Raw genomic sequence first — 72,089 nt, 5'->3', positions numbered from 1 at the left:
CCTAATTATTTGCACTCAGGGACTTTGAGCTTTTGAATTATTCATATTCCCATTACCTATGAAAATTATTCAGAAAATATTCAGCTATTTATCTATAAAGCATTAACTTTCCTATTTTGAACTCGAATACATTTTCGATTCCATGTGAAGTGGGACATTTTAGTTCATTAACCACAAGACAGTAATTAACATAGCACAATGCAGGATGCCGTCTTAAACTAATCACCTTTAACGTTGTGTTTTTTACCAGATCAATGGATGGTGCAAATGGCTTGAAGCAGGACACAAGACAACAAACACTTGAATTCGATAAATTTCCTATAATCGGTAGCAATCTAGGAAATGCTGCTGAAATAAATGTCTTTTTCCAAGAGATCTTTCTTTTTTATTCTCGTGGCTTAATCCTTTAATCAAGATATTGAATGAAGATTTATGTCCTGATTATTGAAATCCTTTATTTGTTTTTTAGAATGCTCAAATAAAATCGAATATTTACATTGGCTAAACGACACGCAACGATATCACGACTTCGACGAGAGTGCAAAGGGACATAACTTTGGTTTCTAACTATGTTTTTTTAAATTAATGTAATATAACCTATGCTTTTGCAAAGTTGTGAGATATATATAACTTATATTATTTTGTGGTAAACATGTATCAGTATCTATGTTCCAAAAACAAAATCAACAACATATAGTTTGAAGCCTTTTAGATATGAATCCGCAAAACTTCTGAATTCTTATGCAAAATCATTTAGAAATATTACTGCTAATTCAAATCAAATATAAGAAATTGCTGAGCTTGTCGCTAATTTTTAATTCAGATACTAGAAAATGGTCTTGATTGGATGAATACTATGTTGTATGTCCTTATTATGCATGTTGGAGGTATATTGATATTTAAGTGGTGTGACATTTTAAGTACTGTTTCTTGTTTTTTTTCTATATTGTTGTTTATATGAAAGATTATTATGAATGTAGTCGTGAAAAAGCTTACCTCTTCAGCACGTATGCTTAAAAAGAATTTCATCAGCATATTATTATATAAATATGTATTATATTCTACTACATTGTTTTTTCCTTTCAAAAAAGATAATTATATTCCTTTCAAAAAAGATAATTATATTGTGGAGTCTAGTATTTGTTCAATGGATTCCAATCATTTAGATATTTTTTTTGAAAAAGACGTTAATGGTATTCAAACAACCAAGATTAATGACAAAATCGAGATGACTGACTATTCAATCGTTAACTTCCCTTACTTATGCACAAATATACCTTCATCTCCTGCTTATACGGGGTTTATCTCATTCACAGTTGATTCGATACGCAGGAGCATGCTCTACATATTAACAATTTTTAAACGAGGTAAGTTATTGACAGACAAGTTGCTGAAGCAAGAATATCTGCAGTCTCGTTTCAAGTCATAATTTCGTTAGTACTTTGGTCGACCTTGTCAGCAAATACAATTTATCATTGAGTCAAAATAATGCTGACTGGCGTTTTTCATACTAATTGTTAGGCCATTATATACACACTGAATTGTACACGAATTTTTCCGTTATTTCCCAATCATGACAAGGAGCACACGGCGGATATGACCGGTCGGCAGAGGACGCTCACTCCTCCATGGCACCTGATTTCTCCTCTGATGTTAGGAGGCCTGTGTTTGCTCTTTTCCTATTTTGTATTGACTTTTGAGCTAGAATATAATACTGTTCGTTATTCTCTATATTTCATTCAAGTAAGCTTCTATCCCTACTCCTCTCCAAAATATTCACCCCAAGTTAAAATATTAACTGCTGAGAAGAACTTAGCCAATATATATTCAAGAAGTGATGTTTATGAATTTTTCTACGCATTATACAACTGCTTTTTCGACTTAATAGGCAACTGGTTTTCAAAATCAATCAAAAATTTGATATTTGATATTCAGTTATTAACACATATTACGTTAGTCTGGTAAAATAAGCATGATGTAATTGAAAAACTGAAAGTATCAGTATAACGGTTCAAGCACAAAAACTCTTACCTTAGTAGATTACTGCTGACAGAGTTGTATTTCTTTTCCTTCTGTTGGTTGCATTGGTTACCATTTATTTAAACTAAACAGGCAAATAAATGATATTTTGGGAAACAAGAACAAAAATCTTTAAATATTATTTGATTTTTTAAAGGAATTTTGATTCACTAAAATCAGTAGCTAACTTAGGAATATTTTAAAACTTTTGCATTTATAAATTCAAACCATTGAATATCTTTCAATAAACCCGGACTATATAATTTGTTGACAATATTTTTGCAAGTTATCAATTAGTCACATAGATTTTGTTCATTTATAGATATAAGTAGTCTGCCATTAACTTAACAAAAATTAATTTAGGTAACTATAGATTACAATTAAGAAAATTATTATAGTTAATAATTTGACCAGCTGCTTTAAAACTTTTTTGTTTTAGATTAAGGACCATTCTATATTTTATCTAACCAAAACGAGCAATATATCACATCAATGTAGAATATACATTTTTTTTAATTTCCAGAACAAAACCGTATGTACGACTTAGAACATAAGAATTTGCATCATAAAGTAAATATTGTTTTCACTCTTTATGCAAAAATCTTGATAAACTATGTAAATATAACGTTGATACTCAGTACTTTTGGTAACTATAGTGTTATTTTGGAAGGATGATATTAAAGGTTTTTAAACATCTTGAGATAGAGATAGATAGAGAGAGAGAAAGCAAACAGATATATGTCTCAAAAAATTAATAAATACACAAGGACCTTTTGAAATTCCAGAGGTTGGATCCGGTGTCTAGAAGGTGGAAGCACTCCTGTTGACAGGAGAAAGGATGAAACAGAGAAAGTTAAAAATTCTAACCTTTTGTATATAATGTATGTAAAACTTTGTGGCGGAACCTGATGATGTATATAATTATGTGAATTTAATGTGTTTCAGTGAAACGGTGTTCAATTATTTAGACACTGAATTGACGACGCATTTTTTCGTTATTTTCCGATCATGACAAGTAGCACACGGCGGGTGTGACAGGTCGGCAGGGGATGCTATCTCCTCCATGGCAGCTGATCCCATCTCTGATGTTTTGGGGTCCGTGTTTGCTCTGCTTCTATCTTGTATTGTTTGAATGGACATTTGAGCTTGAATACTGGTCGTTATCTGCATATATTTCATGTTGTGAGCACTAGGTATTGATCAAATAGATGAAACATTCCGTTATCAAGTTTAGCATAAAACAAATGTCTAACAATTGATAGGAAACAAGTCACCCAAAATGCGAAGCAACGATAGGTGAAAATTGCTAGCAATGTCATTATACTGACCATATTATTAAGAAATACTGAATTTAAACGAAATTGGTGAAATTCTGTAATATCAATGTATTTATCAGTAGAACCTAGGTTTTAAAGATTAATCCTAATCAGAGAATGCTCTTAAGTATTGAATATAAGAAGGAAGAAGTTAAGTCCATATGCAGGTGAGAGCAGAATACTATTATTCAGAAAAGGAAATTTGGCCATGGACAAGCTAATGTAATCTCTTTTGTCATATAATAATAAAAGTTGTTAATTGGTCCTTATCGTCTATACTTAGTAAAACGTTAGAAATAATGAAGAAAACAAACCGGAGAGACTCTGTATAGTGTCTTTTATTTTAAATTCACCTGGATGTATGAAGTCGACATACGAATGGAAAGAACAAGTGGTAATGGATAAAACGGTGATTGATCCAAAATATTCATCGATATACCAGCATCTAATAATGATCTGAAAGCTATAATGGCAAGTTTTTACTTCTCCTCATGTGATGTATTTGTTTTTGAATATATACTGCTTCATGTGAATATAAAAACAAATAGAAGCATACTTAGTTTGACAGATGATCTGGTTTTTGAAGAGAATAAAAGCATCCTCATAAAGTCAACTTCGGAAAACGTGTGTAAAAGAGTTATTTTTATCCATTTTAAGTCTGCAGATGTTGAAGACAACTATGAACCGATTGTGTTAATAACAAATCATAATATACACTTTTTTATAAGTTCTTTTTTTTTCTTAAATTGAAAAGTACACATTTTTTTTAAAGCTTTAATTTGATTTAAGTATCATAGAGAATGAATGTAATTGGCGTTTGAAAAAAAAGTAGAACGTTTTGATAACATTGACTTTTGAACAATTTAAATTCCCTTGACTTTTTAACAGAGAATCCATAACATTGCCTGCATTGACTGACTAATGTGCAGTCGGTGAATGCCTGCATTGACTGACTTTGGAGTCAGCCCTTGCCTGACATTGAAAGACATTATAATGCATAATATCTGACTGAGTCTGCATTCATACTGCATAGTCATTGAAGTCCTGCATCGAGGAATTGTGAAATGTTAATTTTCTGCATTTGCATATAGTTGTACAAAATAAGTACCATTGCAACAATGCAGGTATGGAGATTTAAAATGGAAAATATTTCTGATGAAAACATCTCGATCTGAAATTTCAGTATTTTCCTTTTACCAATTTAACTTTATTTTGCTCAACTTTGAAAAGTAAAATTTTGTCAATTCAAATGTGTGCGTCAGAATAGGTTTTTGTAAGGTATGCACGAGCCATTTATAAACAAAGCTTGAAAAGATGACATTTGCATAAAAAAATAATAAAGACAAATTAAAATTTAGTTGAGACTCTTTTATATTTAGATTTACACCACATCTATAATATGCTGTAATATAGTACGATTAAAGTTTCTCCTTATCAGCAGTAAATATTCTTATAACGAGTAGAGATGGGGGGCTTGGAGACCCAGAAATGTATCCTCTTTTAAGGATTTAGTATAGGTTAGGTAGATCAAATTCACCTTGGTTTACTGGAACGTTGAAAATATAAAACACTAAAATGTGCTTTTTAAAATTTATTTTATGCTTAGAAAGTAATCTGTAAGTATAATTAACATATCCAGAATTAAAACATAACAAACAAAAACGATATTGTTACAAGCTTTTTTCAGCTGGAACTGTAATAACAATACATTAAGTTACATTTATATGACATTTGCAGAATTGACCATGTTAAATCAACACTGCAGATAAATAAAATTCGCATCAAAATTAATTCAATGCAATGAAAACATGGGAGCATCGGCGAAATGTTTAAAGTTTTCTTTAAGTCATTTGTTGCTTTCGGCTTAACGCCTCAGCTCAATTTGATTCGTGCATTTAATATCACTTCTTGTACTTTGTTCATAGAATTTTGAATGTACCTCCTTTCATATGGACTCCTCGTACAAAATGTTCTCACTTTTGTTTTCTTTTCTCTTGGTGATGGCAAACACACTTCTTGTTACATCTGTATTATTGACAAATGGACTCTAATTTTGTTATAATGAATTCTAGTGCTTCTGTTGGCGCTGTTTTGTCGGTAAATTCCAATACTAAACATTTTTTTCTCTACAGAATCCTTCCATTTGAGACATCAGTGAAACATGTTTCATTCAAAATGTTTGAAATGCATTTTATTCGAAATGTGTTTCACACTGATGCACTATCAATCTGTATAATTTCAGTTTTACATTTGAGGATTCTAGTTTTGATTGCTTTTGAATTGATGAGCCTCGATAAGCCAAGTTCTGCACAAAACTTTAATTATTTGGTGTATTAGTGGATCGCAGGCACGTCGTAAATCACAGTCATCCACTGTCCCCTTGCAATTAGTATTCATTATCAGGGGTGGCATTGCGGTTCCCCTGGGATAGCCCCTGATTGCATTATCCAGAAGCCCCGATCTTTCAGACATGGCTGAGCATGTGTGTGTGTGCAACAGTTAATATGCTGTAATGTGATTGGACATATTAAGTCTCTCTGTTATGTGTTGATTAGTCTATTGATATGACTTTTATCTCTGTTACCCATTTGTTTCAATTTAGATAGCATGCATAATTGTTTTTAATGCAATGTCATCTATGCATAATAAATTTCCTGTTATTTTGAGACAAAATATATTGTCTTGGTACGTGTACAATTTAAAAATATTGCGGTTGATATATAGCCAAAGTTCTGAATAATCGATTTCAAATTTTGAATTCATATATTATAGTACATGGATTATGCAAAAATGAAATAAAGTTTTGAAGAGAGATGATAAAACAGTTGAGAGCTACTTACAGATGTATTGTAATTTAATGTAAACAAATGAAAGAAGGAAATTAATGTCATATAATTATATTTTTTGTCAAGGTCAGTTCAAGATCAAACGTATTTTTTTTTCAAATACAACCTTATACGAATAACTTTCAAAAGAACAAGAAGGATCAAACTGTACCCATTACTTCACATTTAGTACTTACTGTTTCTAATAATGAATTGGTGCAAACTTTGAAGATTCGAATTTCTAAAAAAAAAAAACAAACAAACAAACAACCAAACAGTTAAATTAATTATTTTATCCATGAACAGGAGCCAAAGTATCATCGCTAAAATTCCAATCAACTGTCTAAGAAATACGCTTGAAAATATTCCAAAGATGAAAATAATAATCAATAATTTTTACAATAGATTTCTAATTAGTGTAAAGTGCAGTGACCTTTGCAAAAATAATATGATTTTAAAAGACATGAAAAAAAAAAAGAATTCTCAGAACCGGAATTTAATCGGATTAGAGCACTGAAGATTAGACAGCCATCAAAAGGTCAGTTCCGGGAGTTGAACTAACCATTGAAAGCTTGTATTCAAAGCATCATGAACTTGTACAATGAATAGGTAACTGTAGATCTATAGGGAATCTAGCTTTCTTCTTTTAAGCTGGAGAATTCTAAGAGTAGGATTTCCCCCCCCCCCCCCAATATTTTGACCTTGACCTTATCTATGTTACCTTGACTTTGGTGCACGATTGATTGTCTGATTTTAAGCACTCTGATCATAAAGATCCATAAAGTAAGGGCTCTGTTGAAAGCCTGAAAGTAACAAGTAAAAGCTGGAAGGAGTTGATTCGCCTTATCTTTTATATGTCGAAATGACGTTTTCTTTGAGCCAATATGCATCTTGCAACTGAGCAGATTGGGTTGTCAAGAACTTAATCCGACTATCTCTGTATGATATATCTAGGTCCAGTACACTCGTACCGATTTGACATAATACGAAAAAAGTGTTTTCAGTAACCATTGCATATTTTCTCTTGGGCATGGATAACTTGGTATAAAGTATACAGAGTAACTGCCTTAATTCCTATCAATCAAAACACTTTAAACCAGAAGTTTCTGTTGAGCTCGAGGCTATAGTATCATGGTCACTGAGCTTGAATTCAAAAATTTAGCGGAAAACGACTTGAAAAGATTTTCTCAGATTAGTCTTATAGAATTGTATATGAGAAGAAAACACTTGTTGTGACTTTTAACTCGACATTAAGATATTAACGACATACCAGTATTATCAATAAAAATATACATGTATACGAGGGTTGTTCGAAAAGTTCGTGGATTAAGGCCATAAAATTAAAATCGCTTAAGGGGGGACCTTTGTCCGAAAAGTCTTTGTGTGAAATTTTCAAAACTTTGACATTTCTTTCCTGATCACTTGCTCTTAATTTTAAGGTATTAAAAATAATACCTTTGTATGCTTATTTTTACACAGGAGCACGTGCAAAAACAGTGTGAAATGCTGAAAATAGATCATTTTCAGACACTTTAGTTCTATCCCAAATATGCGCTTAAAAGAACCAAAAATGACAAATCACATTCAAAATTAACAGGTATCGAATTTATATGACTTGTATCTTTAAAATGAAGTCAAATTCATTGTAATTCATCTCGCATGAAAAATTATAATGGAGCACAGTGTAAGTATCACCCCGTTTTTCTTGTCGTATTTTTTACAATTCTGACATGCATACCAGGTAATATCTTAAAAATATTTGTGTGAAAATGTTGTAATTCATATTTTTGAAAGAAATGGTTCATCTTTTTATTTTAACAAAGAAAAAAGTATACTTTTATGATAAAATAGAAGATAAATATGACGTTTTCTTTTATTTTCGTTGTCTTGTGTCATAAATAATGACCTTTCTGCACTAAAAAAAGGTAAGTCAGCACTGATAAACATCTGAATATAAAACTATTTTGCGAAAAACGAGTATTTCGTTTTGATTTGAAACAATTTAAACAGATTAATTCTTTTCTTCTTCATTCCAATCATTCTCCTCCCCTCCTCCCATTTCCCCATCAACAACCAACACCTATTAGAACCTAGGAATGACTTTATACAATAAAATCTACATGTATTATAAATCAATAAGCAAATATAGGTACAAGTACATTTCTTAATTTTTTTCTTAGTTTTATCCAGAAAATACAAATAATGGTAAACATAAAATTAAACATATTTTCCTGATTTAAGCCGCTTTCTTTGCTGAATTTTATCTTATCTTTCTGCAATTATATATCAGCATATCATCGAGGTATTTCTTCACAACTGAAATTGCTATGAATTATCAACCGAAGGAAGAGCATTCTAATATTAACAAACTCCATAAATCAAATAAAACAGTTATTAATAAAGAATAAATTTTCTTTTTGTAAATTGTGTACGTTACTGATTATATTAACAATGTTATATCTATATATTTACATTTGCAAATGTTTTCCTTTATATAACACTACTGAAAGCAATGCGTATCTATAACTGTATAAATACAGGTATGGGGTCAAGAGGTCATAGATGTTCGTATGGATAAACGTTCGACGTAATTACTCAGTGACGTCATAAAGGGTCGACGCGCGTTCAGTGGATTACATACATGCCGTTGGGTTTGAAAAATAATGCATTTCACACGTTAAAAATCACAATCAGGCAAATATAAAGTATGAATAATTAAGTCACAAATGTAAATATAAGTTTTTAAACATCTATCGGGCTATAAATACGGGTTGGTATGAGATTAAATTCATCATAAAGCCCTTCGGGCTTTATGGAATTTAATCTCGTGACCGACCCGTATTTATATCCCGATAGATGTTTAAAAATGATACCTTATTTCTTAAATAGAAACAAACGTCGACGTGACGTCGACGTGACGTCACATAACGCTGCTTTGACGTAGAACGACATAGGTCCCCCCCTTAAGATACATCAATATAAAATACATGGTTACTGTCTTGAAATATAAGCGATATTTGGGCGAGGGTAAGAAAACGTGATAGAGGGCGAGGCTTGCCGAGCCCTCTTACGTTTTCGACCCGAGCCCAAATATCGCTTATATTTCAAGACAGTTATCATGTATTTTGTTTATCCTGCAAACATATTTTTACCATTTGAACGTCCAAAACTAGTTATTTTCGACAGATTTAGGCACATCTCTGCAGTTGAAACTATGACATTGCAGTATACGTGACGTCACAATGCTTTTAGAACGTCGGAATACATGCACGAGGCTTTATTAGGGCAGTGACCGGATAAAATTTGGTTTATTAGGTTACCTTTATTAGGTCAATGCAGGGGGTAGTTGCAGGATAAATTAATTTTTTAATGTTTTTAAAAATTAGCATCATCTTTTTTTATTTATATATAAACTATACATCATTAACTATGTATTTTGAAATAAATTGTTGATGTTTTTTAAAGCAACGGTATATCCAGGCGGCGCAACCTCGAAGATTACGTTTTTTCTACCAAAGCGATGTAACTGAAAAAAAACTTTTTTTAAATAAAAAATCCAACAATTCCGTTAATTCACTCATGCGGTATTCTGTTAGTTCTATGAATTTTCATAGTAAATTTTATATGAAATGTCCAAACAATTTATGAGTTGTAATGACGTCAGAAAGGGGGGTGAGTTTCTTTTTATCCTGCAACTACCCCCTGCATTGACCTAATAAAGGTAACCTAATAAACCAAAGCTTTATCCGGTCACTGCCCTAATAAAGCCTCGTGCATGTATTCCGACGTTCTAAAAGCATTGTGACGTCACGTATACTGCAATGTCACAGTTTCAACTGCAGAGATGTGCCTAAATCTGTCGAAAATAACTAGTTTTGGACGTTCAAATGGTAAAAATATGTTTGCAGGATAAACAAAATACATGATAACTGTCTTGAAATATAAGCGATATTTGGGCTCGGGTCGAAAACGTAAGAGGGCTCGGCAAGCCTCGCCCTCTATCACGTTTTCTTACCCTCGCCCAAATATCGCTTATATTTCAAGACAGTAACCATGTATTTTATATTTCTAACATGCTATAAAGTTTCACCCCCTGGAAAAACTGGCATAGACCTAGGAAATATCTAAATGGGCCAGTGAAAAAAAATTCAAAATAATTGTTTTTAAATACCGAAAAAGATTTGAGAGACGAAAAATGTAAAAGTTAATGTCAATTTTTAGTTAGATCATTAGAGAAAAGAGACGTTGATCACGTGTGTTAGATGCATATTTATGTTCCCCAAACGAAGTTGGGGAACGTATTGTTTTTACTCTGTTTCTTATTATTAAGGTCTTCCGTCTTCACGGAAGACCTTATAGTGATTCTACTGTTTCTTATTATTAAGGTCTTCCGTCTTCACGGAAGACCTTATAGTGATTCTATTGTTTCTTATTATTATTATTCTTTTTTTGACAAAATTTTGTGGACGGGATTTCTCGAAAACTATTCAGCGGTTTTCAACGAAAATTTCACAAAAAATGCGACATTACATGAAGTTGTGCAGTCTATAATTGTTTTTGGAAAATTCGCATCCGGTGCCAAGTTATGGACAATTTTCTGATTTTAAAATGCGATTTTTTCGCGCACTTTTATCAAGAATGGCTGAGAATATAAACTGGAGACTTATTAGAGATGATAGATCATGACTTTCTGGTTTGCAGAATTGCCTTTTCAGGCGTCGTCACTACTTCCGGTCGTAACGAGATGTAAATTTTAAAAAATCGAATTTTCGAACTTTTTTGTTTTTCAATATTTTTCATTTATTTTTGGTATCTTAATAGAAACTCTCCCTATAATGCTTACTATCTAATTTGTTTGAATATCAATTAATCTATACTCTAGATATTAGCATTCAAAAATCTGAAGCGGGTCCAAAATGGCGGCTGTCTCTGTCAACGCCGACATTTCGCAATAGGGGTTTACGGAGTCAGCCAAGCGTTTGCTTGAACGAAAATAACATAAAGATAAATGAAATGTAAAAGAATACTTGGATTGTCACGTCGTAGTTACGTAGAATTCTGTGTCGAACTAACGTCTTTTATAATTGGTTTTGAATGGTTCACAAAGTAGAAAAAGAAAAGACTAAATGTGCTGATGAAATTCGATACTTAATATCTTTTGCGTACAACGGAAAACAGATCTTAAATCATATTTATAAGCAATACTTTCTCAACTAAGAATATCGATGAATTGTAATTATAAAACTTAACGACTGTTTTTACCATGCATATTTGTGTCATATTAAACTAATAGAAAAGACAAAAATAAGAAAAGCATTTTTTAAAGATCAATGAATGGAGTTTATATTAGCATTCTTGTCTCAAAGATCTGATTCAAGTTATTGAGCGTAAATGGTATCGATTCTTGACAGTCATAGGGCCAGCCATATTTTTCGGCGAAACATTTCAACTTTTTCATAAAAGCTTAACTAATCGCAAAAGTTCACTTTGGGGATAAGCAGTAAATTAAAAAAAAGTTAAAAATTCATAGCCGTTTCAATGATTTTGTGTAACTTGCTTATATACAATATGGATTTTGTGAGATGTGTTAAATATAAATTCTTAACCTTAAATTTAAGGCTATAAAAGCGTTTTTTTTTTATTTCATTGAAGCTAACACACCTATGTCATAGAACATTCCAAAGAAAAGGCGCGAAGATTAACTTGTGGCATTTGGCACGACATTTTGAATAGTGACAGGCCTTTCATTATTCTAAGACAGAAGCGCTGTTGCAGATGTAAATACAATTAGATTTAGAGAGGAGGTTCCAATAACGTAGTATTTAGCGAGTTGGATTTTCATGCTGGCGACTTGGGTTCAATCCCGCTTGTCTGAAATTTTTATTTACTTTTTCAGTCGCCGTTACGGTTTTTTCCTCGGAATCGGACGGAAGACCTCTCGTTGCTCGCAACGAGTAGTTTCTAGTTATTAAGGTCTTCCGACTTCCTTCGGAAGACCTTATTGTTTTCCGTCGGTTTCCTATTATTATTATTATTATTATTCTTTTTTTCATAGTTATGGCGATATCTCAGCTGTGTCTGTACGGATTTCGAAGATTTTTACAGGAAAGATACATCGGGTTAATATCTCCAGACGTATTTTTCATTTTTTCAAAATTTGCTTCCATTCGCGATTTTTGGGGAAATTTGTATTTTTTAAATGGATTTTTGTACACTAATTTTCTTGAAAACGGCTTAAGATATGACATTGAAACTCATGGACGTGAAAGACCATCACATGTAGATGTGCCGAACGTCCTTCATTTTTTGTCGTTCCTACTTCCGGTCGCAAACGGAAGTGAATTCAAAAAGTCTAATTTTTCAACTTTTTTGTTTTTCAATATTTTTCTTTCGGATTAACAGGGTTTATAGAGCGTCTTCAAAGATATCTATATATGTTTTCATTTTTTTCATGCGTGCGTTTATTGCAAAGATATGACCGAACCAAACTTTGTCTTACTGTCGGGGGTTCGAATCCCGCTCGGGGCGTTCCCAAAATTTTTTCTTTGTTTTTGTCTTTTTTCAGTTGCAAATTACTTTTCACTCTTTCATAACATGTGTGGAAGATTTTGCCAATTTTTCAAAGCTATATTTGGAGATATTTTGTGAAATACCTGGAACAATCACGATCGGTGTTGAGAAAATACTGTAAATGAACGTAAACGAAAAAATACATTATGAAATCTATTCCATGGGATGACACAGCATAGATTGCAAAAGAGAAGTCGGTCGGAAGACCTGCTTGTTGCCCCAGCAACAAGAACGCATCTAGTTATTCTTATTATTCTTTTTTTTGACAAAATTTTGTGCAGGCGATTTCTCGAAAACTATTCAGCGGTTTTTCATGAAACTTTCACAAAATATGTGTCATTATATGAAGTTGTTACATCCGGAGAGAAATTTGGAAAATTCGCTTCTGGTGCCAAGTTATGGACAATTTCCTGATTTTAAAATGCGATTTTGTCGCGCACTTGTATCGAAAATGGCTGAGGATATAAACTGGAGACTTATTGGAGATGATAGATCATGACTTTGTGGTTTGCAGAATCACCGTTTCGTGCGTCGTCAGTACTTCCGGTCGTTAAGAGATCCAAAGTTAAAAAAATCGTATTTTCTAACTTTTTTGTTTTTCAGTATTTTTCTTTTATTTTTGGTATGTAAATAGAAACCCTTCTAATAATGCTTACTATATAATTCGTTTGAATGCTAATAAATCTAAACTCTAGATATTAGCATTCAAAGATCTGAAGCGGGTCCAAAATGGCGGCTGTCTCTGTCAGCGCCGACATTTCGCAATAGGGGTTTACGGAGTCAGCCGAGCGTTTGCTTGAATGAAAGTAACACAAGGAAAAATGTAATGTAAAGGAATACTTAGATTGTCACGTCGTAGTTACGTTGCAGTTCTGTGTCAAACTAATGTCTTCTATAATTGGTTTTGGCTGGTTCTCAAAGTAGAAAAAGAAAAGACAAATGTGCAAATGAACTTCGATACCTAATATCTTTTGTGCACCAAGGAAAAACAGATCTTAAAGTATACTTATAAATAATAATTTTTCAAAAAAAAGAATATCAATAATATCAATATCAAGTATAAATCTCAACCACTGTTTTTTCTACGCACAATTGTGTATATTAAACTAATAATAAGACAAATATAAGAAAACAACTTTTTTTAAAGATCGCTTCATGGAGTTTATTTTAGCATTCTTGTCTCAAAAACCTGATTCAAGTTATTGAGCATAATTGATATCTGATTCCTTGACCGTCGTATATGTATGGCGAGCCATGTTTTTCGGCGAAACGTTACAACCTTTTTCGATTAAATAATCGGGATTGTGCACTTTGGGGATGAACAGGAAATTGAAAAAAAAGTTCAAGATTTATAACCGTTTCATTGCTTTAGTGTTACATGCATATATACAATATGGAATTTGTAAATTGTGTTAAATATACTTTGTAATCTTCGAAACGTAGGCTATAAGAACAGTCTTTTTAACTTTCATTGAAGCTATCACACCTATTTAATAGAACATTCCAAAGAAAAGTTGCGAAGATAAACCCATGGCGTTTGGTGCTAAATTTTGAATAGTGACCCGCCTTTGATAATTTTAAGAGAGAAGCACTGTTTCGTGAATATATACAAGTAGATTTAAAGTATAGTCCCAACAGCGTAATATTTAGAGCGTTGGAATTTCATGCTGGCGACTTGCGTTCAATCCCCCTTGTGTGCAATTTTTTTTTTACATTTTCAGCTTCATTTAACGTTCTCTTTCCGAAATCGGACGGAAGACCTCTCGTTGCTCGCAACGAGTTTTTCATCTAGTTATTATGTTCCCCAAACGAAGTTGGGGAACATATTGTTTTTACTCTGTTTCTTATTATTAGGGTCTTCCGTCTCCAACGGAAGACCCTTCTATTATTCTATTGTTTCTTTTTCACTTTTTTTCTTATTATTATTTTTCTCCATACCAATTTTTGTGCAGACGATTTCTCAGAGACGGTTCGCTCGATTTCCTTGAAAATTTCAGAGATGATCTATAATAATGTGAACCTTATTCATTTTTCTTAATTTTTGGAAATTCACTTCCGGTCACAAGTTATCGCCCTTTAATCGATTTTTATATGACATTTTTGTCCGGACAAAAACTCAAAAACGATAAACGCTAGAAGGCTGAAATTTTCAGGAGTAATAGACGACATATTGAAGATTTGTACCTATGTTTTCAAAATTTCCGGAAGTGCCTAGTATGGAAGCTCGGTAGGGGTCAAAATTTAGGACACGAATCATGACTGATTTTTTGAGACATTTTGCACCATATCTTTTGAAGTATAATTATTTTGTTAAAACATATTGAACAATATTTGTGAGGAATGACAATATCTTTAATATGATATCAAGAAAAAAGTGCTGACTCATCACATTAGGGGCCGAGAGGGGCCAAAAGGCTTAATTCGATAACTCTTTAGCAGTCAATATTTTATTATATATTATTGAAGCAAAAATGTTTATCTCAACAATCTACAACTATATATTACAATTTGAATGCCCTATGGTACATAATTAGGGGCCAAAAGGGTCCAGAAGGCTAAATCTTTGACGGTTTATATCTCGAAAGGGAAAAATATTTTGATAAGCAATATTGAACAAAAGTTGTTCAAAATAATGTTCTGAACAATATGCAACCTTTCATTTTTTGCTAAACGTCCCCATTAAGGAGTTGAAGGGTTGGCCCCTAAATTTTTCTTTTACAAATAACTCGAAAACGAAAAAGAATCTCTGAATAGTTGTTGAACAAAAAGTGTTCAAAATCTTAAGTGCTTTAAGATGAGATCAAGGAAAAGGGGCTGGGTACTCAAATTAAGGGCCGCTAGGGGCCAAAAATATTTAATCAATAACTCTTTAACAGTCAATATTTTGTTATTAAATACTGAAGCAAAAATGTTTATCTTAACAATCTACAACAATATAATACAATTTGAATGCCGTATGTTACATAATTAGGGGCCAAAAGGGGCCAGAAGGCTAAATCTTTGACGGTTTATATCTCAAAAGTGGGAAATATTGATAAGTAATATTGAGCAAAAGATGTTCAAAATAATGTTCTGAGCAATAGGCAACCTTTCATTTTTTGCTAAACGTCCCCATTAAGGAGTTGAAGGGTTGGCCCCTAAATTTTTCTTTTACAAATAACTCGAAAACGAAAGAGAATCTCTGAATAGTTGTTGAACAAAAAGTGTTCAAAATCTTAAGTGCTTTAAGATGAGATCAAGGAAAAGGGACTGGGCACTCAAATTAAGGGCTGCAAGGGGCCAAAATTATTTAATCGATAACTCTTTAACAGTCAATATTTTGTTATTAAATACTGAAGCAAAAATGTTTATCTTAACAATCTACAACTATATAATACAATTTGAATGTCGTATGTTTCATAATTAGGGGCCAAAAGGGGCCTGAAGTCTAAATCTTTGACGCTTTATATCTCAAAAGTGGGAAATATTTTGATAAGTAATATTGAACAAAAGATGTTCAAAATAATGTTCTGAGCAATATGCAACCTTTCATTTTTTGCTAAACGTCCCCATTAAGGAGTTGAAGGGTTGGCCCCTAAATATTTATTTTACAAATAACTTGAAAACGAAAGAGAATCTCTGAATAGTTGTTGAACAAAAAGTGTTCTAAATCATGAGAGCATTAAGATAAAATCCAGAAAAAGGAGCTTGGTACTCAAATTAGGGGCCGAGAGGGGTCATAAGTCTTTAATCGATAACTCTTTATCAGTCAATGTTTTATTATGCAATACCGAAGCAAAAATGTTTGATGGAATTCTAGAATATTTTTTTCGTTTTTGATGGAATTGAGTTATGTTAAGTAATATATGAAAAGCTTTGTTAAGTATTTAAGTTCCGTAGAATGTCTCCTTTATATGTATATATATGAAAATGGGACTAAAGTGTATGTTGAGATGTGCCGTGAAAGTGGTATGAGAAGTGTTGTATAGGGGTTATATATATGTTGGAAATAATGCCGCGTAGTAATACACTGTTCTGATTGGTCAGTTGTTGTCATGGTAATGCTGACGTCACTTCCGATGCGGGAGAATTTGAATCTAGTAAATGTGTAATATTTAGGGCCTGTGTTTAGTGTGTTGTAGAAGATTTGTTGTATGTTTGAGTTGAATTTGTTGGTATTGATTGTTATAGTGGACCTTCAGATATCCGAACGCCAGATATCCGGATGCTTCAGTATCCGGACGATCTTTCATCGGAACGAAATTTTAAAATGTTATTCTGTCTTGTTTAACTGCTGATTCAGATATCCGGATGCTTCACATATCCGGACATATTGACTGGGAACCAAAGCGTCCGGATAAATGAGGGTCCACTGTATATGATTTTAGAAAGTGTTTTGGTGTTTCAGAAATGTCGTGAGAGTTTTAAGATGATATGAAGAAAAAAGGGCTGATCCCATATATTAGGGTGCATGAGGGGCCAAAAGTCGAATTTTTAAGTCTTAATGTTCAATGTCTGTTTACAGATTATGGAGGCAAAATCGTTCTTCTTCACAATCTTTATCATTATTTTAGAATGAAATTCTCAATCAAAATCTTATCTTATCTTATCAAGAATCGGACGGAAGACCCACTCGTTGCTCGCAACGAGATCGTATCTAGTTAAGGTCTTCCGTCTTCAGCGGAAGACCTTATTGTTTTTCTTAGGTTTCTTTTCCACTATTTTTATTATTATTGTTTTTTTTCTTACCGATTTTGTACGCGCGATTTCTCGAGAACGGCTCGATCGATTTTCATGAAACTTTCAGGTCTGATAGAACATCAAAAAATCTAGATATATATTTTTTTATTTTGATGACGTCACTTCCGGTTCGGAGTTTTCTGCGATTTAGTGATTTTTAGAGGGTCACTTTGTCCGGCAGTTTTCTCAAAAAGCACTCAACACAGAAGCTTGAAATTTTCAGTGATGCTAGAGCAACTTTTGGAGAAGTGCACTAAGTATATCACAACTACCGGAAGTACGAAGCGCCGACGCTCGCTATGGCCCGAAAATAGTCCTATCCAGAATTTCAAAATTTTAAGCACTTTTTCAACGATTACTTTTTACCTAGAAATATTTTGTTAAAGCATGTAGAATAAAAAAGGTGTAGAATTTCAAGATCTTTCAAATGACATCTCGGAAAAAGGGCTGGTCCCTTAAATCAGGGGCCTGGAGGGGCCGAAAGTTTTTCCTTTATATCTCAAAACGTATTGAGAATTTGTGATATGTCAAAGAAGCAAAAATGTTCAAAATGTCAAGCTTAATCTATTGAAGTCGTCAAAATACGTCCGGCGTCGTCACTTCCGGCCAAACCGGAAGTAGTCGGGAAACGCGTATTTTTGCCGTTCTTGACAAGTTTTCTGGTAACATATGTCTCTGGGAGCATTATAATTAATTTTCCGTCCGTCGTCGTCACTTCCGGTCAAACCGGAAGTAACAAAAATAGCTTATTTTTGCAATAATTAACATGAATTTAGAGGAATCAAACCATTTTTGGACGTTATTTCTCATTTCTGTTAAAAATGAAAGCCACTTCCGGTCAAACATGACGGAAGACCTACTCGTTGCTTTGCAACGAGCTTTGCTCTAGTTATTATTATTTTTCTTCTTCCTGGGAAAATTTTGTCCACGAGTGATCTTGTTAACTACACATCCTACTAAGGTAAAATGTTTTTAGGGTTAGTAGGCATGTTAAGTAGAGTTGCCGAACGAAGGTCATTTTGCGCGCACGTGCTTGTAAGAGCGGGCACGTGCAACACGTGAAATGACCAATATAATGACTCCTACCGTAACTTTTCTATTTTTTGATGAAATGTTTTGAAACTCATAATATAAGGATATATTAGTAGTTTAAATAAGATGACGTGGTCAATATGGCAAGATCTCACGCGCATGCACGTGCGCTTCCCTCTGATTGGCTGAAACTAAAGTCTCAATATCTTTCTTGTTTCTTGTCATAATCTTTTGAAATTTTGAACATAGTCCTATATTATGAAGATCTACAGCATGATATATAAAAATTTTCATGAAAGCATGCGCATGCGCGTGTGCTGTAATCTGATTGGCTGAAACTTTAAATGGCTATATCTCCTTTGTTTTTTGACGAAATGCTTTGAAATTTAAAACATAGTCATGAATTAGGATATACTAAAATATGATATAGAAAAAAAATAATGAAATCACGCGCATGCACGTGTGCTGCAATCTGATTGGCTGAAACTTTAAATGGCTATATCTCCTTTGTTTTTTGACGAAATATTTGGAATTTTAAAATATAGTCATTCATTTTGATATCCTTCAATACGATAAAGATAAAAAATTATGAAATCACGCGCATGCATGTGTGCTGCAATTTGATCGGCTGAAACTTCAAATGGCTATAACTCCCTTGTTTTTCAACCAAACAGGATGGGATTTAGAGCATAGATAAATATAAGAGACTCCTACAAGAAGGTGAAGTCATTATGCACGTGCTTGCACGTGCGTGCAAGTCCGTGCACGTGAAATAAGTAAAATTAAAAATACACTCGAATGAGTGCATTTTTAATGCTTTTGGATTAAATGCTTTGATATTAAGTATATTAAAATTTTAGATAGTGTAGACAAGATAATATGGTCTGTACGCACATGAACACGCGTGCAATGCCTATATTAAAATATATTTTGTTTTTTTCCAGGAAGACCTTGATTAAGGCTAAATTCCATAAAGTATTTCTTATTTAATAGAGATTACAGGGAATATGGCACCAAAAGGGAGTTGGGGAGCGTTTGGGGAACATCTGTAACGGTCCCCGTTACAATTAGCACTAGTTATTCTTATTCTTATTTTTCTTCCTGGGAAAATTTTGTCCGCGAGTGATCTTGTAAACTACACATCCGACTTAGGTGAAACCTTTTTAGGGTAAGTAGGCATGTTATGTAGATTTGCGGAATCAAGGTCATTTTGCGCGCACGTGCTTGCAAGAGCGCGCACGTGCAAAACTTAAAATGACCAATATATAATGGATATAACCGTAACTTCTCTTTTTTTTGACGAAATGTTTTGAAACTTATCATGTAAAGATATATTTGTAGTATGCACAAGATGACATGGTCAAAATAGCAAGATCGCACGCTCATGCACGTGTGCTTCGCTCTGATTGGCTGAAACTAGAGTCTCAATATCTTGTTTGTTTTTCGATAAAATCATTTGAAATTTTGAACATAGTCATACATTAGGGAGATCTACAGTCTGTAATATAAAATTTTTCATGAAAGCATGTGCATGCACATGTGCTTGCAAGAGCTCGCACGTGCAACACGAGGAAGTCCAATATAATTGATACAGACGTAACTATTAAAATTATTGATGAAATGCTTTGAAACTCATTTTATAAGTATATATTAGTAGTATGCACAAGCTGACATGGTCAAAATAGCAAGATCGCACGTGCATGCACGTGTGCTTCGCTCTGATTGGCTGAAACTAAAGTCTCAATATCTTTCTTGTTTCTTGTCATAATCCTTTGAAATTTTGAACATAGACCTACATTATGAAGATCTACGGCATGATATATAAGAATTTTCATGAAAGCATGCGCATGCCCGCGTGCTGCAATCTGATTGGCTGAAACTTTAAATGGCTATATCTACTTTGTTTTTTGACGAAATGCTTTGAAATATAAAACATAGTCATGCAGTAGGATATCCTACAATATGATATAGAAAACAAGAGGCCCCTGGGCCTTATAGGTCACCTGAGCATTATTCAACAACTTCCCGGTGACTGAATTTGATCCATGTTTTAAGCCAGATGCTATAGCATTTACAATTTGGTCATCATAACTATACACTTAGCAGTTCCTTAGTTTGGTTACTTTATACCCATAGGCAGGGTAGGGGAACAAAAAATGCATTTCAACTAATCAGTAATATTCAGCAATAATCAGTAGTGCAGCTACCACACATGAACCCTTGACTCTTAGGCCTAGATCCACACATTGCACTATTTTTGGAAAGGAATACTTGCTTTTCAAAAATACTTGATTAATACCAAGGAGCACATTTCAAACAATTCATTCATTTTCAGTACATAAGTACAGCCTCCCCCCCCCCCCCCACTATGGTACAACTGACCCTGGGGCCTTGAAATTTACAATTCTTGAAGATTAGGGATTGCTCATAACTATATAGGTAATTCATCTGCTTAAAACCTAGGAGAAAAGAAGAAAATATTCAAAGATTTAATGTTTTTTCACTATACATGTATAATCAATACAGCCCCGCCCTAACACCAGAATCCCTGACCCTGGGGCCATAAAATTCACAATTTTGGCAGAGGCACTTTTGCTGATCATAACTATGTACTTAGTTAGTTTATTTAATACCCAGGAGTAAAGAAGAAGATTTTCAAAGAATTCATGTATTTCCTCTATATAATCAATAGAGCCCCACCCTGACACCAGAACCCCTGGCCCTGGGGCCATAAAATTCACAATTTTGGTAGTGGCACTCTTGCTCATCATAACTATGTACTTAGTTAGTTTATATAAAACCTAGGAGCAGAGAAGATGATTTTCAAAGAATTCATGTATTTTCACTTTATAATCAATAGAGCCCCGCCCTAACACCAGAACCCCTGACTCTGGGGCCATAAAATTCACAATTTTGGTAGTGGCACTCTTGCTCATCATAACTATGTACTTAGTTAGTTTATTTAATACCCAGGAGTAAAGAAGAAGATTTTCAAAGAATTCATGTATTTCCTCTATATAATCAATAGAGCCCCGCCCTGACACCAGAACCCCTGACCCTGGGGCCATAAAATTCACAATTTTGGTAGAGGCACTCTTGCTCATCATAACTATGTACTTAGTTAGTTTATTAATACCCAGGAGCAGAGAAGAAGATTTTCAGAGAAATAATGCATTTTCACTATATACTTATTTAGCCCCGCCCTAGTACAAGAACCCCTGACCCCAGGGCCATGAATTTCACAATTTTGGTAAAGGACTCAATGCTGATTACAATCATGCAAACAGTTTGACTGCTTGATGTCCAGGAGTAAAGAAGAAGATTTTTGAAGATTGCATTAATTTTAGTGGTTTTGGCCCCACCCCCCAGGCCCCAGGGGGGCAGGGATCATGAAATTCACAATTTTTGTTCCCCTTCACCCATAGATGCTTTGTGCCAAATTTGGTTGAAATTGGTTCAGTGGTTGCAGAGAAGAAGCTGAAAATGTTCAAAAGTTTACGACCGATTGACGACGAACGACGTACGACGAACGACGTACGACGGACGACGACGGACAAAAACAGATAGCAATAGGTCACCTGAGTGACTCAGGTGACCTAAAAAATCATGAAATCACGCGCATGCACGTGTGCTGCAATCTGATTGGCTTAAACTTGAAATGGCTATAACTCCCTTGTTTTTCAACCAAACAGGATGGGATTTAGAATATAGATAGATGTAAGGGACTCCTACAAGAAGGTATGGTCATCATGCACGTGCACGCACGTGCGTGCATTTGGAACGAGTGAAATGAAAAATACATTTGAAAGAGTGATTTTTCATACTTTTGGACTGAATGCTTTAATATATTGTATATTAAAATATGTAGATAGTGTAGACAAGATGATATGATCATAACGGACATGCATTCACATGCGCACGGGTACAATGCTAAAATTTGAATATAATTGGTATCCTTCTGAGAAAACGTTGTTAAAGTCAAAATGCACAGAGTTTGTCTTATTTAATGAAGATTACAGGGAATATGGCACCAAAAAGGAGTTTGGGAGCGTTTGGGGAACATCTGTAACGGTCCCCGTTACAATTAGCACTAGTTACTGTTATAATTAAGTAACTTAAGAATCTTTTACCATGCATAGATATGTTTTAAATATCATATGCATTAAAATCCGCTATTTATGACATTTTAAAATTATATAAACAAGACGAGTTTGAATCTTTATTTAACTCCAAGGAATCTCATCAAGATAAGTGTAAGAGGTAGAGAATGTGGACATTGAGAAACAATGACGTCATGCAACTAAATGGCGACTGCGCCGGGTGAACAATTAATGTCTTTTTATTTTATGATAATTTGAAAAATGTTTAAGTTATCAAGCTAAAATTTTCAACATTTTTCTAACTTTTGTTGTTTTATGCTCCTTAAAAATTTTGTAAGGATAACTTTCATAGTATTAATCTTATCGCATCTGTCTTCGAACTTTTTCGAACAACCCTCGTATATATAGTTACTTCCGTTCATATATCGACTAAATATACTCGGCGCGCTTGATTTGTCTACACCTTACACCCCGTGTACACTTTTCCATAATTAAGTGCAAAAGTGTACACTTTAGGTATACACCATCTACATCCTGTGCAGGGCATATGTATGGAATTGCAACGAAATTTAATATGGCTAACAAATGCCGAGACGATAAAACTGCAGAATTTCTTTTTCTGTATTTGAGTTTACTGTCAAGTAAATGATAGGTTGAATGTGATGAATTGTTTTTAGTAATCTAGTGGACGGCGTTTTGTGCATTTTATGGAAGATGAAGAACTTCATAAGTTGTAAAATAAGAAGCAAGTTTGGGTGATAAAGTCTCTAGATATTTTTGACGACGCCTAGAAATTTAGTCAAAGAGGTAATTATTAAAGGTAGCTAGGAAAATGTTTTTTAAAAAATTTTTTGCCTTTTCATAAAATGTTTTGTTTTTAAATGGATTTTAAAAAATGTTCACAACAAATATTTTATTAAAAAAATTCTGCAAATAGGATCCCCTCAGTTGGTTGAAATGTTGACGTCAATGTTGAATTTGCTACACTACACCCAATTTCACTTGATTATAAGGTGTCTACACTACATTATAATGGTCTACACCTAGTGTAGTAAGGTGTAGACAAATCAAGCGCGCCCACTGTATCCCATTGACTTTGAATTTAAAAAAAGATACCACATATTCTGGCACATCTGTTTTATATTTATATTTTTAGAAAAGACTTTAATGGTAACCTTACAATCAACTATCACTTACTTTTGCAGCAACGTATCCTTATCATCTGCATACGGGTTTCATATCTCCCAGTTGATTCGATACACAAGAACATGCTTTACATGTACCGGTACGTATGAATAATTTCGGAACGAACCAATCATTGATAAAGAAGTTGATGAACAAAAGGATATCAACAGTCTCGTTTAAAGTAACCCTTTTGTAAGTTCTACATGTATGGTCAATTCAATGTCCTTGTCACCAGGTACAATCTTTCAACAAGTCGAATGCTCACTGAAGCTTTTTCTACCATTTGTTGGACATGTTTTAACACATTTAATTGTCAGCGGAATTGTCCGTTTGTCTGATCATGACGAGCAGCTCACAGTAGGTGTCCCCGGTCGACAAGGGGTGCTTCTCCTTTATGGTAGCGGATTCCACTTCTGATATTTAAGAGGCATATGTTTGCTCTGCACCTGATTTGTAATGTTTTGAACCTGCAGCCTTCATTACTGTTTGTTTTCTCCATATTTTACTTAAAGAGTTGCATACAGAATGGAAACCAATACAACTTGCAATTTTTTTCTTCAGAATCCATCCATAACATTAGCCTACGTGTTATCTATAAAATAATATAAAAAGCGTATACTTGAGATAACTCCCTTTGTTTATATAATTGTTTCTGCATATACACTAGTAAATACCCCCTAAGGGTATTGATGGAAGTCGCTGAATTCAAGCCACATAATTAGTCAACAAACTGGGAATGCATACTCTGTCATACACTGTGGAAGCTGAAAAAAGGACAACACAGCTTGACTGTCTTGGAACAAGCCAGCTGTTAATCAAGATATATTCAGATTCCCAAGTACTATATATCATTTCGAATATCACATAGACAACAAAAACCCAAGCTTTCTGTATTCTTGTATGAAGTTATTTTCACAATTATTGCAAGTATTCTTGATGAAATTATGAATATCATGAACAGTATTCAAGCTCAAAGTTCATTAAACAATACAAAATAAGAGCAGAGAAAACAAGGACCTCAAAAACATCAGAGGTGGGATCAGGTGCCATAAAGGAGTGAGTATATCCTGCCGACCAGTCACACCCACCCTGTGCGCTTTGTTGTGATCGAAAAATAAAGTAAAAATTCGTTGACAACTCAGTATATAAATAATAGCCTAACAATTACTATTAGTATGATAAAGGCCAGTCAGCATTTGACTTAATGAGTTGGTATTTGCTGAGAAAGTTATTGTATCGACCATGGAACTTACGAAATGATGTCTTTAAACCAGACTGTTGATATTATTGTTTCAGAAACGTGCTTGTCAATAACTAATCTCGTTTAAGAAAATGTTCATATGTAAAGCATCTCTTGTGTATCGAATTAGCTGAGAGATATAAACCCTGTATGCAGGTGGTGAATGTATATTGCTTCATAAGTAGGATAAAACTTGAATCGCAATATTTTATAAATCACTCAAAGGGATTTTTGTTAAGTTCGTTTTTTAGTTCTTCCCATATTCAAACCTTTTAGAAACCCGTAATCAGAGATTCGGGGACATATTGCTGTTGGTTTCGATCGACCTAGTAAGCTTTCCGCAATAAAATTCCAATCCTGGCCTCAACTTTGAAAGGTTGGTGCTAGGCCTTTACATTTTACAAGACTTTATTTCTTATGACATGACCATTTATTGGGTGATAAAAACTCTTAACTATTTTTGAAAGAGCATGGTCATATTTTCTACACGTCTGTGCTAAGGCTTTTTAAACAATTCATTTGTATATTCCTTGTGACAAGATATTTCTTTGGGTATCAACGTTTTTAATTTAATACCAAGACTTGACATTGAGATTTGACCTCCTTATGGAGGACTTTAAAAGTCTTGCTAAAAACTTTCATACAGGGACGTCAGTGTTCCAAAAACACATTTAAGTTGACTTAGTGCTAGACAGGATGTTCTTTTCCTGGCATATTTGCTTCATCACGTTGTGCCATATTCGAGAAAAAAAAGTCGAACACTAAAAAAATTACTTTCCCCATGGAACACTTATTGAAATGTTTACAACTTTTTGTGAATTCTTTAGACAAAGAAACAAGACTGAAGACATAACAATCCATCATCATTCGCAAAAATGATAACAAAAAGAGCATAGTTGAATTGTCAACGATGTATGAGAAAATATTTACTCTAAAAAGCATTTCTCTAATAAATCTTTCTGACTGAAAACGGGGAAATGTGCCATTCTGAGTTCGATTTTTAACTGCAGGAATCTGTTTCCTAGGGGAAATTTTGGTCTTTGACACAAGAAATCCTGCTGTTTGGTATCAGTATTTTAATTGCTATTTTACAGTTATGTTCACGGAAATGTAAAATAAATATTTATAACTACAGTAACATAAATCGTTCTCTCCTTGAGAGGGTCCTGTGATAAAAAAAAAAACAACTATTAAGCTGTATTCCAATAAAGTATTAGTTTATGTTTTATTCATAAATGTAATGATGTAAGAGGATTCAAAACAAATGCTTAATAAACATAGTTTCACTTTGAACGTCACAACTCACTCCTCTTTTTCACGCATGCGTACACACACTCTATCATATTTTAAATGTTCCAAATGACAAAACAATGATTGTTTAATTACATCGCTGTTTACAATATGTAAACTACATTCTTTAAACAAAAAAAGTAAAGTGTTGCATGGTATACATTGTCTATGTTCGGTAGACTGCTTGTTGTCAAACTTAGATAATTCAATATGTCTTTATAAATCTAATTCGTTTAAGTAAAATGAGGAAGAAGATAATGAGATCACTAAACACCATTATTTTTTCCTCATAATTACACTTTCTGATATACAGCTGTATTCATGTGTAACCCTGAAGATGATGAATCACCTTTAAGTATTCCTAATTTAACTAAATTCGTCTTAATTTAATCTTGTTAATTATATATACATGTAACAATTAACAAAATATCTATTTTCAATTGCAAACTACGGAAAAAAAAGGAAAACAAAATTACACAGCTGTTATGAATACAAGAATATTTATTTAGCTTTCTAACAAACATATGGGGGCATTTTCTCAAACGTTCAAGTGAATTTTATGGTGATTCATTTCAATGAACAATTCATACATGTACATGTACATGTAAAACTGTTACATTTTCAACATAAAATAACCGAAAATTCTAGTTCTCTTTAAAGAAAATTTGATTATAAAAAGCTATTCTGTTCCATGTTTAACAGTCTAAATTTTCAGTTATTACTAGATTCTATTGTGTCAACTTTGAAAAGAATCTATTACAAAACTAGATTTGAAAAATACTAGTTTCTAGTAACAATCAGATTTCTTTTCCAAATCTTTGTTACCAGGACAACAAATGTGCAATTTAGAAGTTTTCCAAATATCGTAATGTTTCGACAAAAAATGGAAAACTTAAATTCTTATTATGCTTATGATACATATGTTTCTCTACGAAATAATGTATTCGAGACTGATTGTTAATTAACTTGTGAAGGACGAATCATAACATGACGATTTCTACCCCATAGGCAAAACTGTCTGGTTCTATAGAAGCATCATCTGCACCTGACACTCTCTAATTCAGAAAATCTACGCTTTTTTCTGCATGTATACATTTTTGTTCAGATTGGAAATAAGTTACAATTCTAAAATTAACATTTTTATTTTGAAAGAGTTCAAACAAGTACTTTGATTCTCAATTACAACAGTACGTCTACTCTCAGGATTAAGGATGAACTAAATTTAGTTTTATAATTATTGTTGTTTATTTTACATGAACTATAAATCTTTTTCCCCCACAAGAAGAATTAATTAGTTTCTCAATGCATGTCTGCTTAGAATATATTATACACACAATATTTATATGCCAATTTCATTATGTACAAACTTGTCAAAAAAAATTACTGTTCTGTAAATGATAGCTGTTCAGTTTTGTTCATATGTAATTATCTAATACTGTTTATCTTAACTTATATTTTACCCTTGCCATAAATTTTTAATGTTTTAATTTATTTTTGAGAACTTTGATGCTTGTGTATTGTCAATGGGTACATCACTTCGACTGTAAAATCCATTACATTAATACACAAGGGTCTGTAGTGCTGTTTCGAACCAGATGTTGGTATTCATCATCATGAATTATTTATAAAATGTCACATTGAAATGGAATGATGTGCGAAAAATATAAACAACAATCTTAATGAGTCTATGTACATAAAAAAATGAAATATAGACAGTTCATTCAAATTCATGATTAAAAATTCCCTCTATGGTAGGGTTTGGACTTGAATGAAAGCGCAACAAAAACACTTCAAAAGTACACATTTCCGTTCACATGTAATTACCCTGCCATTGCTGAGTTCGCACCTTAACTGGCAGTAAAAACACTAATCCTGATTGAAAAGCGCATAAATATTTCATAAATCCAGAATCTTGATCACTTGAATGAAAACCACCACGGCGGGACAGCATCCTTTATACCTCGGGCTCGGCATACAGGTGGGTGGAGAAAATGGACGAATGTTGATGTCCCTTTTTTGCTCAGACGAAGGCACTTTTTTCATGAAAAAAACAGCTCGTGTCAACTAGTCCATGTTAGTGCTATCAATTGAATTATTAATGTTAAATGAACACAAGAACTTTGCAACGAGTTGCTTGAACCATTCTTTCGATCCGAAACGAACTTTCCGTGATCTGTAAAAGACATAGTAAAGTAAAACTTCACACCTGTCCATCAACATTATTCTATTGTTCCAACTTCAGTCGTATGTGTGCCTATGGCGATACTGCAAATGTAGTTTATTTTACCAATGAGACCATCACACTAGAACCACATTTGAGAAGGCGTCAAATAAAAAATGCCTTCATATCTGCATACGTAAAAAAAAACTCGTTAAAAGATTTTTAAAGTGCAGGAAAATTGATGAGATGTTTAAGCGATAGCAGAATACATGTTTCAATTACTTTAGGTGCAACTGTCAGACAACTAGAAGTGACTTTGGAATTTACTGGATAACCAATGCCAATCAATGGCAAACCTACATCAAACTTTTACAAGAATTGGACTTCTGCGAGAATCACTGATTTTTACAGTTTATGATTACTTTGATATTTAAACATGGTTCATATATACGGAGGTACAAAATTTATTATAGATATCTAGTTGATATAGTTATGGTGTTTGGGACACTAGCATGTGAAGGGCGCTATTTAAAGGTAGGGTGGTTGTAGGATTCTTCATAGGCAACTTACGTGTGTTTTATTTGAGCCCGTTATTCTCACCCACGAAATAACATCCTCACGAAAAAGTCAAATTATTTGCTTACGAATATTTATTCCCACGAATTAAAGTGATGTCACAGCAACACAAAGCCCTGATCTGGAGAACATTTGTTCTGTGTATAGCTTGTTATAGTCAACCACAATGGGTTAACGAAGACAGGGTTCACAAATCAAAGTACTCAGAAGTACAGAGAGCCGGGCTCATTTACAGAGTAGAATGAATTTCTTACATGAATCACGTTTATATTCTGATGAAAAAATTATTTTAAAACTATCAATATAAATGATAAGACACTGACAGTGAGTTTTTCAATCCTATTTTGTCAGAATCAGAATTAATCTGGTACCGCAGCTGAATGTAAACAAACAGGCCAGTCTGGTTCCCTCTCCTGCTTTTCCTCGTATGGGTAAACGACTACGATAACACTGATTATTAAAAATCCTTACGCTAATGAACTATGTTCTTTGACTTATGAAGTTTTCGAAGTCATTACTACTAATGTTTATTTTATATAGATAAAACTTCGTTTTATTTTTGTTGCTTTATTTAGCGTTTGTATTATCTCAAAAGCGGTTGAGAGTAAGAACTATATTTTTGCACGTAATGGCGACTATGGGGTCAACATCCTGCCTTGAACAGGATCACATAAGCCGGCAATTGCTCTTTGAGCAATAAGCCCGGCTAAAAACTAAAACGTCTAAACAATTGATTCTGGTAAGACTTAAATCTACACTGATTTTAATACAGTAGCCTGCAACATATAAAAGACATTATTACACTTCTGTTAAAATGTTTCCTATATTAAGTTAAGAAGGTAAAATAACTATCTTTTACAGTTCACGCATAGCAAAGCTATACCACGGGGTATAGTTTTTGCTATCCACCCTCGGAAAATTTTTATGCAATTTTTGCCTCCAAATTTTTATTTCCAGCGATAAATCTATTGACTGATGATGTCATAATGACTTCAGTAGCATTGTGACATTATCAGGATTTCAGATTATTCTTGCAGTATTATCTTACTCCAAAAAATTTCAAACCTCAGAAATTATATAATACATCAGTATAATAAAACGCTTACCCACTGGTTTTGAGTGAGATAGCTCTTTTATCAAACCCTTAACAGGGACTATTCACCTCGGGCAAGCCCTCGGGGAATAGTTCCCTGTCGCGGGTTTAATAAAAGAGCTATCCCACTCACACCCAGTGGATAAGTGTATACTATATTCTCAAGTAAATACTTACTATTGCCTGTGACATCTCTATTCTTCTTGGGCTTTAGAGTCGGAGCTGAAAAGATAATTTATTTTTAAATAATTTAAAATAAATTGTGCTTTGTACTTTTCCCTATCTTAATTAAAAAGAATTAGAGACATTTCAAACTATTAAATTGAATAACCTCATGCAAATTATTTAAAAAATATATCGCATCATATACAGTTAGAGACGATTGCACATTGAAAGCATCCCTTTGAGTTGGGACATGAAAATTTAATCATTAAAGTTTCCCTATTTCTCATACATCACTGTTCATTAACTACCCTGTTCTATAAGCTAACCAGGTCAAATCCCTTAATCAAGAATGTTTAACGTCAATGGAACAATTTCAACTTCTTTTGACGTCAGTAGAAAAAAAAATAAAAGATCAGTGATGGACTTGGGGCATTGTACAGTCGATGTCAGCAGACACACAGAGATGGAGGTCCTCGGTGCAAGCCTTAAGTGCTCAAAGCAAGATTGATTGTATGTTGATTTTACGTCCCTCTCGAGAATTTTTCACTCATATGGAGACGCCACCGCTTGCCGGTTGAAAGCTGCAAAATTTGTCCTATTCTCGGCACATACGACCATTGAGCAGTAATGGATCTTTTTCGTCCAAGCATCTACTTCGACACGGGGCCTCGGTTTATACGGTCTCACCTGAAGGACAGGTCTACAAAGTGGAATTAGAACCTGTTACGTAAGGATCAACTCCTTACTTTTGAGACTCTACAACAGTAGCTCTAACCACTGCGCCACGCGGGTGACCTCAAAGCATGAAGAGGAATCGGTAAGTAAGGAAGTAACTTCTATCGACTATCAAGAATTAAACAAGTTAACTCAGACCAAACTCGACAATAACCTTGAGCTTCGATGAAGACGACGAAAATGAAAATTTTCGTTACGGGGAGTGTGATAAGAGAATAACTTCTTTTGCATAAGAGTTCAAACAAATTCAAACGCACGAAGGCAAAACCTTTTTGTTTATCATATTTATTTATTATTAAAAGTAAATACAGTGGCAATTTCTTTAATACACCAAACACGATAAATAATCTAAAATCTTTCCAGAACAAAAAGTTGTGTTTGCGCAAATGGTTACAATTATGGAATGCTTTGGATTACATAAACTGACGTGGGGGTAGAGTTTGAATCCTTCTAAAAGTAAATTGCCATAGAACATCCTTAAGACATAGCTAGAGGACTAGAATTTATCAAAGTTCAGAGAGTCCACACATATTGTTTTGATTAAGTTTTGTCCTAACAAAGACTTGCTTGACGTGAATTCAGTACACGAGGTTCAATATGTACTGGATAAAAGGCTTATGGCGACTCAAGGGACGCGTATAGTCCAGTGACGTCATGTTACATTCATATATGTACGTATATATCATTTTTTTACAGGGCATAAGCCTACTTTTTAAGTCAATTTTATGTATATTGTGGCAGACAAGACCATAATTAAGAAATAAATAACAAGTTTATAAACTTCAATGGGAATTGAAGTGGGTCGGTCACGTGATCAAATCCTGTGAAGGCCGAAGGCCTTCTCAGAAGATTTGATCGCGTACCGACCCACTTCAATTCCCATTGAAGTTTATAAACTTGTTATTTATTACTTATATATACATTTGAGATGGACAATTAAATATTTTCGAATTTAAATTATTGCACTAACCGTCCGTCGTAGATTTTGAAAAATGACGCAAGGTGTAAATCGGCTTGCATGGCGGTTACGCTTCGAATTCATTAGGAGCCTGCTAAGGAATCTATTTCGAAGGGAATATTTTGTGAAAGGCTACTTGTGATCAGTAATAGTGAACAGATTGTTGTCTGGGAATATTTTATTCATGAAAAATGATAATCGATGCTGAAAAGACACAAGAAACACGTCCGAAGTTTGATGTTAAAAAGTTGGAGGAATTTCGGTCGCTGGATAGGGATGGATGGATCCGATGGATTGAGACACTTGTCCGAGCCAGTTAATTTGCAATTTGATCAAAATCATTCCACGGTTTCAGTAACTAAAGGCATACTTATCGTAAAACACTGATAAACACGGAGACACTGGCGACAGCTTTACATTGAACTACGAAAACGCCGAGGTGTTTGGCAGCTGTTCATGGCATGATTGTAACTTCCAACAGATTTAAATATTTATCGTGAGTAAAATTTAAAGATAAAATAAAAGTTTATCATGAAAATTTAACCAAAGGTCTATCCAAAAAATAACGGATGAACGTTAGAGACTGTGAAGCTGACAAAAGTGAAGAAAAATGTAAACGAACGCTAGGCTCCTAGATTTCTCTATGTACACAGGTTGAATCGATAGCCCAAAAACTGTATGAAATACTTGTTTACATATAAAATAAAATAATTATCATTTTACTTGCTTATTGTATTCATTTTTATACATGAAAAGCAAGTAGAGCAGGTCGTTTTATAATTTATGTACCGGTAGATATTATTGCGCCGTGTGATTAGGTCACGTATTGACCTCTGACCTCTGACAAACTTCATACAGAATTGAAGATATTTTATCTCTGTATGTTTATATAATGGAGAGATACCACAAATGTATATATTTTAGATACATGTACATGCACAGCACATGGATGTGTTACTAAGTATATACATGTAGCAGAGTCTGTGGGAGTAAGTGAAGAGCTAAGATTCGGTAGCAAAAAGGACAACAATTACACAACCTAATACATGTATATGCAAGCAACTCCATGTAGTAAAGATTCAAAATTGTTCAATTCATGCCCCCCCCCCCCACCCACCCACCCAATAGGATAAACGTTAAACCGATGAATGCAGCAAAATTTCTTCAAAACTGATAATTGATAAGTATTGTATTAGATTATTATGAATACTTGGAAAGAGGAAACCGAAACTGAATTAGATCTCAACTGCCTTTCCTGAATAATAAATTATTAATCGGTAAAGTATTCGCAAGATAAATAATTGTCCTCACCCTCTAGAATAGTGACTGACTCGCTCTCCACAAGATCAGCACTAGCTCTGCACACAAACACACCCCGGTCACTGAAACGACTGTTGTCGATGATTAGATGACTTTTAAACTCTCGTTTGTAAGGTTCCCGTTCTCGCGTGATGTAAACCCTATTACGCCATCTGCTGCTACCAGGGACTATTTTCACACCGTTAAAAAACCAGTCCACATCTTCAGGTGCACGACTTTCTCCTTTAACCAAACATGTGAGGTTGATACGTTCATTATGATTGACAATAGTTTTTCCTGTTAATGTCAAGCCTGTGAATGAAGATCTCAGTGTTACATGGGGAATTTTTGTCATGTAAAAATACAGAGATTTTCACCCTATTTGTGTTGTATTCATGTTTATTTTCGCATATTTTCAGCTTAGTAGCCATTATTCAATTATGCAATATTATTACAGATTTTCCTTTCAAAATTCTTAAGAAGAATTTGCAATTCAAAAACGTTTTACCTCAACATTTTAAACATTGTGTTATGTTTATTATCCTAAAATGTCATTTATAGTGTTAAAATATGCAATATATTAAATAAACGAACACATACTTGAAACTTGAATGTGACTTTATTTAGTTCTAGTTTTCCAAAGCGCCAAAATGTACAAAGTAGGACCGATGCAATTAAAGCAAATCCCCTTTACTGAGAATAACAACAAACCCAAACGATACCTGTGTTGGCTGTAATTACCAAAATAGCATCAGAAATATTTAGTATCGTACCTGGTGAAGGCTCCGGTGGGGAATCTGAAAGACAGAAATATCTTAAGTATTGATCTGAGCGCCGTTTTCCTAAGGACTTGATAATAAATATGCAGTCCATCTTGATAAAGTCTATATCTCCAAACGAAGCAGTGAATTATGACCAGGTCCAACATATTTAAACATCCTTATAGGAAGATAACAAATGGTGGGTTTGATGCTCTATTTCTTATATTGAAACTTATATTACTTTTAAGTTGAATCCTATCATGCTTCATTACAGACTGCATTGTTGCAACCACTATTGAAATAACGACCACTATTGAAATATTTATATCAATAGTGGTTGAGAGTGCATTTCAATAGCAAACATAGTTATCAATCACTATTGAAATACGACCACTATTGAAATAATTATATCAATAGTGGCTGAGATTGCATTTCAATAGCAAACATTTTTAGTAACCACTATTGAAATACGACCACTATTGAAATAATTATATCAATAGTGGTTGAGAGTGCATCTCAATAGCAAAATAGTTAGTACCCACTACTGAAATACGACCACTATTGAAATAATTATATCAATAGTGGTTGAGAGTGCATTTCAATAACAAACATAGGTTACAATCACTATTAAAATAATTATTTCAATAGTGGGTGAGAGTGCATTTCAATATATTAACTATAGGTTTCAATCACTATTGAAATACGAGAACTACTGAAATAATTTTTCAATAGTGGGTTAGAGTACATTTCAATATGGTAACCATAGGTTTCAACCACTGTTGAAATGCTACCAGTATTGAAAGAAAATTTTCACCGCGTCAGCAACTTTTGAAATAATTATTTCAATATATATTGGATTCATTGTTCAATGCACTATTGGAATCAATAATTTAATTCACATTGAAATCTTTATTTCAAAAGTGAACATTATTTCAATAGTGGTTGCACCTTATGTTTGTTACTGAAATGAATTTCACCCACTATTGAAATAATCATTTCAACAATATTAGTCGTATTTCAATAGTGGCTACTATCTATGTTTGTTATTGAAACGCACTCTCACCAACTATTGAAATAATTATTTCAATAGTGGTCGTATTTCAATAGTGGTTATTACCTATGTGTTACTGAAGTGCACTCTCAACCACTATTGAAATGATTATTTCAATAGTGGTTATTACCTATGTTTGTTATTGAAGTGCACTCTCAACCACTATTGAAATAATTATTATACCCGCCCCCCCCGCTTGAAAAGTGGGAGGGTATATAATAATAGGGATTTCCGTCCGTCTGTACGTCCGTCCGTCCGTCTGTTACGCTTTATCTCTTATCCGTTACTCCTCTTATACTAGTGAAATTTAATGAAACTTTCACAGAATCTTTATTACATATTGCCATTGTGCACCTCATATTTTACTTTATTATTCGACACGTATTTTAGGTTTCCCATAGCAAAACATGGACATTGCCATTATATGTTTACCTATGACGTCACATATAGAAGCTTCTGGATAACATTTGATAGGACGAGTTATCCCTCTTTACACATTACCGTAAAACAATATATAGCAACACATGGACATTATGGGAGGCGGGGGTATCATTTAGTGAACTCATTGCTCACCGTACCTCTAGTTTCAATAGTGGTCGTATATCAATAGTGGTTATTACCTATGTGTGTTATTGAAATGCACTCTCAACCACTATTGATATAATTTGTTTCAATAGTGGTCGTTATTTCAATAGTGGTTGCAACACTGCATACAGATTAACGAAATTCCTTCAAATGTAAAAATATTCCCCAGAGATTTAAATGTAGGCTTAAATTGTAAAAGTGTGCAAGTTTCCAAGAGAAACTGTTGAAACTTAAAGCTATGGACCTTTTGAACATAGTTTGATTCGACAAGGCTATCATGATAAAATTTGGCATAACTTTACTTTTATCAATGACAAATAAAGATCTATCATTTCGTATAGGCTAAAACTGAATGAACGGGAATATTGAACATATTGATTACCATAATGAGAAACTTGCATTCATTTTGTCGCTTATTTCGAAGAAAATAAAAATTCAAAACAAATTTCTCACACACGAACTTTAGTTACTGCATCATAATACAGAATATTCCTATAGACTTTCATTTTGAATCCAGTCGCTTCAATCATTTTCATTTCAAATTCTTGTTAATATTTTATACATGTATCAATTTCAATAAATGCAATAACAAGATTTATCAACTTCAACTACATGTATAATCAATATTAATGTGTAATATGACTTTCCATTTGAAAAAAAAATTCATAGTCATGTCCTTGAAAATTCTTGTAAATAGGGATTATTGGTATCTGTTTTCCGTTTTAAAAAAATTGATCACATAGTTGGCTATTTCTGACCAGAATTAGTCAGCATAATGAGGATCTAGCGTGTATATTACCAACACTAAGACAATCGTTACAAGTATTTATTTCTTTAATCTAGTTTACTGTTGACTTCCCTCAAGATTCATGGGCATCGTTTTTGTGAAGAGTCCCTTCAATTGACTGAATTAATAATTATAATGTTGTGTGACTTTGCAAATTTTCTCGGAATACATGCCAACGTTTGAAAGAGACCGGATATTCCCCGGACAGTTCCTGCAATGATCTGTATTACCTTCTAACTTAGTACAAAGAACCTGATTAAAGTGATAAATGCACGTGTGCATGCAAATAAATAAATCGATAGGTCATTCATCCTTCATCCATGGAAGAAGTATTCAAGTATCAAAAGGCCTCTTATTCACCTCTACTTCTTCAAATTTCCAAACATTCAAAAATATATGTCAAAATTTACAACCATATCGGTTTAGTTGTTAAGTTAATAAACTTAACGTAAAACATAGGTTCCCCGTCTGGATCAAATGAAATCAATCTTCTTATGTAAAACAAATAAAATTGGATTTATGTGAACGTTATGTGACAAAATACATTAAGGGCTCTTGGCACACTATGATGAAGATCATATTTCTGTGGTGAAGTATAAAATGGATGGTGGAGTCGATCCATGTTAACCACAAATCAGATATCAATGATGCTTCGTGCATCCAACATAATTTTGTCTTAATTGTTGAATTTTAAATTATCTTGCAACCATTACTATTTTTTTTATAAAGATCTAGTCCCAAACAGACTCAGAGTATTTAATCCTTAGACTTCGGTTGGACATATGCCGAAAGATCAGATAAGAACGTGACTATTTCATACAACATTAATGTTTCCCTTTGTCCATGATTCGAACAAATTTGAATGTACATGGATGCTTGCATGAGCAGTTAACGATTAATCTAATGAAATAGTTTTTCTTGAAGCCTTGGAAATACAACAAATAAATTCACCTAAATCTAACAAGAGATTTTACAGATATACAGTACCTGGCAATAAGTGAGTCATAATTTTATTTTTTCATTATATATTTCATTCAAAATGCATTTTTAAAAATTATTATTGCAGTGTTCTTTGTTGCTCATTTTTTACACCATAAAATACAGAATTCTTTGCAGTTTCTTCACAGTATTTCAAAATCATTTATCTTTAGGCACTGCGGTGATTTCATAAGTGTCAAGTGCGAAATAAAAATTTCAAGACTCTAATTTATTAAGTTTATTTAAAATTCATAGTAAATTAAAATTTTTGTCTTGACAATTTCATAATTTATTTTCAATGATTTTTGTATCATTTTGTTTGGGATTTTTATATAAGAAAATTTGAACTATTCTGCATGATTCTGTGGAAAAAATCGAGGATATTGAGCTAAAATTGACTCCACAACAAGTTCTTAAAAATTGGTTTTTCAATGAAATATAATGTAAAAATGCTATTATGACTTACTAATAGCCCTATACTGTAGACTACAAACCTATTACGTTTAGTTGCACCAGGTACACGAAAGATTTAGAGGAAGAGACTTGACACTCGTACTGCCCCGCATCGCTTGGATCCACCCGTTTGATGACCAGGTTCCAATGATCCCGGCCCATCCAGTCTTTCTTCTGTTGGAGGTCGATTTTATCATTAGCGGGAAAGATCATTTCACCAATTGTTAGTGGATATCCGGAACCGAGTTTGCGCCAGACCACCTGGTAATCAGAAACATTTTTTAAAATATTTTTTTTGGCGAAGAAAACTCCATCTCTTTATCAACATCTACAGTATGAAAAAAAAAGAGTGAAGAAAACAAACAGTTATCTATCTCAAAAAATCTATATACAATACAAATCCGTGAAGAGCGTGAAAAACACTACCCTATGGAAATTCAAGAGTTGGGATCAGACACATCTGAGAAGTAAGCATCCCCTGGTTGACCCTTATATTTTACGGTAAAAAACATGCTAGAGATATCTTGTATTATTTTTAAACCATACAGTATTTTTTTCTTCAGAAACAAGTGGCTATGATTTAGACCATTGTCCAACAAATCTCAAAAAAGAATAAAATCCACGATGGTAATCAAAGAACGAGAATAATTACCAAACGTTTGCTCTCTATGGTCCAATCAAAGGTATACATGGAATGATGATATCTTTTTAGAAATGTAAAATTTTACATGTTAAAAAAATGCAGAGTATTCCGTTTATATATGGTCGAAATGTAGACATTATGGTGAGTGAAACATTTGACAGGGGATGTTTACTGCTTCATATGAGATCCCATCGTTTTGTATCCAGGGGTTTGTGGTTTTGTGCTGTTCACGGGTCATTTTGTTTACTAGATATTTGAAGCTAAACACTGTTTGCTATCTTCGTTTTGTTTTTATTTCAAATGTTTCAAACTAATCAGAAAGAACGACAGCCGAAACTCCAGCTTCTCTAAGAATATCGGTCTTCCTAAAGAAGAGAATATATGTAAACAGATTATATCTTGTATCTAGACCACGCTGACATTTCTGACAGACAAAAATTCCTTGATTTCAAGTTTCGAGAAATAACTTTAAAGGGGCATGGTCACAGTTTCAGCTAAATATTTCAAATTCATTTCTTCAGTTTTAAAATATATAGTAACTAAGGTCTTTCTAACGATCATAAAAAATTTGAACGTTAGTTGTCGAGGTACAAGATATATTTAGGGCTCAAAACCTTTGTTATGTAAACAGGGTCCTTGTCATGTTTTTATTTACATAGGTTAATTTACTAATATTTGTTAGTTCAATGCAGATAATTTCAATAAAGAAGTAAATTCCAAATTCAATTCGACAGTTTCTAATGATTTGCTGAATTTCATTTTGTTATAAAAATGATATTTTCTATTTGTAAAAACAGTACAAGCCTTGATTTTATTATGTTACGTTCTGTATCTCGTTTATTAATCAACAAATGATGTTCAAATTTTTGCTGATCATTAGATGATGCCTGAGTTAGGAATTGTAAACATTAAAATTGGTTTTAAAAATTCAGTTGAAAATGTGTCCATGCTCCTTTAATAGCCTACCAAGTGCAAATATGATAAGCAAGCAAAATAGTTAACTGAACGTAAGTGATGTTCAGGGAATTCCTTTTTTGGCATCATTAGTTAAAAAGCAAATTCTCGAGGCGATCGGAACTTGACGAATGGCATCATTTTGACGACTAAATCGAGAAGACGTCAAAGCATTCATTTTATTTGATTTTCGCCTTCCAAGATATTGACGTGTAGAAAGTCTCCTTGTCGAATATATATATTCGGCTGTCATGTTTCTCTATAGACCATTGTCTTAGCTTAAGAAGAAGATCGGGAAAATTTCTCTCTTTGTCCAAGGTTAACCACTGAGCAGAATAATATACGGTGCCCAAAGCCAATTGTTTCGGGAACATATTAGCGTTAATCACCTGCGTCCTCTCGGAATCGGCTTATTTGACCTCTCCGTTGCATTCTTAATATCTAAATCATTACAGGAGAAGAAATAGAATTCCTAGTATTATATTTCCCATGAGGCCATTGGTGCTAGCCTGACCTTTGGTTTCTTACCAATGATTCAAAGGTTATGAGTTATGACACCCTAAGCAATAATTTTACCATTTTAGGACCCAGGTTTTCTATTGTGCACCGTAGAATCGCTGTTTGTCCTGTGTGAACTGTAATGTTTGGTTCCGTCTCGTGGAAATAGGGAACCTGTGTATATCCTGAAATAAAAACCTATCAAAATTACTCAAAATTTAAAAAAAATATATTTAGGTTGAGACATAACAAGCACAGTTAAGGGTGAACGTTACTTATATTATTGAAAAAAAGTAAAAAATTCATAGAAACCATTATACAACTATGACATTTACTTGAAAAAGACGTGAATTGTTATCTAGCTACAAAGCTTCATGACAAACGTGATGACTTTACTTTTCAATCTTCAACATCCATTTTTTATTATTATCCAATATTCCTTTATCACCAGCGCACTGGGTTTATTTCTCTCAGTTGACTCGATACGCATGAGCATGCTCTATGTATGAACAATTGATAAAACGAGATAATTTGACCAAAAAAGTTGATGAAACAAGATTATGATCAGTCTGGTTTAAAAATCATCATTTCGTAAGTTCTGTGGTCGACACTGTGACCTTTTCAGCAAATACAAACTATCATAAAGACAAATGCTGACTGGTGTTTTTTCATACTAATTGTTAGGCCATTACACACTGAATCGTAGACGGATTTTTCCGTTATTTCCCGATCATGACAAGGCGCACACGGCATTTTGACCTGTCGGCAGGGATGCTCATACCTACATGACACAAGATCTTTGTAAGCTTTTACAAAGACACTTCAGAATTTGATTTTTTAAACTTATCCTTATTGAATTTACACGCCAAAAACTAAAAGGTCATGGTTGACCTGTTTTTCTTTTTTTCATCTGCATATTTTTCACTTCTTTACGGAAACCCTGGAGGGACATTGACTTACTTGTTATGACTTATTTGTTATAACTTTTTTGTTTTGACTTATTTGTTGTGAATGTTTCGTAGCTAGTTAAAACTAAGTGTAAGAAAGCTATTGAAAACCTGTTGCTTGGCTTACTTTTATGATAAAAATGATATTTAGTCCTATTTTAACTGTGGTTTTTGATTAACAAATTGTTCTTTAACGTCCAGTACAGTTGTGATTTCTAAAGTAAATATTCTTTTTGTTGTTATAACTTAATTCTTATTTTCTAAAAGTTATTACGTAATTCATATATGTAACTTCAAGTTTGCATGATGATTGACAAACTGACATCTCACTACTATGTATTTCATTTTGTCGTTAGTAATAAATTCAAGGACTTTTTTCTGAAACTATACGTTGTCTTCATCTTGTAAACTAAACTTGTCAGAACAAATTCAAAATAAAAAGAATTCACAGTTAATTCATAAGAACTAAGACAAAACACATAAGAACTAAGTCAAAATACTTAAGAAATAAGTCAAAAACACATTAGGAATAAGTCAATATCTCTGAATGGCGTCCGTAATTAACAGATTAAAATTTAGTAATCACATCAGTTTTGTACGTTTAACTGCAAAACTACAATTAATCGTTCTCAATAGCTTACCTACACTTAGTTAGAAGTAACAAAAAAACTCTCAAAACAAATAAGTCAAAACAAAAAAGTTGTAACAAATAAGTCATAACAAGTAAGTCAATGTCCCTCCAGGGCTTCCGTACTTCTTCTACCCTTCTCTCCAACGGAGTATACAAATGGTACTAGTCTAAATATTTTTTTTTCAATATTCATGCTGTGACATGATGGCAATAGTTTTTAATATACATTTGAGTTTTAATAACAAGAAATATTCTCATTTAAGAATTTAAATTAATGCAATATAGATATACTTTCTGAACTTAGCAGTTATTATGATGCACTATAGTTTCTACGTTGACTGACATTTAAAAATACTTTTAACATTGATTAAGCTATAAATAACAATAGTAAAATAAAAATAACTATAGAATTATTAGTTAGGGAAGGGACTATATTAACCATTTTTATACTAACACTTCATCAAAATTTCCATCAAAAATTATGAAGCACGAAAAGTTCTGAAGTGAAATACTTTGATAAACTATATATAATGAAAAACAAAATCTTAATCTTGGAATTAACAACACTTGAATAATGAAGAATAAATATAAAAAGGATTTAACCAAATAAAGGTTGTCTGAAATTGCAAAGATTTCAAAGAATTGAAAAGATCAAAATTCGGTTATCTATATTTTAAATTTACCTACACTTTAATCGAATGTTTTAATAATTGTTTTCAATCCGAAAATTCAAAAGTAAGGATTGTTTAAAGTAGGTGAAAGGATTTTACTCAAATTTTAAATACAGCTGATTAAACTTTTTTTTCCGATTCAGTATACTAATTAAGCCAAAAGATGAAAGATCTACTCTTCCCCACGAATTCAATCAGCAACAATATAATAATTAAGCTTTCTCCCTTCGTGAGTTCATCTGTTTTTACGTCTGAATGTTTCATTTACGCTTGTTAAAAGAACTTTTTTTCGGAAAACGGCAGCAATTACTAACGTTGTTTGTGAGCGCTGTGTGTAAATATAGAACCCCACTTTCAATTAGAGAAAGACTATCCATCGACCTGCTCTAAACCCAATATTAACACATTTCCTTTGTTTAACCATGCTTTTTTTGATCGCCTGGAGGTACTGAGTGTATAAATCGAGGACCACCTCGCTTCTGCGATTGTCTCTGGTTGTCCATTTGACGCTTTGCCTAATGGCGTCTGTAAACACGTTAGATTGTGCTTATGTTTGCATTTTGTTCTTCTGTAAATGTATAACTTCACATTGCAAATAAAAGGATGTTAGATCATTTAATGAAACCATTGGCAATCTACTCTTTCCCAGATAGTTATATTCCGATGTTCAGTTTTAATCTTCTAACATCTAAATCACCAAAACTCTACAGTGGTGCGTCTGTACTATTGTTCATAGGGAAATGTCCTTGCTTTTGCAAAAAAGCAGTGCTAAATTATCATATTCGGAACATAGAAATTGTAGAAACAGCTTTAACAATTTCTCGTTCAGTGTATTATTAAAAATGTAAATATGTTGAGATCTTCATAATATGAATATAGTTTATGGTTCCTGTTGCCGTTTAGATACAATAGCATTTCATACATATTTTGACGTTAAGAGTACCTTAGTTGTTCGAAAGTTCAATTCCATTTTTTATTAACTCTTAACTTTAAGGCCCATAAGTACAAGTGAATAAAAACAAATATTTGTTCGTAAAGGTTAATAAAAAAATGTTTTAACAGTGTTCATATAATATGCTAGTGTATATAATAAATATCTAAGTCTTTTTTCTACTTTTTGCATCAAAGTAGACAAATTAGCCTATATTGCATAATCTTTAAAAAAAAAGACTAAAACGTTGCAATTATATTAGGTTGATCTTATTACAAAAATGATTTCTTGCAAATTTTGAGATTGTTTTTAAAATAGAATTCTCATGTTGGTTAAATCAAATTGTATGCATATATGTAAAATTGTATTGCTAATCTTTATTATTTCGAATAATCTAAAATCACAAAGATTGTTTCAAATATATTTTCTAGTTGTTAGTGAAGGAATTAAAATTACAACTGTTCCAAAAAAATACATAAACCGCGTATTTGGGTTCCGTAATTTTTCTGTATATTCCCATACTTATACAAACAACGAGACATTTTATTGTTTATATTTAATATAATATGTATGTTTATCAACAAACGTTTGGATGATTTTCAATGAATCACATTTATAAAGTACAGTGTATCCAGAAAGTCGTTTAACACACAACCTGGCTAAGAACCATAATGATACAGGCACTCTGATAATGTAGAAGTCCCAAAAACACTGATGTAACAGTTTTTGCCATCAGTGGACATAATCTTATTACAATATAAAGAGGCTAAGTGTCAATAAAACATATAGCTACCTCGTGGTTAGAAAAAAAGGGGTTATCATCGATGTAATTATATCTGCTATGTAAATTATTCCTAGATATTAACTCCCCCAAGATCTAACTTATTTGGTTAATCTCTTGATAGTATTCTTCCGACCAGGCTAATTTCTGGTTTCCTTACTTTCAAAGGATTGTTTTATCCTCTCTGCTTTCTCTCATACCGCTTGTCTATGCGTAAAGTAATCGATTTTTTTCTCCAAGTTTCTCTACAGGCTTTTAGAACTACAGAGAGAAATTTGTTATTTTCGACACCACTTACACACATAACTCACATCATCCAGCCAAGGCATTTGCCTCAACGAAAGTACACTAGGTCTGTAAATTCGAATATCAGACTCTCGGAGCCCTTTGTACTTAAATGGTTTAAAAAGGATTAGTAGTACATTCATTTTCTTTTGCATTTCTTTCTTTTTTACACATCCATCCCCCGTCTAAAAATACACATCAATTGATTTTAATGTGTTTAAAATGCATTGTTCTTCTGTTCTTGATTATATAATATTTTAAGGCGCTGTATGGAGGACGAACATTTTGTTTAAAGAAGTCTTAAAGCAAAGCTTTTCATTCAGCTACCGACGTCTGTTTTTAAAAGCCCATACGTTAGCTCATTCGTACTGTAAATTCCTTATTTTTCGCGAGTACTTTTTATAACTTCTTGAACGTCAAAACGCAGGAATAAGAATTCGCGAATGGAAGGTTGATCAGTAGAATTTAAATGGATTTCAGTAACCTAAAAATAAAAAGCCAGTAATATTATTTCGCGAGTGATGCCTCTCGCGAAATTACGCGGAAATTAATTCCTCGCATATGATTAGGAATCTACGGTACTTCATAATATACTTTACTGATGGACATTTTTTCAAGATAGTATTAATTTAAGATCAAAGTATGATTAGAAATATTAGAAATTCTTTGACTAAAAATCAGCATAAACTGTGCATTACAAGGTGCTTAGAATGAATTTTCATCAAATGATAAAAAAAGTAAATTACCAAACAAATACTTATAAATTCTCGCATATAAAGAGATTATGGAAATAAAGAAAAATTCTCCTCTGTGTTTGATTAATTGAAAAAAGTATTAGATAGGTTACATGATAAAATTGTATTGGTCCAAGTTGACAAAGCAAGTAACAACATTCTCTGTATTACAAATGTAATTCAATTTAGATGAACTAAGCTAGTGGTGATCTAGATGAACTCTGCAAGTGGTAAATCCAACTTAAATTCATAGCTCTCTTACTAAAGTGGACTTTTTTTTTGACATGACAGACATCTGCTCTTTTTAATAAAAATGGAACTGGTAAATATACATACTTTGTCATTTGTCATTTGCAAAATTATTTTTCTAAGAAACATTCTGAATGTACATAAATGTACTCTGAAAATAGATAATAAAAATTGCTCTGATTGACAATTTCTACGAAGTTTTGGAATATCAGGTCTTCCAAACATCTGTCGGAATTGCATTGATTGTATTAGTACCAATTGCGCCCCGCTATTAATTTGCAGACCTATTTTTGTAATTCATATATAAAGGCAGTATTTAAAAAACAAACAAAAACAAAAAAAACTAGTGCTAATTGTAACGGGGACCGTTACAGATGTTCCCCAAACGCTCCCCAACTCCCTTTTATAATCATATTCCATGTAGGCGTAATTAAATAAGACAAACTCTATGCATTTGAGACTTTAACAACGTTTACCAAGAAGTGTACCATGTTCATTCAAATTTTATTATTGCACACTTGCGCATGTGAATGCATACGAGTGCGTAATGACCATATGATATTGTCTACACAATCTATATATTTTAATATGCTAAATATAATCCAAAAGTATAAAAAAAAACAAACAAAAAAAAAAAAACAAAAAAAAACGGCCATTCAAGTGTATTTTTGATTTTTCCCATTTCACGTGCACGCACGTGCATACATGAGCATGGTGACCATACATTTTTGTAGAAGTCCATTACATCTATCTACATGTATTTTCTAAATCCCACCCCGTTTGGTTGAAAACCAAGGGAGTTATACCTGTTTAAAGTTTCAGCCAATCAGATTGCAGCGCATGTACACGCACATATATGCATGTGCATAGTGACCATACCTTCTTGTAGAAGTCCAGTATATATATCTATGTTCCAAATCCCATCCTGTTTGGTTGAAAACCAAGGGAGTTATGGCTGTTTTAAGTTTCAGCCAATCAGATTGCAGTGCACGTACACGCACGTGTATGCCTGTGCATGGTGACCATACCTTGTTGTAGAAGTCGATTATATATATCTATGTTCCAAATCTTATCCTGTTTGGTTGAAAACCAAGGGAGTTATAGCAATTTAAAGTTTCAGCCAATCAGATTGCAGCGCACGTGCATTCACGTGTTTTCATGATAATTGCTATATACCATGTTGTAGGATATCCTTATGCATGGCTATGTTCAAAATTTCAAAGGATTTCGTCAAAAAACAAGAAAGATATAGAGACTTTAGTTTCAGCCAATCAGAGCAAAGCGCACGTGCATGCGCGTGAGATCTTGCTATTTTGACCATGTCATCTTGTCTATATTACTAATATATCTTTACACTATGAGTTTCAAAGCATTTCATCAAAAAATAGAAAAGTTAAGGCAATATACATTATATTGGTCATTTCACATGATGCACGTGCGCGCTCTTGCAAGCACGTGCGCACAAAATGACCTTGATTCCGCAAATCTACATAACATGTCTACTGACCCTAAAAAGGTTTTACATACATCGGATCAACAGTTTACAAGATCACTCCCGGACAAAAAAGTACCCAGGAAGAAGAAGAAGAAGAAAAATAATAATAACTAGGGCTAATTGTAACGGGAACCGTTACAGATGTTCCCCAAACGCTCCCCAACTCCCTTTTGGTGCCATACTCCCTTTAAGCTTCATTAAAAAAGACAAACTCTATGCATTTTACACTTTAACAACGTTTCCCTGAAGTATACCGACTAAAATCCAATTTTAGTATCTGCACGCGTGCACATGTAAATGCATGTGCGTAATGACCATATTATCTTGTCTACACTATCTATATACATCAATATAATAAAATAATAAAGCATTTAATCCAAAAGTATTAAAAAATACGCTTCATCAAGTGTATTTTTAATTTTACCCATCTCACGTGCATGCATGTGCATGATGACCATACGTTTTTGTAGGAGTCCACTATGTCTATCTATGTTTTAAATCCCATCCTGTTTGGTTGAAAATCAGAGGAGTTATACCCATTTAAAGTTTAAGCCAATCAGATTGCAGCGCACGTGCATTCGCGTGTTTACATGACAATTGTTATATATCATATTGTAGTACATCCTAAAGTATACCTATATTTTAAATTTCATAGCATTTCTTCAAAAAAACAGAAAAGATATTGAGATTTTTGTTGCAGCCAATCAGATCGAAGCGCACGTGCATGCGCGTGAGTTCGTGCTAATTTGACAGTGTCACATTATCTACACTATTAATACATCCTTATTAAATGAGTTTTAAAAATTTTCATCAAAAAAATGTTAAAGTTATGGCTATATAATGTATATCCGTCATTTCACTCATTTCACGCTCCCGCACGTGCATGCGTATGCGCGCAAAATAACCTTCGTGTTGCACACCTACACTACACACCTATTAACCCTAAAAAGGTTTTAGCTCAGTTGGGTGAACAGTTTCTGAGAACACTCGCGGACAAAAAAAGTACCGGAGAACAAAGAAGAAAAAAAAGAATAATAATAATAATAAGAAACCGAGTAAAAACAATATGTTCCCAAACTCCGTTTGGGGAACATAATAAGAAACAGAGTAAAAACAATATGTTCCCAAACTTCGTTTGGGGAACATAATAAGGCAGCAAAATTCAAATTCTCATTTCTCTACTAAGATTTTTACATCGGGCTCGGAGTTGGTTTTCTTCAGAAAGACAGGACTGGGTTCAAGGCGACTAGGGGTACCACACCGGTAATTGACCAATCAAAATGAACTTAGTCAATTGTAGGTCCATACATTAAGCCGATTTTCCTTTCTTTTGAGAGTTTTTTTAATTTCCTTCCAGGCCAGTTTGACAACTCTGGTACCTGTGCCTAGGAAATTTTATCTACTCTATAAATAAATAAAGTTTTTTGACAGGAACTATTTCTCCAGGGCATAGGAGGCTACTTCCTGGGGTGCTTTTGTGATGTTTATAAAGACATGGAAAACACGTGGATTTGAGGGTAGCCCTGTTTGCATATGCAAATAAATCAGAAAATGTCGTGTACGTACCCTGGTTTTTTGGTGTCAGCTAATGTGACAGGTATTGTTTAACACCCCCTTATCAATATTTTTTCATGAATTCAAACACGTGAGGTTTTACTGGAAAGAAACGTGTATTGCTTTTTAATATACCGAAACTCGCTATTTCTGGGGATTGTGTAATTCTAAAAAAAATTCAGATAAATTTCAATGGTGAAATAAAAGAAGAATGCTTGGTATTAAAATATTAATTCATATCAGTAGAATTGAATGCTATTAACGACATCTGGAGAAATAGGCTTTAAAAGGTTTATATCATATCTTTGTTCGTCTGCACTTAAATTTCAAACACGACAGAATTTGTAATTTTTGCCGTAAAAATTCATAATTTCTATATACTTTAGAGACTTACCGTAAAACTTTCAGGAAACTTTCTATGAAGTCTTTTCTGCACCTTAAGTGAAATTTTATGTCGATCCCAGGTGTTGATCGAGATTCAGAGAAATTTTCTACGTTGTTATTGATTTTTTTTTTAAGGAGAAGGGGGGGGGGGTGTTGACTTTTTTATTCTAAGCATTTGTTAAAGTGAGTTTGTAAATACATCTACGAACTTGAGCTGGATTGTGACCTTTGGGTCAAGGGGTCAAAGGTCAAGGTCAAAGGTCAAGGTCATCAAAGCATTTCATAAAGAAATATAAAAGTAACGGCCATATCAAGTATACAAGTCATTTGATCATTGCACGCGCGCGAAGGTGCAATGCATGAAAGCTATATCATCGTGACTACACTTTTAATGTGTTTCTATTCTTTGAATTTTGAAACGTTTCATAAAAAAAATTACGACTATATCAAGTAAATCGGTCATTTAACGCATTGCGCGCGCACACGTGCATGCAAGTCCTTGCATTCAAGTTTGATAGTAGCATAATGTAAGAATCCGTCATATCTATTCATATTCTAAATTTCATCCTGTTTTGTTGAGAATCAAAAAAGTTATAGGCATTTAAAGTTTAAGCCAATCAGATCGCAGCACACGTGCATGGGCGTGGTTTCTTGAAAACTTTTATATATCATAGTTTAGGACGTATTAAGGTATGATTATGTTTTAAAATTCAAAGTATTTTGTCAAAAAACAAGTAAGATATTGAGATTTTTGTTTCAGCTAATCGGAGCAAAGCGCACGTGCATGCGCGTGCATGCATGTGCATGATGACCGTAACTTCTTATAGGAGTCTATTGTGTCTGTCTATGTTCTAAATCTTATCGTGGTTGGTTGAAAAACAAGGGAGTTACAGCCATTTGAAGTTTAAGCCAATCAGATTGCAGCGCACGTGCATGCGCATGCTTTCATGACAAATGTTATACATCATGTTGTAGGACATCTTAAAGTATGCTTATATTTTAAATTTCATACCATTTCGTCAAAAAACGGAAAAGATATTGAGATTTTTGTTTCAGCCAATCAGAGCGAAGCGCACGTAAATGCGCGTGAGTTCTTGCTAATTTGACAGTGTCACATTATCTACACTATTAATATATCCTTATATAATGAGTTTCAAAGCATTTCATCGGAAAATGTTAAAGTTATGGCTATATTAAATATATTAGTCATTTCAGTCATTTCACGCGCCCGCACGTGCAGGCGTATGCGCGCAAAATGACCTTCGTTCCGCACACCTACACAACACACCTATTAACCCTAAAAAGGTTTTAGCTCAGTTGGGTGAACAGTTTCTGAGAACACTCGCGGACAAAAAAGTACCGGAGAAGAAATAAGAAGAAAAAAGAATAATAATAATAATAACTAGTGCTAATTGTAACGGTGACCGTTACAGATGTTCCCCAAACGCTCCCCAACTCTCTCTTTTTGTGCCATATTACCTGTAAGCTTCATTCAATAAGACAAACTCTACGTATTTGAGACTTTAACAACATTTACCCGGAAGTGTACGAAGTTCATTCAAATTTTAGCATTGTACGCGTGCGCATGCGAATGCCTGTGCGTAATGACCATATCATTTTGTCTACACAATCCATATATTTCAATATACTAAAAATTAAAGTATTTAATCCAAAAGTAATAAAAAATACGTTCATTCAAGTGTATTTTTGATTTCGTTCATGTCACGTGCACGCACGTGCATACATGAGCACGGTGACCATACCTTCTTGTAGAAGTCCATTACATCTATCTGTGTTCTAAATCCCACCCCATATAGTTGAAAACCAAGGGCGTTATACCTGTTAAAAGTTTCAGCCTATCAGATTGCAACGCACGTACACGCACGTGTATGCATGTGCATGGTGACCATACCTTTCTTGTAGTATTCCATTTTATCTATCTATGTTCCAAATCCCATCCTGTTTGGTTGAAAACCAAGGGAGTTATAGCTGTTTAAAGTTTCAGCCAATCAGATTGCAGCGCACGTGCATGCACGTGTTTTCATGATAATTACTATATATAATATTGTAGGATATCCTAATGCATGGCTATGTTCAAAATTTCAAAGCATTTCGTAAAAAAACAGAACAGATATTGAGATTTTTGTTTCAGCCAATCAGATGCAGCGCACGTGCATGCGCGTGAGATCTTGCTATTTTGACCATGTCATACTGTCTATGCTACTACTATATCCTTATATTATGAGTTCTAAAGCATTTCATCAAAAATTTAAAAAGTTACATCTATATCAATTAAATCGGTCATTTATCATGTTGCACGTGCGCGCTCTTGCAAGCACGTGCGCGCAAAATGACCTTCATTCCGCAAATCTACATTACATGTCTACTGACCCTATAAACATTTCACCTTAGTCTGATGTGTAGTTTACAAGATCACTCGCGGACAAAATTTTCCCAGGAAGAAAAATAATAAGAATAATAATAATAAGAAACAGAGTAAAAACAATATGTTCCCCAACTTCGTTTGGGGAACATTCATATATAAACTTCGTTTGGGGAACATAATAAGAAACAGAGTAAAAACAATATGTTCCCCAACTTCGTTTGGGGAACATAAAAACATACACATAAGAATTGCTGTGTGCTGTGTTATTCATCGATCAACATTTTGATATATCAACGGCGTATTATCAATAAACAATTAATATCATTATAACCTCCTTTCAAATGTCGACATACCCTGGTGAACTTGTTATAAAAGATATAACAGAACCTGACACATCTGTGTCATATTTATATATATTACTAGAAAATGAAGTTATTGATAATCTAATAATAAACTTTTTGATAAACGTTATGACTTCATTTTTTTATTTTAACTTCCTTTATTTGTGTAGAAATAATTAAACTCTGGTCGTTAGTATGTGCACCTGTTGCAGAAAAAAATGTTTCACTCGCCTACGCGGGTTATGTTTTGTTTCTGCAATAGCTGTAAAGTTTATTCTCATACTAACAAACAAATACATTTTATTGCTTCTATTTATATCTACAAATAATCATCGAAGAAGAATTAAATAGAAAAATATTGTATTATCGATATGAACGTTATTGTACGTCTTATTGGTCGAATATCTACTGCGCAAAAAAGCTGCACAGGTGACGTGGTTAGCGATGTTACATTTACGACAATGGTTTTCATAAGAAATAAAGGAGAAAATATTTAGCGGATGTAAATATATCCTTATCACCTTTAAATACATGTATGAATTTTATGTCTTGCAGTTGATTCGATACGCAAGAGCAAAATTCTGAAAGTTATTGACAAGTATTCATCACTTTGCAAGTTCTTTAGTCGATACAATGACCTCGTAATATCAAATTGTTAAACCATTAATAACACACTGATTCCCGTTTGTCCAATTATGAAAAGGAGCATACGGTGGTTGTGATTGGTTGGCAGGGAATGCTTACTCCTCCATGACACCTGATCCTACCTCTGAGGTTATAGAGGACCCTGTTTGTTCTGCTTCCAATTTGCTAATTTGAATTGCTTCAATTAAAGGATTTTTTTGCTTGAACACTGGTCTTTAGCTTCATTTTCCATGACATTTCCTCATAATTTGTTTAACCATAACACTAATGTCTAAAATGTTTCTAATTTTGCAGAAAATTTCAAAAACACATTCAAAATTACAAGTCCAAGAAAACTAAACTGTTCCTTGCTCCTCTGGACAAAATTTGAGACTGAAAGTTTACTGAAACATAACTGAATGATAGAACTGTTTGATTCAGTCACCTTTCCAAACAATCTATTCAGTGACCAATCAGTTGACTGAAGAATGTAGTTTGATCCCGTAAAATGAAATGCTCATATCGTTCTTACATTTTTCATCTCATGACTTTCCATATGAATTAGTTCATCAACTACACATTTCTTAATGAAAAATATGCTGGGTTTTTTCCCCGAGCATTAAATATGAAAAGATATCTCTAAAATTGTTTGCACCGGAAGTGAAAAGTGTGTATTCAGGATAACCAGAGTTCTAGAAAAGACGGATATAATTCTCAGCTAGAGGGTGATATTTATTTATTTATACTGTGATTAACAGAGGGACAAGCACAGCAAAATGTAGGAGGGTAGCTAAATGCGCTCTACACTTAAGTGGTTGTCTTTAACACAGAAATTAAATATTTATAATCTGATGGAAAAACAAGTCTACTAAATATGATAGGGTGAGCGGGTCATTTATTTTCTCATAGTTTTAAGTAATAAAAATTAATAATTAACATCCTCCTCTCCCATACTTATGGGTAGTCGTCACAAGCTGCTAGTTGTCATCATCGATTAACAGGAAGATTTTATCTATGAAAAAGAAGTGTTTTGTTCTTTATGTAGTTAAATGACTCGTAAAATGACGAAACATTTTCGAAAATCCTTCAGTTACCACCAGTCAGTATTTCTGTTTAAACAAATGAGAGTAGAGCATTAGGGATCATATTAACTTTATTGCTTACGAGATCAAAGCAGTTAAGATATATTTTAGTTACTTTGTCTGCTTAATTTTAATATACATTTATCAATATATTACACCTGTTATTCTTAACAAAGTATAATTCATTTGATACATTGTACCATATTCCGAATTTGATAGTCACATATTTATTACGTATATTCTCACAAAAATGCGCATCAATTCCAAGCAAACGAGGGGATTTTAGAAGACAATTTCGTCAGAGAGCAAAACATCCGCGAGACAAGTTTAAGTACGCAAGAAAATACATAAGTAGAAAAGCAATTAGAGGTTACATTTCGGCATAGGACATATAGTCATAATATTGATTAAATGCCTCGGATATTTTTCACCAAATAATTGGAATCTATAAAAGGAATGCAACAATTTTTCTCGTGGACAGATCTGATTCTGATAGGGAAATGACATTCATGTATGTTAATCCTTCAGCATGTTTCACTGAATCGGAATCATTCAGGACCCCTACTAAATAAGACGAAAGTCAACTCTGCAGAATAGGGCTCGTGCTAATTAGTTGATTTACATTGTATTTATTGATTAATTAATTTGACTGATGAGGAAACGTCCAGTTTAAAGAAGACACCTGATGAGTTTACTAACCATCTGGTAATAAGATCATAAATGGACAGTTCAGTGGTTGTTTTATGCAAAAATAAATTAACTCAGATAATTATTGTTTTGTAATTTTTGTCATTTAATTTTTTTTTTAATATCCATTACCTTATTTTCTTGCAAAATATAGCGTGGCAAATATTCATACTACTACCAAGGTGCAAAGAGAGAGTGCTCGAATAAAATTGCGAGTGTCAAATTAAAATAAAAGTAGCGCCTGAACGATCTATACATATCAACTACAGTACTCAGCTGCAGTATTCTATTGAAGTGTGTTGAGATATTATATATACATTTGTATAATATTGAAATCCTATGACTAATGTAAGGTTGGATTACTTCTTTTATATATTAGATGTTATATACTTCGTGCACTTATTTGGTGTTAGAAAGGATAGAGAAATCAAATTGCCATTATTTTTCAATGTTGAGTCTTTTAATCCATCTATACTGAAGAGAAATGACGCATTACATATTTTTTTATACCCCCCCCCCCGCTTGAAAAGTGGGAGGGTATATAGTAATCGGTTACTCCTCTTAAACAACTTAGTGAAATTTAATGAAACTTTCAAAGAATCTTTATTACATATTGCCATTGTGCACCTTCTATTTTATTTTTTGATCCGATGCATATTTTGGGTTTTCCGGCCACAGCAAAATATGGACTTCTTCCATTATAATCATATAAGAGGCGGGGATATTATTTAGTGAGCTCATTGCTCACAGTACCTCTAGTTTCAATTGTTTTATTTTTGAACTTGATCAAATATTATTGTAAATGTTTGCCTTTTTTCATTTTCCTTACATTTTAACAAACAAATGTACAAAACTGAATTCAATTTGATAATCAACCGGGAAAAAAAATGCATTTCATATTACAGATTAATTGATCTGAACTAGCTGCAGAAAATGTTATTTCTTCATTTGATATTATAGAACAATTAGTGATGTTAAATGACTGAACATCTGTTGACATCTGAACACATTATTTAAGAATTTAATGGAAATCGGTATTTCGCTGGTTCAGATGTAAATTGTTAAGTTACAAAATGTTGGATTATAATTTCTAGATTTCGAAGGAAAAGTTGCTTTTGTAAGCAAAACCTTTTCCCAAAACATTGACCTGGGGAAATCGGTATTCAGTTGTTTCAGATGTGAAATGTTTAAATACTTAACTATTTTTAAGGGTTGGATTATAATTTCTAGATTTCAAAAAAAGAAAAGTTGCTCTTATAACATGTATAAGCAAAACCTTTTCCTCAAAATTGACCAGGAATCGGCAGTTAAACGAAAATGAAAAGTCTCGCATATAGGAAGACGTTCAACTGTTGATAATTGGCTAAAATGCCGGTAAATTTTCCATTTCTCTTGCATTATCTTTTGGAGAGGGTTTTCTTCTATCGATTTTCACGTACGTATCAATTCAGACACTAATGAAATGCCAATAGTTTCCCCACTAACATTCAAGGGTATGGTATAGGGCAGCCATCATAGTGTTCTTGCGCTAAGGATTGCCTATACTGCCCCTCCAGCGCAGAAACTGATCACTTGATAAACTCAGTGACAATTCCTCATTAGCAAGTTGGAGAAACTCCTTTTCGTCCGTCTGATAAAATGAAAACGAGTGGCATCTCCTCCAACGCCCATCTCGTGTACATCTGGATTGAATCGCTAATTAAATCCCGAATCTAAATTTATACTGTTGCTTTGAACATAAATGGAAAAAAAATTAGACATAACTTGTTTGTCAAAGTACTTAAGTGTTTTTTTATTTTTAATTAAAAGAGGGTATTAAATGACAAACGCTGATGTGTTCGTTGTTCAAGTGTTAAATTGGAGATAAGCCTCGCACCTGTCATCCTCTGAGGAAAACGGATCCTCGGGGAACAAGCGTCAAGCCTTAACATTTTCAGTTTTCCAAATCAAACAATTACTGATGTATATCAGAAGTATCAAATTTCAAAGCTCAATCCAAAATAACCCGTATCTACTTATTAAATGACTTTTCCGTCATTGAACTTGAAAAGGGGGTTTATTCATGTAACAAAAGATATTCTCTTGATTCAAAGTTACAATTAAATCAAAGTAAATGCCAAAAAGTAACAATATTACAATGTTAAAGACCGCATATCAACCACGTGCATGATTTAAGTTTTATCTCTGATGCTTGCTGAATTTTTCAGTTCAATATTTCCAATAATAAAAATGAAACGAATACTTTCATGATGAGATGTCTTGCGAGTATTAGTGCTCTAATTTGATTAAATAAGTGACTGATATCACAAATTCTAGGATTATGTTTAAGTGAATCGATCAACAGAGCATGTGGTGTTTCTTTAATCCTAGTCACGCTACGCTGCATGAAAATCAAATTCTTTCCCAAAGAATGCGACTGCATGTATCAGAAACTGAGAATTTGATGCGGTATTTGACATGTAAATTTGGAAGTAGAAATTTGCTGTCAAATGAGTAAAAGGACCCCGACTCTCATGATAAGACAAAATGATATGATGAATAGTGTCACTGGAGCTCATATCTGTTCTGTTTTCTTTCATCTTATCTTCGATAATTATAGAGACAAGGAAGCATAATGTCTCATCTTATTTTATCATGCCTCGTAACATCAACAATACTTAATGGTATATAATTATATAGTTTTATATAGCATAGTTTCATATTCCTGTTTTACCCTAATTTTCTGAAAATTTGAATATTAAATAAAATAGCATATTTCGTTTCGGTTCTTAATTTTTTTTATTCTTATAAGAACAAATTGCTGCTGTACTAGTCTTCGAAGAAACAAAATCCATACACTAGAAAAATTTCTATTTACCGTCAAGATTTTTTAAAGAAAAATTAATTATAATTTTGTTATAAGGCACCTGTCAGTTGTTTTATATATGTCTCTCAGGATTTTATTTGAAATTAAGCTAAGAAAGGTCAGTATTCCCTCATTCAAGAGGTACTTTAAGCTTAAAGATGGTGATATGCTAGTCACAATTATACGAAAGAAAACATTTACATTTTACGACAACCTCAAGTGGGTATAAAGTCACGGTGTTTGCCTTTGTATATGTCGATGGCAACTCTTTAAAGACAGTCTGGTAATAAAATTCATAGAGCTCGGGAAATAAAACATAAATATTTCTCATTTAGTATTTATACAGAAGTAGATTTATTCCGTTAAATAAATTGCTGTTTGTTTTGATGCAATGACATAGTAACTCATCCACATCGCCGCTTGCAACGGGATTTGAAATATTAAGTATTTTTCAACCATTATTTAAAATTTGTTGTTTTTTTTTCTTTTTTACACTTTCGTTTTACTGGATTTTTAAAATTTACATGCTAGAATGAGAAATTCGGATAAAAACGAATTTCAAATAATACAGCTTATTTCAAATAATGCAGCTATAAATGAGCTGTTCTACATGTTCAAGCGTTTAGAAAATTGTAGAAACAACGGATTTTTTTCCTATTTTTCATGTTCACCTTTTCCTCAATCTTTTTTATGAGTTTACTTAATAATAAAGAAATGCTTCAAGTCTTACCTGAAATAAACGTCACTGTCGACAGCGAACTAAAAGTGAAAACCACCATCATCCAACTGTGAATTAATTCCATTATTTTACGTTCCCTGGAATCTGCTCACATTGGAGATGTTCTGAATTTTTCATTGTCTCTTCCACAGACAACTTACACTAATTAAAGTTCACAACCTCTACACTTCACTTGGGTAGGATGTCGTTCTAGAAAAATGAAGCAGAAAAAAGAGATACATTGTATTAGTTCAAGTTGGCATCCCTCTGGACTCATGGCTTAAGTATGGCATTATCAGTCCCCAAAAATCTTAAAACCGACATCAATGTCATTTGCTGCGAAAAAACTCATTTACTTAATTCAATGTTTTTATATCGTCAGAGGTCAGGGCTTGTTTTGTAGTGGGCTCAGCGGAGGAGTCTTCCCAAAAAAATATCGTTTGTGAGAGAAAAAATGTCTCCCTTAGGACAGACCGATGGGATCTAGACCGTCGACAACACAATAAAATGTTTTACACATCTACATTTTTTCCTTGACAAAAATCAGCTATTCACGCATGAGAGGTCGGGCCCATTGATTCAGCTGTCCGTACACTGATGCAGGCAAACCGAACCCGTCAGAATCAATATTCATTAGACGTTAATAAAAAGTTTGTAAGACGACAATTCACAACAGATTAATTGGGTTTTTAATGAATTAATGCCCACCACATTTTTTTTATTTAAAGCTTTTAGAGCAAACAAGAAAGCCATTAAAGTGTATTGAATCGAAGAGAAGTAGATGCGGCTATTTATTGAAGCTCGCTGGTTTTTGACGTAAAGCTTAGCCTTGAAGTACAAGAGTTCAAACTCGGAGGCAAGACAATTCTTATTAATGGTTTGTTGGTAAATATTTCTGAAATTCCGAGGAAGTAAACCACTTAATAACATTTATATTTTTTTTTTACAGAACAATAAAACATCACCCACATGATATCTATATCGACTTAAAAGAATTTCATGGAATATATCATTTTTCAACATTTATCACCTAATAATAAATCTTATGCGCTCATATAAATTATTTTGGTTAAGCAATGTGCGTGTAACCCACTTTGAATCGGATACCAAGTACACCATCTCCGCAGAAAAAACAGAAAATCCAGAAGACTGAAAAATATACCCATCATCTCTTGGCTTCATCTCTTAAGATATGAACTGTTCTCAAAGAATGTAATTAACCAATTTTTGAAATTAGGCTAGACAGTTTTGACAACTTTTCTAATGGCTTAGATTATTCTGTCCTCGCTTTTCAGATATTTTTTTATGTACTAAATGAAATGCAACATGAAAATAATTATTACTAACGACAATTCTGACAGCATGATTTACTACCAAATACTTCGTCCACAAATAGAAACTTAAATTTACGGTAGAAAAAAATTACATGCTGAGTTATTCAGACGTAAAGCGACTACTGTCAACCCCGAAACTTCTTAACAGTCTTGAAAAAATACCGAATTAATTTTTAATTAATAATTTCCTAATTTTTCATTAAATGTTTGTGAAGGACAATAAAGGCTGTTCAAAGTTACGAAAGCTCTGAACACGAAACACATGAAATATGAAGTGCATTATCACATCCGTGTCTAGACCACCAACAAAGTTAAGCATACGAGAGAGAAATACATGTTATTAAATTATCTTCTTTTGAAATATCATATCACTGACATGACCAAACACACTATTGCTTAATCGTTTTATCAATCCATCCCGGGGTTGATGGATCAAATCGGTGCTTCCCCCCAGCTAATGAATTAATTGACTTAAAATACTCACTTTTTTTGCAAAAAAACAATAATCCAAACAGAAAATATGCGTAGATCTTAGATCTCTTGTGTGTTTTTCTCCTTAATCAACTTCATATGTAGAAAATTCCGCTTGTCACAGAGGAGCTAGAAAACATCAGGAGCAATTAAACTCAAATTAAGACGACAGAAATATGTTTGACACACATGCAGACTTTGTGCCCCTTTGGTCTCTGAATCGCTTCTATCTTCAGCGGCTCTCGTTCCTAACACGTTAGGCGAGTAACTGATCAATTCTTGTTACTACTATGAGTATCGGGTGTAGGGACTGGGGCTTTTTATCTGACGATCGCGATACAATCGCACACAGATGAACTAGTGCGAGTTGGTCACGCTCTTAAGAGAGGGCTTCGGTCCCCGTTAATCAATTTACAACACAATAATTGATATTCGATGCTGATTGGACATGTAACATTTCATTTATCATTTTCGCGTCAATTGCATTTCGCCGGTAATTATAATTGTCCCAAACAACTGTAGGTTTACTGCGATAAATGTGATTAAAGTCAATCGGCATTTACCCCTTTATCCGCCTCCTAATCTAGCGCTTTGCTCCGAACCACCTTTCTGTCGATGCCTTGATTGTAGCCACTCGGAGCAAATGATCTTCCGTTTTCAAGTGATTGATGCTTTATTTAGCGACTGAAACTCATTTCTCATGTAAAAGTATCTTTGACTACCGGATCATTTTACAACTGTTTAAGAGTCGTATAGTCACACTCAGACACTCTTCTGCAAGACTCCGCGATTGGATTCTATTAATTTTCAACAAACCTCAGTGTATTTGTTTTTCCTATGTAAGATTGGCATTTTAACAATCTTCTGTTTAATTTTGATGTTCTGATCAATACGATTAAACAAAGCTAACACGCCCAAACTGAGCCGGATTTGTTGGTATATGGATGGAAATATACCGAATTCCTCAGAGCTGGTTCTGTTTAACCTTTTATCGAAATAAAATATAACAAAGACGCAAAATGTGTAACAGCGATCTGATCAATACGAGTAAACAAAGCTAACACGCCCAATCTGAGCCGGATTTGTTGGTATATGGATGGAAATATAAAGAATTCCTCAGAGCTAGTTCTGTTTAACCTTTTAGCGAAATAAAATATAACAAAGACGCAAAATGTGTGACAGCGATGCAAAATGTAATGCATGGCATGTCCGTTTATTACATAATGGATAATATAGTTGTATCAACACAAAATTGAGAACACGTAGTAAAAAATATCTTAGATAGTTGTGACTAAACAGCATATTCTAAAAAAAACATTACAAAACATTTAACTAGAAGTTAAGTTTATAATTAAACCAGAAGTTTCTGAGGCTGTATGTGTAGTTTTTTTTTCTTATGTCAGCCTGTGCAAAGAAAAACTTTAACTGAGCTTAAACCAATTTTATTTACTCATGTTTTCCAAAGTTGTACTTAATTTTACTGAAAACAAAGCAAAATCATTGAAAACCAACATTAAAAATAAAAAAATTTGTTAATTATGACAGCCCTATCTTTAAAAATAAAACACGATCAACCAGGTCGTGTAACATAGGGTATGTACTCTACTTGTGAACTAATAGTTGCAGGTACTTTCTGAAAGAATTGAACCGAAATGTCTTCTTTAACTTACACTGAAAACACTGTTAAAACTTATGCTTTATTGTATTGAAACCAAACAAAAATGTTGGAAGTGATAATTTTGAAAAAAAAAAAGTTTCTTTTTTCTTATCATGGCAACAATTTTCATCCAAATTTTAAAAATTCAATTTACAAGATAGTGAAACTTTGTTGTCTATTTTATTCTGAATATAAATTATGGGAAAAATAACTTTGAAACAAAGTACAGAAAGTTTATTTTTATTTGCAATGGTATTTGCCTGCCAAGTTTTACTCAATTTGGACCAAAAACTCTGGTAGAAGTTACCCTTCCGTTTATAAAGAATTCAAAGAAGCGTGGCTTATCCCACTTTATCCTCCATTGGTCTATGACTCAGAGCTCTTACCTTAATCTTCTCTTTGATAAGAACATCTTAACAATCGAAATGCTCTTCTTTGATAAAAACTTTGTATAAGGATGCCAGACGCTGTATCTTTTTTTTTGGAGTCAAATATGATCTATCATACCACTGTCCAGTCTGAAAAGAAAGATGGAAGGGTTGAGGATTTTCTTGGTAGAGTTCAAGTCTTTCTTTTGGAAACCGGCTATGACAAAAACATTCTAAGTTATACTAAAATCCCTCTTCGCAGAAGTCAGAGAGAGAAGGAGAGAAAAGTCCTTTGACTTGAATGTCAAGATGAATCATACACACTGTTTGGCCCCAGTCATAGTCTGCTCTGTATGCCACCAATTTATTCTCCACTAATTACTATTACAAGTGAGAATACTTTTTCTTCTCTTTATCCCTTGCCCGATTTTCGATAGTTGGCAATCACCTATACAAAGCAACAGAAAAAATTGTCAATTAAAACATTGTTTTAAATAAAAGTAAATGAAATGATGTAATTGGTGTAATTGTTTCAAGTGCAAAATTTTCTGTTCGAATATTTTTAAAACTTAAATCTGTCAATAATCTTGTACCAAAAATTAAAATCGCTTTTTTCCATTTTAAAAGCTTCAGATACAGAAGCGATCATTAACCACGGAAGGTTAAACAAATACTTTAGATTTGTAATCTTAAGTGTTCGTCGATGCAACCCTTTGTGTTTACTCATGAAATCAATATAATGTCATAACCTTATTTGTGTTTGTCATTTTGAATACAGGGTTGTAATACTTTTGCAAATTAAAGTTCTGTCTAACGATTATCTTTTTTCTTCTATTTAAGAATAAAAAACGTGTCTTTATTTCATTTTTCGATTGAATTACTTTTCTTTTTTGTATCAAAGTAAATATATGTAAAAGTACATCCTACACTGTATTTGCATACCCCTTGTTCACCCTCTCCAATCTGAAAAATAATCAAAGTTCGAAGAAGACATTAATATTTTGCAATATGAAAAATATATATGAATACAAATATTATATAAACATGCATGCATAAAGTGTTCTCAGAAACAATTAATTTCCTAAGCACATTTTTTACAGTGCAGTTGAGAATTTTTTTCGCAAAATACATTTCTAAAAATTTTGATATGACATATTTAAAGTTAGAAATCTGTTTTTCCTTTTACAAATGATAATTGTTGAAACTTTCTTATTTTATTTGCAGTTTTCTTGAATAACCGTTTTCTTGTGTACTCCCTATTATCGATTGCTATACATGTTAGATATAATTTTTATCAAAGAATTACAAAACTAGCAATACTTCAGAAACACTGAGTGTACCACTGTCTACATTAACTACTGATGCACATGGAATAAAATATTGGAAAAAAATGGACCTAAAATTGGCAAAGGGAAAGATCTGGTAGGGCTAGGAAAGAAACTCCATTTATCTAAATTTAGTGTTGTTTTTATTGGAAAAATATACAGTCTTCCTTAATCTGATGCGTGATTGTTAGCTTACTAGGCCTATAAACTCTTCTCTTTAGCTGAATTCTTCTTTTTCTTTTTTCTACTATCTTGTTCCAATGCTGCAGATGGTGAGATGCTCGGTGTTTCAGAAATATCACCAGATTTAACAACCCCTTATTAATACATGGCTTACATAGATTTACTGTTTTTGGATGAAGTCATTCTGAACATCAGCAGATAGAAGAAGTATACGAAATAAATGAAAGGCTGTTAACGAAAACTGCATGTATCATATGAGAAAAAGTTAGGGGTAGTCATAAAATAAAATAGTAATGTAAGATTATATTGTCTGATACAAATTCAACATTTTAGATAAATTTATTATTCAAAAAAAATTCTAAACAATTTCTAGGTAAAGTATAAAGATCGATTTGAACATAATTATTTTTATGCAGTACAGCACAACATGTAATAGTATTATACTGTAGACATTGGCCTACATAAAAGCCTATTAAATATATTTTTAGGCTATGTCAATAAAGAGTGTTTCTCAGCAATTTACATTATTGAACAAAACATGACTGATGATTTGGGTTTTATAAGCATTTTACACTCTATCTCTCGGGTTCTCGGCAAAAATCCAATTTCTTACGAAGCATGCCAGAAATGAATCTGATCCACAATATGCAGTCTCTGAATTAATGATTATAATGAATTTCTAATAACCATTCTTCACTTTCTCTTTAATTTACTCTTTAAAAAGAAAACACTTTCTGTGGCCTTCATTTCGACATTTAGATATATCGACGACGTATTGTTTGTAAACAATGTTTTCCCCCATTTTTATGTCGATACGATATATGCCTGTGAGCTTGAAATAAAAGAAACCACGGAGTCTGACACACCTGTTTCATATTAAGATATTTTACTTGAAAAGAACGTTAATGGTAATCTTACAACCAGGCTAAATATGACAAACGTAATGTTTTTTTTATCTTCTCGTCAACTTGCGCTCACATTCTCTTATACAGAGTTGTCGTTCCCGCTTCTCTCCCACATACACCTCTGTCAACGCTTGTTATACAAGATTCTTGAAAAAAATGTTTTTGATAAAAAGTTGTAATTATAATTGTGTGTAATTATAATTCTTGTCTTTTTTATCAATTTTTTACACCTTAAAAGGATTTTTTAATTAAGATATTAATTTTTACTCCGCAAAATATTCCCTAAAATCTTTGAAAATAAGTCGTTTTGGGTTTATAGATTTAAAATAAATAATGAATTATCAACTTTATCAATATTTACAATAATTAATTATCATTTAAATTTTGAATCTTCAGCGTTTAAAATTTGTACAAGAGTCTTGTACAACGAGCGTTGACAGAGGTGTTGTGAGCGTAGCGGAAGACAACTCTGGATAGAGAATGCTTGCGCTCATGCAACAAAATACCTTTATCACCTGTATGCGGGGTTTATATCTCTCAGTTAAACGTTGCATGATTCGATACGCAAGAGCATGCTTTACGTAATACATGAACGATTTTTGAAACGGGGTAAATTATGAAAAACAAGTTGATGAAACAAGAATATCAGCAGTCTGGTTTAAAGTCACCACATCGTATGTTCTATGGCCGATACAATGACCTTGTCAGCAAATACAATTGATCATTAAGGACAGATGATACAAACAAAAAATGCAAGTCTGGATTGGTATATACTTTTTGGCCTAATTACATTGCAAATGATTCAAATTATAAATGTCTAGAATATAAAGAAATTGTAAACCTTATGTAATGTTAAAAAATCTACCCCTCTGAAACTATCCTTCCTAATCTATACAAATATTTTTCACTTCAAATTCCATTTTTGTGAAAATTTGAATAAAAAAAATTAAAAACTACGCGGTGAAAATTAATAATTTTACTCATTTAAACATGACCCAAGTTGTTATTTTAAATTTTTTTGACAAAAGTTTGTTTGTATCATCTGTCCTCAAGTCAAATGCTGACTAACATTTTCATACTTTAATATCGTTAGGCTATTATATACACACTGAATTGTCGATGTTATTTTCCGATCATGACAAGGAGCACAAGGCGGGTGTGACCGGGGATGCTCACTCCTCCATGGCACCTGATTCAAGCTATGAAGTTTAGGAGATCCATGTTTGCTCTTCCTCTATTTTGCTCTGTTTAATGGACTTTTGAGCTTGGATACTGTTCGTTATCTCCATATATTTCTTTCTAATGCAACATGAAAATTTTGTTTTTCTGCCTTCAGTCTTTCACTTTTAACCGTTCACGGTAGCTCAGTCGGTAGAGCGCTTACTTCATGATCGGGAGATCGTGAGTTCGAATCTCAGCCGTGACTGACGTAAGTTGATAAAAGAAAATGTATAGCAAGTGTGCCTTCGCCATGCGCTCGGCACTTTGAAGTGAAAGTTGTGGGTCCTTCGGCTGAGACCAAACCGAGGACCCGTGTCACGACAGGCCTTGGCATGATAAAGATCCCTCAATGCTCAATGGCCCTGAGTGTCGAGTAAAGATAAAAAAAGAGTTTTTCAAATATGACGTTAAACAACATACAATCAAGCAAACATCTCTCACGATTCTAAAAAAAAATGATTTGGTAATAAGTCTTTTGCGAATAATTGCAGCTTTTTTGTACATTTAGTTCGGTCAAATGTATGGTATTGTTTATGTTCATCTGTGTTTGGTATATCATCGAGATTTATGCATCATGGTCAGGGTATAGTTTTATAGGGGAGGATATAGAGGCTTGAACAATACAATTTAATGGATACGGGAAGACTTCAAAACAAAGAAAACTGAATTAATATATCCTGTTTCAAAAAATAAATAGTACGGATGATTCATCAGGTTACTATATAATTTTCTTCTTTGTTGTGCTTTTAAATCAGCATTCTCTTCTCAAGGTATACTGTGCATAGTAATTTTTTTCCTGGACAAAGATATCGTACATCAGCAATTACATTCAGTTAATGTATGTAATATAAAGAAAAGGCATTGGAAATAAAAACACAAAGTCCTCTTTCTGAGTTAACAAATGTTTTAAAATCGAATAAAATCTTGCCTTTTTAAACACGCAAGCAAACCGTTGTAAGTATACCGAAGACATTTTTAAATGACCTTTAGTGACCTCTCCTAACAAATTATGTTACTACATCCAGAACAAAAAATTCCTTAAGCCGTTACCAATACGCTCTTAGACCTGAAAAAGAGACCATAGAAAATTCCACCGGCTCTTTAGGCGACAAGCCATTTCGGTCCAATGTGCTTCATGTTTGACTTTGTTATGGAAATACATGTAGTAAAAAAAATATGTTAAGGAGCACACGGTTAGCAATATTTTGAGATGGCAGATTAAATATACTGAGAAAGAAATCTCGAAACAACACACATTTTGTGCCCGAATAGATGTATGCTTTTTGGACCTGAGGATGGACCTTCAGTTCTCTGGTTGTTCATCCCAATTTTCTAACCTGCGAGCTACAGATCTACATCTCCATGTACTTTGTTGAAAATTATTTTCCATAACTAACTAAGTACATAGTTATGATGAATATTTGGGCTACACTGTATTGCCTACTAAACCCACAGGGTTCAGAAAATCTGTCCAAATCATATGTGCTATCTCCCAAAAAGTTCATTTTTAGACGGAGGCTGTATGACAGCCTCCGTGTATAGGGATTGTCTTGCCCATGGAATGTAAACAGGAAAGATTTTCCAAGCACCATCTATCGGTGGAATTGTTTTCATAGACTGGCCTGCCTGTCTGATATCCGATATTTTCCTGCGTACGGTAAAGACAGGCAATACCAGTCTATTGTTTTCATTACCTTGAGAATTCTATTTTTAGAGCGACGACCGCAAGGATAAGCATAGTCTAAAACAAAGATCGCGTCACATACAAGTATAAACAAACAGTTCTACTTTTTCTAAATAAACAGGATTTGTCTAATATTTTTTAAAATGTCGTGTATATAAATACATTTCCTACGGAATATGTAAAAAAAAAAATGTGATTTACTATTAATTTTTTATCAGACAGAATATTAAGATTTTGTTCCAACAGACGATGATAAAGCATGTTTTACAATCTCTCTTCTCACACCAAAACAAGAACGAGAAGAAATGAAGTGGCGGATCTACAAAGTGATCGAGGAACCCCACTTATCAATTGCTTCTTTTATTAAAGTAAAAACTATCTCTAGTTACAGATAAGTTTAAACTTTAGTTTTATATTTAATTGTAAAAACTTCCACCAGAATTCGCCTATGTATCAAACTAAGTGTGGAGACGCAGATGTACCTGTATTATGTATTGAAGAAAATCCTGCTATGTCGCATGCAAATGTTTTATGTCGCAGGTATAAATATAAGACATTTTAATAATAGATCCATTTCAGTTTTAATGGAATTTTTTGTGCTTGATTGTTGTTTGTAATCTCATTTTCATTCCTTTTCTAATTTCTTTTTGAAAGGACCGATAAATTGGTTTGCGGCCGATTTTTGACGCTTGCATCAATAGGTTTCATGGAGTTTTTTAATCTGACAAGGATCGATGAATAAACAAATGCATAGTATTTTTATATGTAGGAATATTAACAGTCTAGTTTTGAATTGTTTATTTGATATTATGTATATTTTCAGGAAACACGTGAAAATAGATTTACACTTTCTACAAGCGGTTTGAGTGTTTGGGGTACCCTCACATTAGATAAGAGAGAAACAAACGGCAACTCTGATATTGAGATCAAAATGCATTTGTAACGTTTAATTGACCCTTGGGTACAACCCAAATCTTGGTTCATAGGATTTACATGATTTATGACATAATATCCTAATTAATAATTAAAAATCATATCTTCTGAAATAAGTTGTCTTATTGTCATATCGATGATCCTTATTTGCATTTGATACTTGTGTTTTACATTTTTCACATCCCAAACTTTAATTATTTTTTATATACAAGATTACATGTATTTCTGATCATTGGTATTCATGTCAAATTTTTTTAACCTACATCATTGGTAAAGTGATTGTTTTAACTGAAAACCAGAAATCATAGTTATATATTTATAACTTTTCTCTACGTAATTTGTAATCATGTCTCATTGTTAATGATTGTTTTAAACAGATAAACTGAAAAGGGCAACCATTTCCACTGGTATACGAGTAAAGAAAAACATTTTTTGAGTTAATCTGTCATATGATAAAATACTACATTTAATAATTCCAGAAATATTGGTTGTCAAATTTGTCAAGATATATCTTTGTTATTGTAAGCAATACTCCAGTTCTCCAAAAACAATTTAAACTTGTGAAATAGCAAGTCTTATGAACTTTATTGTTCTGTTTACATAAAGTAAGAAAGTATATTTTATTCCACTCAAAAAATTGTGTTCTGGCACAAACATTTATTGCATGTTAATGAAGTTGTATTACTTAAAGAAAATTCTGTGTTGCTTTCAAGCTATGGCACCCCATTTTGTATCACAAAGGTTTAAGACATACTGTACTATATTATGTTGTTCAAACAACCACATTACCTGGCTGCTTCTTTTTTCCATGTTAGCTCATATCATAACATTATTACAATAAAGCCGAGAAATTTTGATTTTGGTAGCTGTTACATGTCATAATTATGTTAACAGTAGGTCTCTGTGACCTATAAATAAGATTCATGGAGACTCCTGACAGGCTGAGGCCTTGCTGAATCCAGAAATTCTGAAATAGGGGGACGTTTGAGGTCAGGGAAGGGGCCCACAGCCACAATTAAAACACTCATTTATCAAATATTGCGTATTTTTTGGACTCAAAAGCGAGGGGGCCAGTTTTACTTCATGTTACTAAACCTACATTCATCAAACCGGGCCTGGGGGCAAAATTATTTTTTGATCCAGTCTCACTTTTCCACTATATATTCTAAGTGACTGGGATAGTTATGTTTTATGTCAATATTTGTTTCTTACTTTGAAAGGTTTAATATTGAAAGTATCTCATCTAAATAACAGTGAAGTTTAATCAAGGCGAAGTTTACATTACAAAGATGAAATTATAACATCCCAAAAACCTCATGAATATTGGAGTATCCTTTGAAAAAAATGTTGAATTGAAAAAAAAACTACACATTATTTCTCATAATATTCTTATGCAATGTATGACATATATATTTCTTTTGTGTTCTCTCATACATGAAGCCTCCGTCTAACAGTACTTTCAGTACTTTGATTTTTCGAGACTTTGTACAATAATTTTATGTATTCCCTCATGTTTCCTGTCCTACTAGGGAACCCTAATCAATTAATTAGGTTACAATCCGTTTGAACTGCCTAATCGGGGCTATTCTGTATTTCACGTATTGATTCATTGGCAATCAGTCCTACATTTCACTTGGAAATGAATTATTTACTCTTTGCATTCTTCATTGACCCCGGTTGGTCGAGGGATATGTTGATTATTTAATGCCAAGGGAATTCGAACAGATCCGGTAAAGACTATTGAAAGGACCTGCCTCATCGGCGGTAAATTTCGTGCCGCCCATTTTGCATCAATATTTTATGACAGTGCTCACATATTAGGTTAACAAAATTTTAACAAAGCCATGGGGCTAAATTAGTACCCTGTGTTTGATTGACAATGTTAGCATAATTTCTTTATGAAAGGAAGCAATTATTTCTCAAATTTCATTTTTGCATGCCCTCCAATTGATCTCAAAATTAATAAAATTAAAATTATGTGTCTTATTTTATATCAATTAACGAGGAATGTGATTACATGTATCCTAAGAGGTGATTAAAGTAAGTAATGCGGTTTAGTAAGTGTGCAATTTTGTTCAGAATTACTTCAATAAAACAGCACTGTACATCCTTGCGGGAGTAAATTTGAACGTCAACATATTCTAAACAAATATCTGATTTTAATTATAAAGTATTTACTTTTTGATTAGTACTTGTATTTGTCTGCCTAACATGTCTAAACTCTTAATATGTTTGGAAATCTTTAAGTCTCCAAGGAATTCTTCCGGTGTTCCTGACAAATTCTCCGAAGATAGCCTGATGTCAAACTCTTGATAGTACCTTATAGTCAAGTGTGAAATGCTCATAAGTGGACCATGTGTTCTGTAAAGTCTATAAAATTGGTTGTCATTGCAATTTCCCTCAAGACTTGAATAAAAGGTTGCAGAGAGAATAGAATTAATTCATACATTCATCCGAGTGATCCTATCAACTCCATACCCAATCCAGCGAAAACTCCCAATATTTATCGCTTGGTGGCTGTCTCTGCAGACGTAACTAAGTGAAGATATTGCATGATTTTTTGACAGCTAGAATATTATATTTTACACTTTTTAACAAGTTTCTGCTATGGATTGTAATTGTTAACCTTTAAGCAAAATTGATAAACACGAACCAAAGAGAGATGAGCACAAGCCAAAGAGATATTTCATGCTTGAACCTTTCATCAAGGTCTTAGACCTCCGACCTTCCTCACTCTCCAAGATCAACACTTAGTGCTGTCATGCAGAAAATCTAAATACTACATCTATCCCAAATTGCTTTCCTTTATTGCCTTAATTAGGTAACATCATAGACACAAGCAGGCTTATTTCCGCCATGAAAAGTCACATACCACACAAGGGACGCGAGACATCGAAGTATAGGGTTGTATTGCAACTCCTTAAAAATACATTCATTATACATTAATTAGATTAGAAGCATGGCAAATTGCTTTCATTGATACTTGCTACTGGTTTTCTTCTCAGTGATGGCTAAATACAAAAAGAACTTTTGAAATATGAGGTTCTGGGAGATTTGGATTGGAAAGTGTACAGTTTTCCTTGAGGGGATCTGCAGGGGAAAATACATTGGTCAGTTGCTGGTCACTACATGCTGATAGGAATAGACATGACAATGTCAAGGACAATGTCAAATCATTCAAATCATCCGCCCCCAGTTTGTTTGTACAGTCTTAGAGGACTTATAAATTGCGGGTTACAGTTACTGCAACATATAGTATCTACGTATAAGTGATAATGTAGTCATCGTGTGGGTCCCCCTCCTGAGATCTATTGACCTAGTCGGTACCATGAGTGGATTCAATCAGAAATGGACTAGAATGATGTTAATGTCATTTGAACAAATCAATATCTTTTTCAACACTAGTGAGTCAAGATAGTCAAGAAGATTAAAAAACATTCTGTTGAATCCTTTATGTAGAGATCTGAGGGAGAAAAAAATAGTTAAACGTTAATAGCCTTGGCTTTAATTTATCTGGAAGAATTAACATGCATATTTTATAAACAATTGTGTAAGAAGAATTGAACACACTCCTTTGTTGAGTACTGGGATTTGTTCAATGAAAGTTAAGTGACGATAGAATTTTAAAGAAACGAGCTCAATTTGACCCTTTGTACTTCAAATGCTACATGAAGTATTGTAGTAAGTGAAATGTACCAACCCACGACTACAATAATTAAATATTAATTTAAAAATGTACGTTAAAATTAAATGACTTTTGGTTAAGCATTGCCCTTCCTAAAATGAATTCGTTTGACAGTTTGTTTTACATAAACTTCCCCCAGAAGTTCATAACAAACCTGCCTCGTGATGTATAATTCCCTCTGAGATTTATTATAAAGGTAAACCTTCACCTTTGAACCATTGCTCGTGAACTTCACTACAACAGTAAATTCTTCATATTGGGAATCTTTTCCCAGTATCTTCGTCATAAAAGTAAACCTTCCACGAAGTTAGATAAACTTTAAAAGTGAACATTTCCCATATTGCATCATTCCTTGGTAGATTTACTACCATTGTTAATTCTTTCCATTGGGAATTATTCCCCTGTAGATTTACTATAAAAGTAAATATTCCCCCTGATGATTCATTCCCCGGGAGATTACCTAAGAAAGAAAGCCTTCTCAATGGTGAATCATGCTTCGGTAGATTTACTTTTAAAGTTAACCTTGCTTTTGGTGAACTATTCCCCGAAAGATTTACATAATAGTAAACCCTCTCAGTGATCCATCATACCTTGTTAGGTTTACTTTAAAATTAATCCTTTCCTATGATGAATCATTCTTAAGTATATTTACAATAAAAGTTAACTTTCCTGTTGGTGAACCATTCCCCAAAAGATTTACAATAATAGTAAACCTTTCCAATGATGAATCGATCTTTGGCAGGTTTACTTTAAAAGTAAACTTTTCCTGTGGCGAATCATTCCCCGGGAGATATACTATAAAAGTAAACCTTGCCCTTGGTGAATTATTCCTTGGTGGATTAACTGTGATAGTAAACATTCCCCCATGAAGAAGCATTCCCCGGTGTATATATACTTTTATGGTGAACATTATTGTTTCTATGTTGTATTTCATTCTTTGTAGTAAACTTAACCTCTAAATCACGGTGTGTGAGTTAAACTAAAA

General features: G+C 33.2%; 1 protein-coding gene across 2 annotated transcripts; it reads right to left on the bottom strand.

The window, feature by feature from the left end:
- Window positions 1–27,321: 27,321 nt before the first annotated feature.
- On the bottom strand, window positions 27,322–59,416 carry LOC134252247 (basement membrane-specific heparan sulfate proteoglycan core protein-like). 2 transcript variants are annotated; one of them, XM_062734675.1, is made up of 8 exons: window positions 59,157–59,416; window positions 57,351–57,548; window positions 40,072–40,178; window positions 37,940–38,159; window positions 34,057–34,080; window positions 33,296–33,595; window positions 30,304–30,348; window positions 27,322–28,469 (listed from the first exon to the last, which is right to left on the bottom strand). In XM_062734675.1, exons 2-8 carry the CDS (start codon window positions 57,421–57,423, stop codon window positions 28,357–28,359), a joined length of 882 nt encoding a protein of 293 aa, XP_062590659.1. In that variant the 5' UTR covers window positions 57,424–57,548; window positions 59,157–59,416; the 3' UTR covers window positions 27,322–28,356. The 2 variants fall into 2 exon arrangements, with proteins under 2 accessions (XP_062590659.1, XP_062590660.1); XM_062734676.1 differs by lacking the exon at window positions 59,157–59,416 and adding an exon at window positions 59,061–59,078.
- Window positions 59,417–72,089: the final 12,673 nt, after the last annotated feature.

Source organism: Saccostrea cucullata, unplaced genomic scaffold (assembly GCF_032062105.1).
Source record: "Saccostrea cucullata isolate Sc308-1 unplaced genomic scaffold, CSIRO_AGI_Scuc_v1 ctg130, whole genome shotgun sequence".
In the NCBI taxonomy this organism is placed as follows: Eukaryota; Metazoa; Mollusca; class Bivalvia; order Ostreida; family Ostreidae; genus Saccostrea; species Saccostrea cuccullata.
This window is presented reverse-complemented; position numbering and strand designations above follow the sequence as displayed.

Bases quoted from the DNA above. Each gene is read 5' to 3' on its own strand.
- LOC134252247 (XM_062734675.1), bottom strand. From the start codon at position 57,423: ATGGAATTAATTCACAGTTGGATGATGGTGGTTTTCACTTTTAGTTCG. The intron at 40,179-57,350 runs GTAAGACTTGAA...TTTTTATTTCAG, and splicing joins GACAGTGACGTTTATTTCAG to GATATACACAGGTTCCCTAT. The intron at 33,596-34,056 runs GTACGATACTAA...CTTCATTCACAG, and splicing joins CCCACCGGAGCCTTCACCAG to GCTTGACATTAACAGGAAAA.